General features: G+C 40.8%; 1 protein-coding gene and 1 long non-coding RNA gene across 3 annotated transcripts; one reads left to right on the top strand and one right to left on the bottom strand.

Moving 5' to 3' along the window:
- Positions 1 to 6,929: 6,929 nt before the first annotated feature.
- On the bottom strand, positions 6,930 to 28,326 carry LOC134285356 (uncharacterized). The gene is made up of 2 exons (XR_009996306.1): positions 27,117 to 28,326; positions 6,930 to 17,702 (listed from the first exon to the last, which is right to left on the bottom strand). It is a non-coding gene; the product is annotated as an uncharacterized LOC134285356 (long non-coding RNA).
- Positions 17,696 to 21,811, top strand: LOC109420663 (uncharacterized). 2 transcript variants are annotated; one of them, XM_062845930.1, is made up of 4 exons: positions 17,696 to 18,114; positions 18,184 to 18,250; positions 18,319 to 18,388; positions 18,546 to 21,811. In XM_062845930.1, exon 4 carries the CDS (start codon positions 19,866 to 19,868, stop codon positions 21,675 to 21,677), a length of 1,812 nt encoding a protein of 603 aa, XP_062701914.1. In that variant the 5' UTR covers positions 17,696 to 18,114; positions 18,184 to 18,250; positions 18,319 to 18,388; positions 18,546 to 19,865; the 3' UTR covers positions 21,678 to 21,811. The 2 variants fall into 2 exon arrangements, with proteins under 2 accessions (XP_062701914.1, XP_062701913.1); XM_062845929.1 differs by having other exon boundaries at positions 17,696 to 18,388.
- Positions 28,327 to 58,313: the final 29,987 nt, after the last annotated feature.

The raw sequence follows: 58,313 nt of genomic DNA, 5'->3' as shown, positions 1-58,313 counted from the left end.
GATCGTTCAATTGCCAACTGCACCTGCTCCCGCTGCTGTTGATATTTTTGTTGGATTGGCTGACCCGATTGTGAATTCGATGGTTCTGATGAAGGACGTGATGGCTGCGGACGACGAAGCTGCTCTTTACGATCGAAACGTACTTTTAATGCGTTGACCTGCTGTATTAGGCTCTCCAATTGCTGAATGCAGCTATCTTCCTCCAGTTGTGAGCATCCCGGACGATCTTGACCCACATCTGGTACTAGGCTTTCCTGATAGCTCTCCAACGCATGAACCCGCCCAAATCTCGTGGGCTGTTGTGCCTGTCGCTGGATTGTGCTGGGTGTCGCGTAATTTGGTTCCAGTAGTGCATTTTGTGGCAAGGGTAATCTGCGCTGACGATTCAGCAACATTCTAGTCTCGTCAAACCCGTTACAGACCTCCACCATTTCTTGTAAGGACCTTGGACGGGCGGCTGCCACAATAGAAGCATATTCCGTGTTCATATTCTTCTTTACTATGAAGTATCGTTCCTCCTCGGACATTGGAGGCGTTACAAACCGAAATAGTGCCGATATGTCTCGGTAGAATTTTGCAAAGGACTCAGCAGCACCTTGAAAGCGAAAGCACGCCTCTACTCGTAACATCTGTGCATAGCTGCTGGGTAGGAATTCTTGTCTGATCCGATCTTTGAAGTCATTCCACGTAAGTAAAGCTCCTTCGTTGAAGGCCCGACCGTACCAATCGAGAGCATCGTCTTGTAGCAAATGCTTTATGGATCTCAACAGTACGTCGTCAGATACGCCTTCCGACTGTGCGAAACATTCTACCCGGTCCAAGAACGTGTTAAGCGTAGTCGTGTCCTTTTCGCCTCTGAATCGGAATGGCCAGTTATGTATTGCTTTTGGATTCCTGGCGCCTTCCGTTCGTGTCCGTGTATTCCCTGGATTGTTCAATGTCCTGCAAAGGTTCGGTTGTGTGGTACGATGGAGGCGGTATGTCTTGATTGTTGTGCGTATTTCGTAGATCTTGAGGATCACACCACGTTCTGACATCCCTCCGAGTACCACTTCCGAGGTTAACTGCAGTTCCTCGCCCTCTTCCTCTGGATTTTGATGTTGAAGACGATGCGATAGGTAATCCGACGAGTCCAGGCGGAGTGCCTTGCGATTGACCTCCCTCTCTGTCTTCATTTCGTGTCATTGGTGTCTCAGCCAAATCTGTTTCTCCCAGGAGATCTATCAAACTTCGGCGTACCGAGCTAGCAACAGCTGCTCCACTCTCTACATCGCTTCGCCTTGGAGTTTGTTGTAGTGATGCATCTGCGGTGTTGGATGCTTGCCGGATTGGATGTATTCTGCGCACGGCACCTGTGTTCACTTCCACTGTAGTCACTGTCGTTGGCACTCTGTTGTTATTCACTGCACTCGCGGAGTTGACAGACGTTGGATCTAATGCGTTCAGAACATTTGATAGTGTTGATCCAATTAACACTTTGAGCACCCGATTCGCCTCTTGTAGGTGTTGCGGGGGAGACTCAATTCGCGCTAGTCGGTTCAAATAATGTTGTAATCGTGAGACTGAGTGTTTGAGAAAACCCACGTCTTTCTTTCTCTTTGCAGCTTCCAAGGCTGGGAGAAGAAGTTTGATTCGCGACTGACAAGTTTCAATATTCGTGACATCATCCATCACATGTGTTGAAGCTGGATATGTACGTCCAAAAGTCGTGTCTTCTGCCATAACTTCCCGTAACCGATTACATTTGTTTCGGCGGGTAGTTAGACCTAGCCCAGTAATATGTCTCAATGCCAACTCAAAGTTGAGTTCCTCTTCACTCAAATGCACCGGATCAAAATCCATCATCAAAGTCTTCTAAATGAGCCAAAATACGCAAACAAGAACTAATATAACTTCAGCCACAAACGGTTTACAAATTACTAATGGGTTTTTTTAGTTGGGCGCCAATGTTACTCAAAAATCTCTTTCCCGTCAATTAGGGATGCGAGAATGACGGAAACAACAAACTGCAGCCCGAACTCAATTTGTCATAACAAAGTTGCTTTATTGCTCTGATTTGCAAAGAGCCTACCTGTCCCTACTGTTTCTTAACTCTAGTTCATATAGCTTAACTTAGGGTATTCGTAGCTCACCGAAAATTAGGATTGCACCAGCAACCGTGTATCATCGATCCTCCCTAATGGGGGCCTTGCCGCGACGTGCCGGCCAGCCTGCACTCCGCCATCGTTCTCATCAGGTGGCGGGCCTCTGTCACCTAGAATCACCGAGGCCGTTGACACTCCCAGCTGCCTCTTTCGATGGCCGTCGCGTGACCTCCGTCTGGGGAATTCCAGAAGGCTCGGCGGAGGACGTGATTTGCCGATGCGATCGCGCTTGGTTGTGCCGGATTGCTCGCGCCTTCTTGCTCGTGGTTTCCGTGCGTGGCCGACGATTTGGTGCGGATTGGTTCCAGACGGACGAGGGTAGAGACGGGAACGCCTCTGACGTGCAGAGCTCCCTCCGAGGTTCCCTCTATGTGCGCTGTGAAGATGGTAAACAAAACCCCTGTAGAGGGGCTTGTTTGGTGCGACACACTCTCTCCATTGCCGAGTAGCTCGATCTGGAGCTTATTCGCAGGTGGTTTAGATTCAGTGCCTTTATGTAAGGATGCCCGATCGTGCTCAATCCTCGTGTCAGAGTGCTGCGGTCCGTCTCCTGGGCAGTCTGGTCAATACGCTCCAGAAAAGCGATGTTGGCCGCAAATCGTTACGTTGACAGTCCAGGCTCAGCGGATTGGGTTTTTGCACTGAAGAAACCGGATCTGCGCTAGCGTAATCTCTATGGCCAATCTCGTTCCGGCCCGACTTTGGAGATTCGGTTTCTGCGCACTATCACCCACTATGTCCGCTCGTTGTCGAGGCTTTGCCACTTGTGGTGCTCGTTCGTTTTTGGCGGAAGTCTTTTGCTGGCACGACACGTCACGACGATTTCAAGAAAATTTTTCCTTTGCTTCGCTTTTCAAGCAATTTAGGGATGCCTAGAAATTGTTTTCCTTCGATGTTTGTTTAACACTTGAACAAATTTACGCTTTTCATTACAAATAATTGCTCTATAAAACTAACTGTAACACCATGTTTTTTTTTCGTGCAAATTGCATTTTGTGTAAATTATATTTAGTGTGTTACACTGATCTGGCAGCTCTGACAGTAAGGGACTGAACATAAATTACGTAAGTGGGTACCGAGGATTATTCACAATCTGCGAACTTGACTGCGGAAAAAATTGCGACCATGACAGAGCAGGTAGAAGCTCGACCGCCACCGTGCGACCACCACTGCAGAGCAAGGGCCCCAACGTGCGACCAGCAACAAGTGTCGCGAGGGTTAACGGGCCAAAACAAGTCGGATAGAATAATTAAAAGTTTAATGCGAAATTGATTTTTATTTCATCAATTAAATTCCATCCGAAATTCAAATATTAGTGGAGGTACCCTGCTTTAGGCCGCCCTGCCGGATAACAGCAGGTAAGGGCTGCAAGCTTATTCTTACAAATGAACCAAATCAATTTGTATTTTCACGGTCACTAATATTATAAGTACTAATAATCAAGCCTTTATGCAACACAAATTATTAGCATTTGTAATATTAATACTTGTAACTTGTAGCTTATATTATTTATAGGTCCGATTATGCTACAGGGCCCTGATTGCGGTACATTCCGTCATCCATTGCATTTCTCTAGTTGAAGGATGCCATAAGCTATAAAAATGTACCATAATATCAATTTGAAATAATTGAATTATATATATTTTTTTCAGGATCACTTCGAATCGTTGCGCTTCAGCATTATTTGCCGCAACATGACACAAATGGAGAGTTTCAAATACCTTACACGCCAACAAATGAGATGTATGTTTTCAACCGGTACGGACAGCACGTCGCTACAAAGGATTTATCCTCTGGAAAAACACGATACTCTTTTCTGTACTCCAAAAATACCAGCTTTGGAAAACTATCGACAGTTACTGACAGTTCTGGCAACAAAATACAATTCTTGCGTGATTATAGCAACGTCGTGAGCTCAATTGAGAATTCGCAAGATCATAAGTCGGAGTTAAAAATTTCGTCTAACGGAATGCTAACTAAAATTATTGAGCGAAAAGGAAAATCTGAGCTTCAATTTGATTACGATAGCAATAGCGGTCTACTTCTTAGCCGGACTGGGAATGGAGAAACTTTTATTTATCATTATGACGAATTTGGACGTGTAACTAAAGCCATATTGCCAAGCGGTGAAGCATTTATAATAACAACAGTATTGGGAGAAAAAACCGATGATTTAGGAGTACAAATAAATGAAAGCATTCATTCGCATTTCGCTCAAGAGCCAGCAACGCCTACAGTTTTTTCTTTGACCAGCGGCATCAAGAACGCTTTTATAGTAAAAGATACAGAAGTGACCGATGCCAAAATAAGTCACACGAATAGTACCCTAGCAGTAATACGCAGTGATGGAATCGTTATAGAATCATCTGCCGTAGCGGCCCACCCGTATTTGGAAAAAATAATGCCAATTGAAGCTGACATGCTGCCAATGTGGTCCCACCAAACTGTTAAAATGGGAGACAACCTAATTAATTCGATGTTTTCGAAATATGGATATATTTCCAACGAAAATAATCGTGTACCACGACAAAGACTCAGTCATGAGATTAATGTAAATAACAGCCGAGTAATCCGAATTGATTATGAGCAGCTACAAAATAGAGAAACATTTTTCAACAAATACGACAATACAGTTTTAACAGTATTATATGATCAATCCGGCTTACCCATTTCCTATTACCCTGGTGGAGAGAACAGTAATTTCTATCCACTTAACATAACATATGATCGATTCAATCGTGTCGAAGGATGGCAATGGGGGCCAGCGGAAATGAAATATAACTACGATATAAACGGATTGCTTTCAGAAGTAACAAGCCAGCAAGATGGTATAACACTGTACTCTTACAATGAACTGAATCTGTTGTCGGAAATTTCACTAGGAAGTCAACGAAAATTTAAACTTTCATACGATGGAAACGGTGGTCTACGACACATAACACTCCCGAGTGGTACAAAACATTCGTTCAGTCTTCAACCATCAATTGGATTCATGAGGTTTACTTATACTCCCCCTGGTAATAATAAACCTTACCTTCAACACTATTCCTATACTGGTGCACTGTTGCAAACAATATATCCAGGTGATGGAGCACGCGTAATCTACCGCTACAACGCTGCTAATTTAGTCTCAGAAATCATTCATGGAGACGGTCGCAGCGAGTTCAGTTATGCAGCAAGTTGCAGTATGCCGTCCGCTGTCGTACATACCGAACGTGATTTAGAATACCGTTGGGATTTTGACTACGTAGGAGGCTTACTTATGGAAGAAAGAATTGATTTTTCGGCTAAAACAGGATTATCTAATGCAAAGTTCAGCTACGAATATGATAACAATTTTCGCTTAACATCAATTCAAGGTCGTATTGGAGGACAAAATCTACAAAATCAAGTTTTGGAATACAGCGATAAAACTGGCAGCTTATCCCAGATCGGACAATTCAAAGTATCCCATCCAACTGCCAATCAAACGACTGTCGGAGATGGCACCGCCACGTTTTCCCGTATAATCAATGGTCGATTTTTAGAAGTTCTTATTACGGTAATGATCCACCGAATGGCAGTATTTAGAATGGAATTCACGCACGATATGCATGGACGCATTTCTCAAACACGTACATACACTCGCAATGTGGGAGTCAATACTTACACAAATGTGAAAAACTACACTTGGGACTGCGACGGGCAATTGATTGGTGTGGAAGCACAAGAACCATGGGGATTTCGATATGACGATAATGGAAATATGCTTTCATTGACTTATAGAGGTAACACAATTCCAATGGAGTATAGTATTACAGATCGAATTTTGAAGTTCGGCGAAGGTCCATATAAATACGAAGCACGTGGATTGGTTGCACAAAATGCTCGCGAAGAACGCTTCCATTACAACACGCAAGGACTTCTTATAAGAGCGAGCAAGCGAGGACGCTTTGATGTGCGTTATTACTATGACCATCTTAATCGACTGATCACTAGAAAGGATAATTTTGGAAACGTTACTCAATTTTTCTACAATAACCAAGACCGGTTGAATGAAGTTAGCCAAATTTACTCTCCTCGAGATGGGAAACTGATGTCACTCACCTATGATGATCGCGGCCATTTGATATTCGCTCAGGTTTATCGCCACAAGTACTACATAGCAACGGATCAATGCGGCACGCCTGTCATGATGTTCAATCAATACGGGGAAGGGATTCGAGAGATAATGCGTTCACCTTACGGACATATCGTTTATGATTCAAATCCATATTTGTACATGCCGATTGATTTCTGCGGAGGCGTATTGGACCAGGTAAGCTGAAAGTATCATGAGTTACAAAAATTATGATTTCAACTAAAGACACTACAGTCAGGTCTTTTTTACGCGGTTTTCATTTTCGCAGCCGCGTTTTTTTATTTTGAACTGAGTTTTTTTATGCGGTACGTATCCCTCGCGTAAAAAAAACCTGACTGTATATGCAAAGACACGAATTGTTCCAATGGATCACTGAAATAGCAAAAATGGTCGCTATGAAATGAATAGATAGCGCCACCATAGCCTTGTGTATTTGACATAACTCCACTGCTGTCACAACGTTAATATCACAGCGCAACATATTTTTGTCTCAAGGGCAAACTTACGTGTCTCCGAAGGATTTTGGGCCGCTGAATCCGAATCCGGGGTCAGATTTGCTCCAACACGTCACATTTTTGAGCTATACCTCAATTTATAGGGCAAAATATGCGATTTTGGGCATTTTTTACTGCAAGCCATTAAGCATGGAAATATTTTTTTCAAGCAATCAAAAGGTTAATTGGTCAATTAACATCTAAATTAACGACTCATGCAAAATATTTCGTTTTACCTAATCAAATTTGACAGATTTAAGCATTTTATGTTAGTATGAAAACTTGCATGCAACTTTTGGAGGGTGACTTGTATGGGAAATATCGTACATAACATAAATCGCTTAAGGACAAACGTCTTTAAATCCCGGTTCAACAATGCATCAAAACTTCAGACGCACAAATCTCAAGAAGCAAGCTTCAAACAACAATGCATTTCATTATTCTGTTCTTGCTCACTTGTAATAAGCTTAAAATAAGAAGCTCAGGTGTGCTGGTTTTGTTTACAAAGAGATTTGTGCCCTCAAAATCGTAAGTAGGTGCCTAAGTCGGCCATTGTGGCGGCCATGTTGGGATTCTAACAAGTTTGTCCTTAAAACTATCAAATTCGATTTGGTAAAACGAAATATTTTGCATAAGTCGTTAATTTAGATGTTAATTGACCATTTAACCTTTTGGTTGCTTAAAAAAAAATATTTCCATGCTTAATAACTAAAATTATGCTGTACATATTACTGTGCAAATGCTTTTTCAATTGAAAAAGTAGCCAATGTTCAACTTTTCGTATTGGTATCAATAACGATAATTTAAAACACTTTTCAAGCGTTTAATAAGATTTTTATTCGACTCGCAGTAATTCCTTTACAACACAGTTTAACAAGACTTTTTTCTGCTTTTTGTTAAGTTCATGTAAAAAATAGGACATGTATCTGAATAATGTGTTTTTCACAAGTCAAATAAGCGCTTTCGTTTCATCATACTTCGACTCAGAGTACATGATGAAAAACACGTGTTTTTTACCGAAAAACAGCTGAATTAATCTGTTGTTCAGTCGTTAACCATAATGTTGTGCTAATTCACCACTGCTGTATAGGAGTCAGAGTCTGATCATTATTAAACCACGGGAAGTTTATGTTTTGATTTGAGCGCTGCAATTCATCATCTCTAGGATGGCGCAGATAGGAAGGCATGCGGCTGGCAATCGACGGGTCTCGAGTTCGAATCTGGATTTAGGTAAATTTATGTGTAGTTATTATTTCACAATATTTGTTCACAGCATTAAGTTCCAATCATAAACTCTCGTGGAAATCGAAAAATTTTGCATTTTTTTATTTTTAATCATTTTTGCTACAGCTGAATAACAGTTTTACTATATATTTGTAAAACGATTTAACAACAAACATTTTAGTTGGTACACAACACTATGCTTTACAGTTTCTCCAAATTTGTGTGAACAAAACCCGAACAAAGGTTGTGCCTGAAAATTATCCAAATATTATTCAGCATCATGCTGAATCAATTCGTCGTAAAGGTGCTTGTAAAATGAGTGATTGTTAGTTGGGTTTGCTCTTGAGACAGACCAAAAGCTAATTTTTGTTACGCTGTCACGGTGCCCCCACAGACCGTTATTATAAAATAAAAATGTCCATCAAAACTTAGTTCAGGGATCGAATCCTGGTGCCATTCTGCACCTCTGGGCAAATTTTTAAAATAATCCCTAGGAGGAATCTCGAGAAATCTCGATTTGATGTTTTATACTAAGAAATTTCAAAGAAATCCATGTTCAGATTGGACAATATCGCTTAAATACCTACACAAACTTTCCCTAAAGTTTTCAAAGCTGTTTCAAACCCGTATTTATTTAATAACGTTACTTCAATTATACATATTTACTACTCATCTAAATCAATTAACTGATTAAAGTGACTTACCAAACTTTTGGCAGTGTACAAAAATCAGAAAAAAAATATGCAAAAAAAAGTGCTTGTCACGTGTGCTTTTGATTACCAACGTTAGAGTTAGAAAAACTAGAGTAGGTCTTTGAAGGCAGTTTTCTTAAAATGAATAACGTTTTCAGTCACAATAGTCGAAAACAAATTTATACTTTTTTTCGATATTGCTTAGCATTTTAAACAGGGGCGTTCAGTGTTTAGTAATTGTATTGTTCCTTTCTGTAAATGTATCGCTCCTATATGGGGCGAGTATGACACATAACCGATCCGATGACCGTAAGGACGTGGCCAGCGCCGTTATTGAATTTCAAATGTTGAACTCTCGAATTTTGCACATTGAGAATGGTTAGCTAGTCCCAAGCCTTGCTTTCATTGGTTCTCTGTGCAACTCTAGTCAATCACGGAGTAGCAACTACGGTGTGTACGATTATCTTTGATTTGTTTTGCCTAGAATTTTAAACATTTTTTTTAATGAAAAGTGCTACATATTCTTGCACATGAACACTAGAAAATTACTGAGAAATATGTGTTAAATAAAGATCTAATAGTACACCAATTTTGGAAGAACAGGAAACTACGACGTCTATGTAATAACATGGGACACGGTTTATATTGGAAAAAATAAAAAATGCAAAAACTCTAGTTATTGTTTACTTTTTGAGTTCCATTTTGGTCCCATATCAACTGTTCAAAATATCAGGTCGATTAGGAAAACTATTTTTTTGCGCCCGTTATTCTAATTTTTTCAGACGATTTTATGAGAAAATTTACTTCTTCAATGAAAAATCGCTTGGGGTCACCCCTTGGTCCCTAAAAATAATTCGATGAATGATTTCTGTAGCAAACTTCACGATGAATTAGACCTCCGAAGACCGCAAAAGCTATGAAGCCTTACCCGATCGATAAAATGACGAGATTTGATTATTTATTGTTATTCCTTACATGTCAAACAGCGTTTCCTTGCTATTCGGTTTTCAGTCAATAACTTTTTCCACATATCTTAGATCCCTTTGTGGTCTTCGGAGAGTTGGTTCCTCGTAATATAGTAAACATGTTGTAGAATTGGGGAAAATTTTAATGTATAACACTGGGATGTGTAATATGTTCATAAAACAATAGTGAAAAATCGCGTTTAACGACGCGTAGTGCGTCATCAGCATCATTGAAATCTCGCTCGAAATTTCAAAGTTATAAAACTCAGTTACCAAAGCGCAAATTCGGATGAAAATGTATCATCCCATATGCTCACTCGTGGTGAGTGTGATGATACTTTTTCTACTGCGTGACTGCTAAATTGCCCGTTTTTTATCACTTCAAAAACGCGAGACAAACAATCATTGAAAATTAAAAAGTCAATGATTTCTATGAAAATTCTGTGATGCACCAAGTCACCTTAAATGCTTACGTTAAAACCGATGCATGGCTTGGAAAAACAAACTTCTGTCAGTTTAGTCAGTTAATTGAGTTGGGTGAGTAGTAAATATGTATAATAAAAGTTGTGTTGGTAAATATATACTGGTTTGAAACAACTTTGAATACTTTGGGGACTTTTTTTGTAGGTATTTAAGCGATATTGTTGAATCTGAACATGGATTTCTTTGAAATTTCTTAGTATAAAACATCAAATCGAGATTTCTCGAGATTCCTCCTAGGGATTATTTTAAAAATTTGCCCAGAGGAGCAGAATGGCACCAGGATTCGACCCCTGTACTTAGTTTTGATGGACATTTTTATTTTATAATAACGGTCTGTGGGGGCACCGTGGCTGTGTATCCATACGGTGACGCCTTCGCTTACATGCGGCGAACGAAAGAAAAGTTTGCTTTATAGGATACTACAAGATAGCGTCACGAAGCTGTGAACTGACAATTCTTCGAGCTCTTTCCCTGGACTTAGTCTCTGGCGGAGATCCGGCGAATATGTTTTTCGATAGAATCTCAGTTAAACGGGATTTTGACGATTGATGTTGTACTAGTGAAGTAGAATATAGTCGATATTTACATATCACAATGATTTCGGACAAAAAACGTGATTTTTTTTCATCGCTCACTCAAAATTCTAACCCCTTGTAAACAGCTCCCTGAACTGTCAAACAAAGTGAGGTTAGATCAGGTGCTTGCTGTACCCTAATGGTCCATAGTGGTCCATAGGTATTCTAAATTTACTGTCAATGTCATTCCAAAGGGTTCATTCGCATATTACGTAACGCAAGCCGAGACGCAAACTAACCCATGTTAGACCCCCTCCGTCCACGTAACAACTTTTGTATGGTAAATTTTGAATCTTTAAAAGGATCGTAACACAGCGGTAGACCCCCTCTCCCATATTAGCGTTAGGAAACGCCCATAAATTACGTCACGCAAAAATCGACCATTTCCAGCCCCCCTCCCTCCTATGTCACACTTTTTGTTGATATATACAACGAGCATGCCACGCTACACCTCTTTTTAGGTGGCCTCTTTATGCTGCATCCTCTTTCTCGAGGGTCTTTAGTGACAGCAGCATCATTGCGCAAGGAGCGCCATTTTGTAAGTAGTAAAACTGAATTCGAAGTGTACAGACGTAGTTAAATAAAGTTCCGTTTCTTTCGTTAATTAAACAAACTCAGCATTTCATTATCATTTCAAACCTTAAGCCCAATAAGTTATTGACCCAGTTAGCGCTGGAAGCGCGTGAGTTTTGTGGACATTTGTAGCGTGGAAGCACCGGTGAAATCGTTTTGTTTCGTGTCGAGTGCCGTTGGGAGTGCTTGAGAAAAACAAGATGGCGGACACAAAAGCAACGATCGAAAAGTTAAACGACAGGAATTACGCGGTATGGAAGTTTAAAATGCGTTTGCTCCTGACGAAGGAGAAGCTGCTGAAAGTGGTCACCGATCCGAAACCGACAACCGCGGATGCGACCTGGATCTCGAACGACGAGAAGGCGCAGGCGTTAATTGGTCTGGCATAATGTTGTCGAGTCTGCCGCGGTCGTACGATGGATTAATTGTTGCACTTGAAAGTCGCCCGGATGCAGATCTTACAGTGGACTTTGTTAAAGGTAAGCTGCTTGATGAGGGTCGACGTCGTGTCGAAAGTGTGTGTCGCGGGGACAATAAAGCGTTGGCGAGTTCCACCAAGTGGAAAAGTGCAGACACACCGAAAGTGAAAAGGTAACGTTTGTGCCATTAGACGGGTCATATTCGGCGTGATTGCAAAAAGCTTGCCCAGGACATGCGTGGAAAGGAGAAGTGCGATCGCGCGAAGGCAAACGTGGCCGTTTTTATATCCTTCAAAAGAAGAATATTAGAGATGTTAACAAGTCCATGGCTTGTGCAGTATCTGCTGTGTGGTCCAATGACCACCCGTATTTATACTACCATAGGGGTAGTACGCACCTCATAAGTACTGTGGAAAAAGATAGGCCAAGGAACGGTCAAGAAATGATTTCGCTGTTAAAATTTCTTGAGCGGTCCGCAACTGGAAAGAAATGAAAATTGTGTAACGCTCGTAACGCCTGCCGGGCAAATCGAATGGAGCTGTCACTTTTCCTTGCGGAAAAATATTCCGTTCAATTATTCCTCAAGGAAAAGTGACATTTTTTCCCACACTAATTAGTTGTCAAAATTCCTTTGGTAATTAGAGGGATTTTTTCTGGAGTGCTTTTCTTACCAGACTTAAGGTAGACATAATGAATCATACCTAGATATGTATGTACTGCAATGAATAGTATTTCATGTAGGTAGATAGCCTATGCGCACAACCATTAGGTAGACACTACAGTCCTTTTCCCTTTAGAAAACTTCAAAAAATAACCAAAATATTGCGTTTCCAGTTCAAAACCGAATTAGCGACAATTTTTCTTTTACTTCCGTTGCTTTTGCCTTGCGTTATACACTATGTCGGAAGTGGGTCGCTGTATAGAATACCTGGTGTACAATACAGCGTCCCACTTCCGACATTGTGTTTAACGCAAGGCAAAAGCAGCGCAAGTAAAAGAAAAAATGACGCTAATTCAGTTTTGAACTGGAAACAAAATAATGATGGCACATAAACTGACGAGTCCATTACTTTCAAAGAACATATCTGTTCGTTAACAAAACTACAAAAACAAAAAGACGATTTCGCTATCCCAACATCGGCAACTTTACCAAAAAATTACAAATAACACAAATCCATTCACCAAAACATAACATATGACAATTCCGCCACAAAAGAACAATTTCGTACACCACAAAAAAAATAACATTTCGTTATTACCAAAACAAAAAGACAATTTTGTCAATGCAACATCGGTCAAAAAGAACATTTTGTTCACAACATAATGGCAATTCTACCATAAAAGAACAATTCCGTTCTCCACAAAAATTACAATTTGTTATTACAACAACCTGAAAACCAAAAGGAAATAATTTCGGAATAACTCAAAAGAAATTACACGTTCCTTGATCCTCGCCGCCACTTTTATATCCTTCAAAAGAAGAATATTAAAGATGTTAACACAGACAAACAAATGTATCACTTGGGACAAATTGCGATAAAAATCATCGTCACGAAAACATAATCGCCCAATGCTAATCAGGCTGTGTTACGCAAACCACTCAGTAGGTCGCGGTAGTGGGCAAACGTCAAACAGGAGCAAAACAGATGCAAGCGCCGTGACCGAGCGATTTGCGAACTACAAAATATTTGAACTAACAGTTAAAAAGGGTAACGATGAGAAGTGAGTAGAGTGAGACGTCTGTTTGTCTGTGATGTTAACAAGTCCAAGGCTTGTGCAGTGTCTGCTGTGTGGTCCAATGACCACCCGTATTTATACTACCTTAGGTAGACATAATGAATGCTCACAATCATTAGGTAGACACTACAGCCGTCAAATCGGAATCCAATTTCGAAGTGTGTCTGGCAGCGGGAAGAACCGACGGATCGAGTTTCTGGTACCTGGATTCGGGGGCAGCGGCTCACATGACCAGTGATGTGTCGTTGTTGGAAAGTGTGGATGAATCAAAAGCGACGACGGTTTGTCTGGCGGATGGAAAATCCATCAAATCGTCTGGAAGCGGTACGGGTAAGCTCGTCTCGTTCAACGGGGATGGTGCGAAACTGAAAGTGCGGCTCGACAACGTTTTGCACGCGCCGTCCCTTGCTGGCAACCTGCTGTCGGTGAGTAGATTCATAGATTTTGGATTTCGGGTTCTGTTCGAAGAAAAGGAGTGCTATATCCTGAAAGGAGAAGAATCAGTGCTAGTTGGTCAACGATAAGGAGGGTTGTACCACTTGAAGCAGGCTCCGGAAAAGGCATTTCTTGTGAATCCGAAGTATTCCGCCTTGTGTAAGCATCTGTGGCATCGGCATCTCGGACATCGTGATGTGCAGGCGGACAAAATAGTGCGGGACAATCTTGGACATGGATTGAAAATCGATCCTTGCGAAGTGCAATCGGTGTGCGGTCCGTGTTGTGAGGGGAAAATGGTTCGTGAATCGTTCCCAAAAGTATCGGACAGTAAATCTAGCGCGGTGGGAGATTTGATGTTCGTTGCCTACGCTGACGGTCGGAAGGCGTATCGTTTCTTGAACCCAGGAACGGATATGATTACGATCAGTAGGGACGCCAAATTTCTGGAGCAATGCGTTACGACGGAAGCTGTTCAGCAACAGGAACTGGAAACAGGAGGAGTACTGGAAGTACCGGTGACGTGGCCATCTCAAGATGAGCGGCGGCGCCAGCCGGATACGGCTGAAAAAGACGACGAGCTGTTTGAAGAAGCCAGGGATCACAAAGACTCGTTCGAAAGTGTTTCCGACGGAGACGGATCCTTCCATGGGTTTCCATTGGATGAGATAGCGCGTCGTTCGAGTCGGTCCACGAAGGGAGTTCCACCACGACGATTGATCGAAGAGTTGTTTGCTGCGGGATCGCTGGATCCGGACGAAGTTGAGCCGAAGACTTTGAAGGAAGCGGTAACCTGTGAAAAGCAGGATTTGTGAAAAGCGGCGATGGTGGATGAACTGAAATCTCACCAGCAGAACGGAACGTGGGAGCTCGTCGATCCACCTGAAGGACGAGAGGTAGTTGGTTGTCGCTGGGTCTATAAGCTGAAGCGGAATGCGGCCGGCGGGATCACAAAATACAAGGCACGTCTACTGGCTCAGGGCTATTTACTCTCAGACGTACGGTGTTGATTACGACGAGGTATTCGCACCGGTGACTAGCAACACTACCCTGCGGGTGCTGTTAGCCGCGGCAAGCAAGCGGAAAATGACGTTGAAACACTTCGACGTGAAAACGGCATACTTGTACGGCGATTTGGACGAGGAAATCTTCATGAGGCAGCCGCCTGGATTCGCAGTGAAGGGTAGGGAGGGCATGGCGTGTCGGTTGAAGAAGAGCATTTATGGTTCCAAACAGTCTGCGCGGTGCTGGAATCAACGACTGCATAGTGTGCTTGTTGTAATGGGATTTGAGCAGAGTGCTACCGATCCGTGTCTCCACACCAAAGTGGTTAGTGGGAAGCGTGTGTATCTGTTGGTATATCTGTTGGTCTACGAACGGATTTGTCTTCAACTACGCTGGAGGAGCAGTATCGTGGGTCAGTCGGAGGCAAAGTTGCGTCACATTGTCTTCGATGGAATCGGAGTACGTGGCGTTGAGCGAAGCTAGCCAGGAGCTAATATGGCTGCGGAGCTTGTTGGCTGACATGGGAGAGCAGGTCGAAGGTCCAGCCATGGTGATGGAGGACAATCGGAGCTGCATCCAATTTGTTAAGTCGGATCGGAAGAGCCGTCGCTCCAAGCATATCGAAGTGAAGCAGCATTTTGTGAAGCAATTGTGTGAGGACGAAAGTATGAAGCTGCAGTATTGTCCAGCGGAGGATATGGTGGCTGATGTACTCACTAAACCGGTGGGTTCGACCAAGCTGCAGAAATTAGCACGCATGATGGGAATGTCATCGTAGGCTGGCAATGTTCGTTGAGGAGGAGTGTTGATATATACAACGAGCATGCCACGCTACACCTCTTTTTTGGTGGCCTCTTTATGCTGCATCCTCTTTCTCGAGGGTCTTTAGTGACAGCAGCATCATTGCGCATGGAGCGCCATTTTGTCAGAAGTAAAACTGAATTCGAAGTGTACAGACGTAGTTAAATAAAGTTCCGTTTCTTTCGTTAATTAAACAAACTCAGCATTTCATTCCATTGAAACCTTAAGCCCATTACTTTTTGTATGGGACCTCTGAAATTTTTGTGTGGGTTGTCACATTTTGATGACCCCCCCCCCCTCACCCCTCAAAGCGTGACGTAATTTATGAACGTACCCTTACGTAACATGCGAACGAACCCAAACGAGCAGAAGAGCTGTCAAACGCGCTTTAAAGGCATTGCTCGGCAGCTTATCGTCATAGTGGTTTCTGCTTTTAATGGTGTTGCGTGTACGTACACGTTGCATTACACGAACACTACCTGAGTTACTGGTTGAAAATAGTAAACAAAAATCGGCTTTAGGACATTTGGTCGAATGACATTTGGTCGAATGACGTTTGGTCGAATGACATTTGGTCGAAAGTACGTTTGGTCGAAAGGACATTTGGTCGAATGGACATTTGGTCGAAACCCATATTATGGAGTAGGAAGCATATGACATTTAGTCGAATGGACAATTCGTCGAATGGACATCTGGTCGGAAGGCACTAACCTATGAAAAGAGATTAAAGTAGAAAAAAATATTATAGATTTCGGTATATGAATTCATGCTGCTGAACTTATTTGGTTGAAAGTATGTTTGGTCGAATGGACGTTAAGTCGTATAGCAATTTAATCGTGTTAATAATATCAAACATTAAAAAGCAAATATTTCACTCAAGGGTGTTTTTTATTATGGTAACTCGTTTTGCAATGTAGTTTTCGTTGGCATTGGTGAAGTAGTTGATTTTCCATTGAAGATTTCTCCTTACTTTTAATCTTGGCTCTTCTTTCGAGTTTCGCCATTTCATTGCGTTTTTGTGTAGCACATACTGGTTTTTCCATCAAAGGTTTCACCTTCTTTTCATTATATGCTGTTCTTTCAAGTTTGTTATTTGTGCTGACAGTGCACATTATGGTTGTGATTTTTGTTTTCGATGATTTTTCCTTCTTTTGAACATAGGCTCTTCTTTCAAGTTCCGTATTTGTACTATGTTTGAATGTTATAGCTGGTGTCTTTTTCTCATGTTTTTTTCTTTCTTTAAAACATAGGCTATTCTTTCACGTTTATTAACCCTCCTAGGATGTTACGTTTTTCGCACCACGATGGCGTAATGCACGTTCAGCGTGCCTGTTTGGGTCATATTGACCCCAACATCGTATTCCTGTACCAACTGCTGAATTTTTCAGAAGAAATTTTTCCTTTTGAACACAAGCTGTTCTTCATTTGATGATGCCTTATTTTAGATATTTTTCCTTCTTTTAAACATAGGCTGTTCTTTCATGTAGTGTTGCACTTGAACTGAACACGAGTCGAAAAAGTTTTGATTGAAACGCAGTAGTAATTTAACTTGCGTGTCAGAGCTTACTGCTCAAGAACGCCCGTTCAGATACCGATTCAGCGAATAAACTGGTCCGGTCACCCGGAATTTCAGAAAATTCGTAAATGTAAATAAACCTACATTGTGGGGTTGAGGTGTAAGAAAGTGTTATTGATAGCCATGACATTTTGAGATTTTTTTCTGGAATAGCCAACCAATAGATTGATGACAAGACTAGACTATTGGTTTATGATCTTTGATGATTATTGTAGCTGACATGCCGAACATGTTCCTGGAAATCAGGATTTTCCGAAAACCACGGTAATCAAACCGGTTCACTCGGATATGCTCCCAATAAAAGATAAGTTTCTGAATCGAATCCCAAGATTATTCAAATCTTTGAAAAAATTGCGGATATATGACCATCTCAGTTTTGAGGATACCGGGGTATCATGCAGGCATTTTGCGAATGCCCTAATTATGTATCTGCGTTCAATTTAGACTTCGCTCGCGTACCTGTAACCGATGGTTCCAAAATTGGGACTTGCGACTCCATCACAAGCACTATTTAAATTTACCTGAATGCGACCCTGTAAAGCATGCTCACGGAAAGCAAGGCGATCTCTCCCTCTCCCACTTAAAATAACATTTCGACAGCATCACTCACGCTCACCTCTATGAATTTGTTGACAGCGGTTTGAACACGGCAAAACATATTGAGCCGAGATCCGTAGCAGCATCCAAAGGCAGGGCAAGGAGCGGCGTAACTCATAAAGCACGATAGAAAAATCCGAACAACTCGGGTTAGTTCGGATGATTATGAGATCTTTGGGTCGGTCCGTGCTCGGCATGTTAACGCTGCCAAAACTAATACCGTTCCGAACGCGCTAGAGAGCAGCCAGTGCGCGACGTGGTTAATTTGCTCAAGGTTTGCAAAAAGTGCAACAGTGAACATATAGTGATTTTTTTTAACATTTTTGTTCTGTACTTTTCATAGGTCTAGTGTCAAAAAGCTAAAATAAAAGTTAGTAAGATTAGTGGTGGTTAGAACTTTTACACAAGTGGTTAGTAATGTTAATATGTGAAGCCATACATGCAAATTTCCTAAAATTCATTGTCTACTTAAAACTAGGGTAGTGTCACCGATAATAGTCTACACCACAAAAGTGAACATTAAGTCTGTGTAAACTAGAAAGAAAAAGGTAATTAGTTATGCACAATCGTTAGAAAAATGTACATGCTAGTTTTCTACTCGCTAAATGGTGGTTTTAAAACGGCAAACAATAGCAAAAAGTGGCATTATTTTAATAAGAAGGGCAGGTCCATACCAGGGCCTTTTTCTTTTGTTTCTTGGTCCAGCTTTTGTCCAAGTCACCATTGTACCCCGGATAACAATGGAACCGAGGAGAGTCCCCAAGCAGGACTGAACAGGCCAGCCATAGCCGCACTCGAAGGACGCCATTTTGGACTTCGGAACAGTCTCAATGCGTTCAGGTTCCTATGGTGTCTCGCCAGACCAGCTACAAGACGGACAGTAAGCAGATATCAACTACGTCGGGTTCCAAAACGTGTCGACCAATCTCGGGTGACAATTGGTGAAGTTACCCTACCAGATCAGAGTTGCCCTTCAGGTCAGGTAGCGTCCCGCCGTCAAGGGAATGTGTCCAGAATCGCCCAGTCCAGCTAGCCCGTGCCATCAAAACTAGACCGTAACCGCAAGTAGCAATTGTGACGTCACAAAAATTAGAATTAAGCCAAAATCCAAAGTTTATGTATGTAACAGTATTCAATATAATTGTGCATGTGAATTCCATGGTTTAAAAGTCATTTCAGGATGTTAAAAGTGTCACTATAGTTCCTTTTTGTTCGTTTTTCTCCGGACCCACAAAGGGGTCTTCATGCCTCACTCTCTTCGTGGTCTAAACGGAATTGTTTTCGCAGTTTGGCCTTTGAGCTTTCTCTTCTCATAAGACGTGGCTAGTGAGTTTAACCAAACTAAGTTATGCTGGTGGATATGCTCTTAGTTTGAGTTCCTGCTGGAAATTGAAACATTGAGTGACGTGTGTTGAGCTGTATCGATTCCCCTCCTTCCGACCCTGTAGATCACCCTTTCCATTGAGCATAGCCGAGGGGGTTATAAATTGGCGCCCAACATAAAAACATAGAATAATAAATTGAGTGAATCGGTTACAGCATCTTTTCGGATCCGGGAGAGAGAGGAAGAAAACAGCCTCGACTGTTTTCAAAGTGTTGCGTTCTCTAAACAGCAATCAGTTAGGTTTTATTTTAATTATTTGCATGTTCTTAGTTTGTTGAAATTCCATCGAGGAACCCCTCGGTGTGATCTTAATTCGGGTTTTTCGATTGAGTTCATTTTGGTTGTTTTGTTGCATGTTTACTGTTGATGTTGGAATAGTTTTATCAATTTTTTTATATTTTTAGGCATTTTTCCGGAATTTTCGTGGATGAAGATGTGTTCAAGAGGTAAAGAGTGAGCCCGAGAATCACAGTGGCTAATTTTAAACCGTCCTGGAGTCTGATTCTTAGGAATCTTGACAGAGAAGGGTGAGTACAGTTGGAGATAAGCGTGAGTCTGATAAGGGCACAGACGTTGATCGGGCCGTGATTCGTGCACCCTCTACATCTTGAACACGTCTACAAAACGAAATATTCTTGGCCATGGATTCAGAGATGCAAGTCAAGTACAAGACCTTGCTTGTCCATCATTTGGATAAGCAAGAAGTTGAATTTGAACTGGATGTGCGTGCCGTGCCGTTCGAAAAGACCGAATCGGTAGGAGTTTTGAGAAGGCGTTTGAGAGAAGCTTTGAAGGATAAGGGGGAGCAGGTTGAAGTGGACTTTTCCAAGTGCGCAAATCGCACGGTAGATGAAGAGATCAAGGTGATCGATCATAATGTCGAGGAAATTAGGGACTTCTTGGAGAAGAAGAAAAACTTTGAAGGGATTAAGGACTCCTTGAGGACTCGTTTAGTCCATTACTTTGCCCGGTGTTCGGCCATTCAAGGGGCAGCAGAAGAAGATGTCGATTTAGAAGACTTGGACAAACTTTTGAGTACAGTCCGGCAGTTGTACAATACGTACTTCTCGTTATTCACGCCTGTTGAATCTATTCGCAAAGAAGTGATGCTTCAAATTTCGAATTCCTTAACCCAACTGCAGTTGGCTCAGCCAGGCACGTCTGGTGTTATAAGACAGGTCCAGAGTAGGTCACAGGAAACCCAAACGGAGGATGATTTAGGGTCTCAGGAAGAGGTAAGGTCAAAGCAGTCGATCAGCAGAGGTTCTCTGCCGCGGCGACAGCTAAGGTCCTCTTTGGAACCTGCTAGGGAATTGTCACCAATGATGAGTTTTCCATCAGTGGTGCAACAGCCATCGGTATCAGGGCTGAATTCCCGCCGATCGCTGGAGGAAAGAGTATTAAACCGTATCGATTTGTCGGGAAGAAACCGAAATCTGATAGGCAAAGGTAACACTTCCGAGAAAGAATCGGATTCTTCCTCGTCACAGTCTCCGCCAAGTAGACGAAGGTCCAGACATCGAAGGTCCAATGTGAAGCGTAGTAGACCGGTATCGGACTGGAATTTACGGTACGACGGTAGGGATGGAGGACAAGGATTGATGCGCTTTATCAAGGAGGTGGATTTTTATGCCAAATCTGAGAACATTTCCGAGAAGGAGCTGTTCCGTTCCGCAATTCACTTGTTTGCGGGGGCAGCCAAAATTTGGTTTATGGCGGGAGTCGAAAATGGCGACTTTTCTACCTGGAAAGACTTAGTCTCGGAAATGAAAAGAGAATTCCTGAGCCCAGATCATGACCATGTCAGTGAGTTCAGGGCGATAGAAAGAAAGCAACGACCCAAAGAAAAATTTCAGGATTTTTTCTTTGATCTGCAAAAACTTTTCAATTCACTAACCAAGCCGATATCCGAAAGGAAGAAGTTCGAGATAGTCTTCCGTAATCTCAGAGCGGACTACAAAGGCTATGTAGTTGCAGCTAATATTGATAATTTGGCTGATTTAAAACCTTTCGGTCGAAAACTTGACGCCACGTTTTGGTACAAGTATGAGAACCGTAACACGGAAGAGAACGCTTCCAAGAACCGGAATCAGGTTGGTGAAATGAAGGTAAACGCCAAACCAAAGTCAGCAGGGTCAGTCAGTAGGCCAGATAAACCTCGATCAGATCAAAAACCTCCCAGTAAAGTCGAGGAGGAGAAAGTTGCAAAGCAACCTTCAAGCGCGAATCAACAGGGTGATGAAAGTCAGGGACAGAGTAGTAGCGGAGTAGATAAAGGATTGCAGGCGATTCTGGAGAAATACACTCCACCCAAACCTGGTGTTTGTTACAACTGCCGACTTTCTGGGCATCACCAAGCGGATTGTGACCGCCCTAAACATAAATTCTGTTTTAGGTGTGGGTTCTTCAATTTTGACACGAAAAACTGTCCATTTTGCGCAAAAAACGCGTAAATACCCGTCTGAAGGGGCAGACGGAAGGACAGAGCGTTACTAAATCCCCTATCAAACCCGATTGTACCGTTTGCTCACTCGGTCAAAGACCGGTGGAAGACGACGAATACATGTTTTGTTCCAGTGTAGAAATTAGCGAGCATTTTTTGCAAATTGCGAATGACGACAGACCTTTCGTGAGAGTAAGCGTGTTGAATGTACCCTTGATCGGCTTGCTCGACAGCGGAGCGAACCGGAGTATTCTTGGTTCAGGTAGTAGATCTCTCCTTAAATCTTGTAGGTTACGCTTACAGCCGGTGAACATAGATGTTAGCACCGCAAGTGGTCAGAAACTAGACGTTTCGGGATATGTTGAACTGCCGGTTACGTTTAGAGGGGTGACGAAAATTTTATCGGCTTTGGTAATCCCATCCGTCAAACGAAAACTGATTCTCGGATCAGACTTTTGGCAATCATTCGGAATAGTGCCGACTGTGGCGACCGAGGATGCCGCGATATCCGTTGACGAACTACAAAATTATGAGGAAGAGATGTTACTATCAGATGAACAGAGAGTGAAATTAGAGGAGGTCAAATCGTTGTTTAAACCAGCGGTGGACGGCCAACTCGATACGACGTCGATGATCAGTCATCGCATAGAACTAGCGGAAGAAGCAAAAAAGCTCCCTCCGGTGCGAATAAACCCGTTTCCTACCTCCCCTAGTCGGCAAGAGAAGATAAACAAAGAGCTCGATACGATGTTACAGTGTGGTATTATTGAAAAGTCATACAGTGATTGGGCACTCCGCCTTGTACCAGTCGACAAGACGGATGGTTCTGTCCGGTTGTGTCTAGATGCCAGAAAGCTTAATGAGCGAACGGTCCGGGACTCTTACCCTCTCCCACACGCCGACAGAATCCTGAGTCGCCTGGGACCTAGTCGCTACATTTCGACAATAGATTTGTCGAAAGCTTTTTTACAGGTTCCGTTACATCCACGGTCCCGAAAATTAACTGCGTTCTCTGTGTTGGGTAGAGGGTTGTTCCAGTTCACTCGGATGCCTTTTGGGTTAGCCAACAGTCCGGCAACCCTGTCGAGACTGATGGACCGAGTGTTAGGAGGGAGTGAACTGGAACCAAACGTATTTGTTTACCTCGATGACATCATCGTGGTAAGCAATACGTTTGAAGAGCACCTGGATAGACTCAAGGAACTGGCACGTAGACTCAAAGCCGCGAACTTGTCCATAAATCTAGACAAATCAAAATTTTGCGTGCCCGAGGTTCCCTATCTAGGGTACATTCTGAGCCGAAATGGACTTCGTCCCAATCCAGATAGGGTCGAAGCCATTATTAATTTTGAAAGACATAAGTCTCTCCGCGCACTGAGAAGATTTTTGGGTATGTGCAATTATTACCGGCGTTTTATCGCCACGTTTAGCGATATTGTACGCCCACTGACCGATCTGCTGAAGAACCAGCCTAAAACGATTAAATGGAATGACGAAGCGGAGGCAGCGTTCGTCAAAATTAAAGAACTCCTCATTAGCGCACCCATACTGTCAAACCCGGATTTTTCTAAGCCCTTCAGCATCCACTGTGATGCGAGCGATTCGGCCATCGCCGGTGTGTTGACGCAATTGCACGACGATATAGACAAACCAGTAGCCTACTTCTCGCAGAAGCTAGGTGGAACCCAGCAACGATATGCAGCAACTGAAAAGGAAGCATTGGCTGTCCTGAAGTCGCTGGAAAAATTTCGAGGGTACATAGAAGGTTCGAAGTTTACGGTGGTAACCGACGCTTCGGCCCTGACGTACATTCTGCGAAGTAGCTGGAAGACTTCATCTAGGCTGAGTAGATGGAGCCTCGAACTGCAAAAACATGACATGGAGGTCAAACACCGTAAAGGGGTGGACAATATTGTGCCTGACGCTCTGTCCAGGGCTGTGGAAGAGGTCAGTGCCTCGACCAACGACTCCGACTGGTATAATTACATGATGCTGAAAGTTCAATCTGAACCAGAAAATTTCAAGGATTTCCGTGTAGAAAACGGCCTACTCAAAAAGTTTGTCTCTTGTCCTGATAATACGGACTATCGATTTGAGTGGAAGGTCTGCGTACCTTCGACGTTAAGAGAGAGGGTGTTGTTTGAGGAGCATGATGAGGCATTACACATGGGATACGAGAAAACTTTGGCCAAAGTTCGTAAGAAGTTTTATTGGCCCCATATGGCCAAAGAAACCAGAGCCTATGTGCAGAAGTGTCGAATCTGCCAGGAGAGTAAACCGAGCAATAGGTCCCAACATCCAATAATGGGCCAACAGAGGATTACGACTAAGCCTTTTCAAATAATCGCACTTGATTTTATTCAATCGTTGCCGAGAAGCAAATCCGGGAATTGCCATCTACTAGTAGTGATGGATTTATTCTCAAAATATTGCTTATTGTTCCCATTACGAAAAATTTCCACGCCCCAAGTGGTCAAAATCTTAGAAGATAGCTGGTTCCGCCGATATGCTGTACCAGAATGCTTAATATCAGACAATGCCTCGACCTTCTTATCGAAGGAATTCAAAGCCCTGCTTGAAAAGTTCAGAATTCAGCACTGGACCAACTCCAGGCACCATTGTCAAGCCAATCCGGTAGAAAGACTGAACAGGACCATTAATGCGTGCATTCGCACCTACGTCCGTACAGATCAGACCCTTTGGGATTCCAAAATTTCGGAGGTAGAACATGTCTTAAATACGACCCCACACAGTTCGACCGGTTTTTCCCCTCATAAAATCATTTTTGGTCACGAAGCTGTAGCAAGAGGTGACGAACATCGGATAGACCGAGATGATAAAGAAGTTTCGGATAAGGAAAGACTAGAAAATAAATTGAAAATTGATCAATCTATTCGCGATCTAGTGATCACAAATTTACAGAAAAGTTACAATAAAAATTCACATTACTACAATCTACGTCGAAAACAACCAGCACCGGTGTACAAAGTGGGTCAAAAAGTCCTCAAGAGGAACTTCAAACAGTCCTCCGCCGTTGATAAGTTCAACGCGAAACTGGCTCCGTGTTACAGCCCGTGTGTAATCCAAGCCCGGGTGGGCACAAGCTCCTATGACCTCGCGGATGAGGCAGGAAAATCACTGGGCATCTTCTCCTCGGCTGATTTGAAACCGTTCTCCTAGAAAAAGAAATTAGAAACAAAGTGAAACTCTCTCAAACGTAGTTCATTTAATTTTGTCAACAATCAGTTGACGTGAAATCTGAAAAGATACTTAGCCTGATAGGTGGATTGATGTTTCCCTCGGGACTGCAGACCGGGTGGAAGCCGAAAAATTGAGTTTTTGTTGAATGAATGTGTGCGCAGGTGTTTCTGATTCACTAGCAGTCATTAATGGCAGGATAGAAGTACTTACCGATGGTCCAAAACTACTTGATCCTCTGAATTTTGATCCATGATGGTCTCCAACACAACAGCAGAATGGCAACAAAACCGGAAAATGAATTTAAATTAGGGATTCGTCGTTTCAGAGCTCGAGCTGATTAAATTTCCGCGGATCGATTTGTTTTGATACGAAAGATGTTAAGAAAAAAGATTAGGAAAGCGACTGACAACTGGAAAAGAACTCAACTATGCTGGGTTCGCTCACGAAAACTCGAATAGGGTGAACGTACACGTTTCGTTCATTCTCACCTACCGATGGTAACAGAAAGCAAAGAATACAAATTGAGCATGCAATCATTTTTATGCCGTTTGAGAAATATAGTTTGAGATAGAATTTGCAAAATAATTTCAAAAAGGGAAATTCGACAATTTCACAGCCGGTCGGAGGGATATTGTAACCGATGGTTCCAAAATTAGGACTTGCGACTCCATCACAAGCACTATTTAAATTTACCTGAATGCGACCCTGTAAAGCATGCTCACGGAAAGCAAGGCGATCTCTCCCTCTCCCACTTCCAATAACATTTCGACAGCATCACTCACGCTCACCTCTATGAATTTGTTGACAGCGGTTTGAACACGGCAAAACATATTGAGCCGAGATCCGTAGCAGCATCCAAAGGCAGGGCAAGGAGCGGCGTAACTCATAAAGCACGATAGAAAAATCCGAACAACTCGGGTTAGTTCGGATGATTATGAGATCTTTGGGTCGGTCCGTGCTCGGCATGTTAACGCTGCCAAAACTAATACCGTTCCGAACGCGCTAGAGAGCAGCCAGTGCGCGACGTGGTTAATTTGCTCAAGGTTTGCAAAAAGTGCAACAGTGAACATATAGTGATTTTTTTTAACATTTTTGTTCTGTACTTTTCATAGGTCTAGTGTCAAAAAGCTAAAATAAAAGTTAGTAAGATTAGTGGTGGTTAGAACTTTTACACAAGTGGTTAGTAATGTTAATATGTGAAGCCATACATGCAAATTTCCTAAAATTCATTGTCTACTTAAAACTAGGGTAGTGTCACCGATAATAGTCTACACCACAAAAGTGAACATTAAGTCTGTGTAAACTAGAAAGAAAAAGGTAATTAGTTATGCACAATCGTTAGAAAAATGTACATGCTAGTTTTCTACTCGCTAAATGGTGGTTTTAAAACGGCAAACAATAGCAAAAAGTGGCATTATTTTAATAAGAAGGGCAGGTCCATACCAGGGCCTTTTTCTTTTGTTTCTTGGTCCAGCTTTTGTCCAAGTCACCATTGTACCCCGGATAACAATGGAACCGAGGAGAGTCCCCAAGCAGGACTGAACAGGCCAGCCATAGCCGCACTCGAAGGACGCCATTTTGGACTTCGGAACAGTCTCAATGCGTTCAGGTTCCTATGGTGTCTCGCCAGACCAGCTACAAGACGGACAGTAAGCAGATATCAACTACGTCGGGTTCCAAAACGTGTCGACCAATCTCGGGTGACAATTGGTGAAGTTACCCTACCAGATCAGAGTTGCCCTTCAGGTCAGGTAGCGTCCCGCCGTCAAGGGAATGCGTCCAGAATCGCCCAGTCCAGCTAGCCCGTGCCATCAAAACTAGACCGTAACCGCAAGTAGCAATTGTGACGTCACAAAAATTAGAATTAAGCCAAAATCCAAAGTTTATGTATGTAACAGTATTCAATATAATTGTGCATGTGAATTCCATGGTTTAAAAGTCATTTCAGGATGTTAAAAGTGTCACTATAGTTCCTTTTTGTTCGTTTTTCTCCGGACCCACAAAGGGGTCTTCATGCCTCACTCTCTTCGTGGTCTAAACGGAATTGTTTTCGCAGTTTGGCCTTTGAGCTTTCTCTTCTCATAAGACGTGGCTAGTGAGTTTAACCAAACTAAGTTATGCTGGTGGATATGCTCTTAGTTTGAGTTCCTGCTGGAAATTGAAACATTGAGTTGAGCTGTATCGATTCCCCTCCTTCCGACCCTGTAGATCACCCTTTCCATTGGGCATAGCCGAGGGGGTTATATACCAACTTCCAACTGAAGAATTTTTAAATATTTCTGATCGCAGCGTGCCGAGTTTAAACTTGAACGCGTTTAAATGCGTCCCTATTTTCATGTTATGCTCGTATGGTAGTATCAATCTGCAAGCAAGTATCATCACTCGGGTATCGCTAGGTGTGTTTTCGGAAATTCTAACCTACGATGTAAATAGGTACTGCTGATTTACATTGCTCTAGCAGCCAAAGCTACAAGCCGCAAAACAATATTGTTGGCAACGAAATAAAAGTTTTCCAATGACAGCTTCAACGAAAGTTTTTTCCGGTGATCTGCGGATAGTAGCCTCATTAACGTCGGCATTCTGCAGTTCACGAGCCAGGTGCGCAAAACGTGTGGATTGAATTAAAGTTCTCATGTTCCAAGATTTGATTTTAGAATCGTTATCCTTAAATCGTTGCCTGGTCTGTTGCTGTTAAATCAATCCGTTTTCTCTAGTTTTGCTTTTTCAGGTAGTTGAAGGTTCTAAGCAGGCTTCCTTACCGGGCTGCTCTGCCTACATGGCGCTCAAGGGGCTACCATCTTGAGTACGCATCTTCCTATTGAGTATTCGGAACGTACCTCCTCAAGCTGGCTGAGGTCGGAGAGACAACAGTCCGCGGACTGCACTACCTGCTAAGTACATACCTCTTATCTAGCGGTTTTTGTCATCGACTGGTCCAGTGTCTTTTCATCAGTTAGTGCCTTTCGCCAGATGTCCATTCGACGAATTGTCCGTTCGACTAAATGTCATATGTTTCCTACTCCATAATATGGGTTTCGACCAAATGTCCATTCGACCAAACGTTCGTTCGACCAAATGTACTTTCGACCAAATGTCATTCGACCAAACGTCATTCGACCAAACGTCATTCGACCAAATGCCTTTCGACGAAATGTCATAGATCCACAAAAATCAGCTGTTCCCGGCAAAATCAAATGGGCATATTTTCAACCAGTAGATTCGCTTATGCTTATGCTTATATTCACCTAAAAAATTACTGACACTGGCGACAGTTGCGTCGGTTTAGGAGATCCTTGAAGCAGAAATTTCAAAATTTGCTCTGAAGATGTCAGTGTTTATGTAAGCCCAAGATGACTGCATGCCAAACAGGGTATCTCCAGAGGCTACTCGCCTGTATTCTGCTTTGCTCTGTTTTGTACCTGATTATTCTAGCTAAAATTTATGTTAAAATTTGGATTTTTTTTTAGGTCACGTCTCTTGTACACATGCCCGACGGAAAAGTGTACGATCCTTTAATTGGACAATGGATGACTCCCAATTGGGAAAATGTTGACAGGCGTATCGATAACCCTACCCGTTTGCATCTATATCGCTACAACGGTAATGATCCTATCAACCGATATCACACACGAGATCACCCCAAAAATCGCTTAGAGTGGCTTAAGCTATTGGGTTATAATATACAGAGTCTCATCCCGCAAAGTAATGATCGACTTTACTTACAAAATAACCCATGGAGAAAAACGCATACATCACTTGTTACACCACAAATTATGCAACGTGAGCGCTATCCAGACCCACTACAAATAGAATCTGGTTTTTTGTCATATCTTGCAATGCGAAAAATAAAAACAGCTCAAGATCTAATTAATTCTCCTATATCTGCACTTAAATCGGATGCAATGAATATAAGACCACACAGAATCGGAGCAGCCTCAGATCCTCCATTTGGAAATGGGATTATTGTGTCACGTTCGCTTGAAGGACAGGCAATTGTTTCCAGTGTTCCTGCTGCCAATCCAATCTATCGTGACGTCTATACATCTGTTTTCAATCGGACACGATTACTGCCTTTTACATTTGTTGTACATAATTCTCTTCAAGATGCTTTCTTTTTCGTGAAAGAAGATTCATGGAGAGCAGCGGAGGATCGTCAACAGCTGAAACGATTGCAGGGACAAGTCAATACCACATTCCATGAAGGATCACGTGAAAATGGTAGCGGTAACAACCAACTAGATGTTAAGCTGCATATTCAAAATGCCATAATAAATGTAAAATATGGTACTACTGCTGAAAAGGAACATCAAAGACTTATGCACCACGCAAAACTGCAAGCAGTTAGGAAAGCATGGCATCGCGAAAAAGAGCTTCTACGAATTGGGCTGATAAGCAGCTACGATTGGACACAACAAGAAACAGATGATATTATTAAGAATGGTTACGCTAACTTGTACGAAGGTGAATATATTCATGACATTATTCAATATCCAGAAATGCTCGAGGATCCCTTCAATATAAGATTTGTAAAAAAGAAAACTAATCAATCGCGAAAAAGAAAAAGAAGAGAAACTTCACCTAACAGCAGGATAACTACTATTCTGTGCATTGATGGAAAGTGTTAGCAAGAGTTGCACCCTGGAACGTAAACCTCGTTAAACATTCTATTATTTAAATTCAAATTATTTAAATAGGACTGAATAATAAATAAGCTATGCAGCGAATAAGGGCGTAATTTAAGTTGAGTACAGCCTAAATAAACATGTTTTCATATTCATGCGCTTGTTGAAGCAGGTAGGCTGGGTTTGTTTGAAACTTAACCCTCTACTTCCCATAGTTGCTCTAAAGCACCATCGATTTTCGGCGAACTCGGGACACATGGAATTAGATAAATATGATGCAATGATTTTAAAAATATGGTTGTAACATCATAAGGTTGATCCATCTACTAACTACTTTTTTTCAATAGTGGAACTATTAATTAACAATCAAAAACCAATCAATAACAACCTTTTTTTTTCATTGATTTCGAAAAAAATAGCCAATTTATAATAACATTTGTTTAAGCACTTTTTTTTCGGAAACGCTTTTTAGCATAGATATAGTCGTTCAAAGTCGTGGGAAGGAAAGGGTTAAAATGTAGTATTCATTATCCGAGCGAAAGCTTCAACTTTTAAAACTTCGGTGTAGTATTGTCGTCGCAGTTGAAACCTGAAGTTTCCCCACACGAAACAATCGATTTCACTCCAACTCCATATACGAGAAACCTAACTTCGGGCATACTGCGCTGGACAGCGGATCTGGTCCTCTATCCAGCGCACGATGCCCACTATACGTCCGGCGCATGGTTTAGGAGAAAAATTGATTTTTGAGTGACAAAAATTCAGAAGTTGAAGTACTTAATTACGAGCTGAATTATGGATCTCAAGTTAGCCCAGTGGTTAAAGCTGTGGATCGCCGATCCCGGAGAAGGCGGGTTCTATTCCCGTTCCGGTCGAGCAAAATTTTCTCTGCTTCCTTGGGCATAATGTATCATTGTACTTGCCACACTATGTACAAATCCATGCAATGGCAGGCAAAGAAATCCCTTCAATTAATAACTGTGGAAGTGCTCTAAAGAACACTGAGTTGAAGAGAGGCAGGCCAAGCTCCATTGCGAACGTCGAAGCCATTATGGAGGGGATGCTGTATAAGAGCAATATCAATATTGCGCATTTCCCACCCTACCACTTTCGCAGTTAGTATAAGAGCGGGATCGTGAATAAAACTGCGATTTTGCATCGAATCGTGTCGGTGTCTTCTGCGCACTTATGCATTGAATGCGCAGAAGACACCGACATACAAGGTGCTGAATAAGTGCGCAGTAGACACCGAAATGAATCGATGCAAAATCGCAGTTTTATTCACGATCCCGCACTTAAACTAACTGCGAAAGAGGTCCAGTGAGGTGGGAAATGCGCAATAACTGGACTAAGCTATCATCTTGTTATAAAGCAATCCAGTTAAGATCCCAGTACACAGGGTCATTTTTTTTAAATCAATGCTCACACATCTTGTTTGACTCGACCGAATTTTCATTAGTGTCAAACTGATGTTCTTTCTTGAGTTCTTTCCTTGTAACATATTTGACCCTGTGTACTTCAGGCCTTTGACACTAATGAAAATTCGATCGAGTCAAACAAGATGTTTAAGCATTGGTATCTTTTTGGACAAACATTTATTTGACCCTGTGTCCTAACAGCTAAATAGATGTTTGATCTTAAGTTCATTCCTTATCAAATACATATTTGACCCTGTGTACTTAAGGCCTTAAAGAGCACGTAGGGTCAAATATGTATTTGATAAGAAAAGAACTCAATAAACAACATCTATTTGACACCTTTTTTTTCACTATGCAGTTTGACAGCCGGTTGCGATGCGGTCACGCATGTGGCAACCCTACCCCCACATAATGCATCTGACAGAAGCCAACATATATCGTGCATCCACAATGAAATGCTTTGTGGATACATAAATGTTTACATACAAGATGTTACATTCATAAAAATGGCGGCCTTGCACCCTGGTGGATGCGGTAGCGTTGCATTCTCGAGTGCATCCTCCCATTTGATTGTGTGTAACTCAGAACGCACTTGCGTGCACGCTTCGTAAACTCGTCGCCCTTGTGCATCGGCTCTATTGAGTTGTCCAAAAAATGTCTCACGAAACCTAATGCAAGCCTATCCATATACGGGAGAACAAAAGATGTTTACAAAGTTCTTACAGATAGATTAACACGGGAAATCTGAACACAAACCACTACCACACAGGAATTTGGATTGGTCAATAAGGATAAGTGACATTTCAACACACGAACACTACCCAAGTAACCACGAAGCCGTATATAAGTGCATCAATATTGCCCTATAGTGTTATTTAAAATTGTGAATACAATGCTGCATTACTTTAAACACCTCATTGAAGCAATATTAAAGTCGAAAAGGGCCCCACTAAAATCAAATTAGTGCCACATATTGCAGCACGTTGACAGCCATTGCTAAAGTAACATAAATGCATGTGCTGTACATTTGCAGTTGCACATGCTTAATACGTGCAACACAAAAAAAACAAAACATGCTATTTTTAGCACCGTTTCGTTATCGACGGTACTAATGCCCTCACACACGAATGTTGTAATCATTTTTTTTTTTTTGTTGCCGAGTCGGGAGTCGAACCAGAAGTGCTGAAGACCGCTAGATGAGTTTCATACGCGCTGGCGCCTTGAACCGTTTCTGCTGCAGTGATAACAACAGATATTTCACTAACTAAAAGGAAACTGTTCTTCTGTCTCAAACATTGCAGTAGAAGGCAAAACGACTACGTCATGTGTAATAGAATCCCTGTAATCATATTCTGATATATTATGTTTCCAGTTCAAAACCGAATTAGCGACATTTTTTCTTTTACTTGCGCTGCTTTTGCCTTGCGTCGGAAGTGGGGCGCTGTATTGTACACCTGGTATTCTATACAGCGCCCCACTTCCGACATAGTATATAACGCAAGGCAAAAGCAGCGGAAGTAAAAGAAAAATTGTCGCTAATTCGGTTTTGAACTGGAAACACAATATCACTGATAAATACATAATGCATTTTAGAAGATATTTAATCAATACCTATAAGAAAATTAAAACACCCTTCGCACACTGCTTATTATGCAAATTGTGGTTTCCATCATTATTGGCATGTGATAGCAGTCAAGGGAAGATTCAAATATTACGTCCATCGTTTTTCGGGATTTCTAGACCCTCCCTCCCCCCTCTGTCACGCAATTTTCCTATACTCAATACACGTGCTGTCACACTTTTCTGGACCCCCCCCCCCTCCCCCAAATGTTGGACGTAATTTTTGAACGTTCCCCAACAGAAAAGAGAAAAGATCATCTCTAAAACGGTTTTGCTGAAGAAAATCATCGATCGGTGGTTCAAACGGGGAAAGTTGGTCGGGAGTCGAACCAGAAGTGTTAAAAACCGCTAGAGTTGACCGTAAAATGGTTCACTCTTCTTGATTTCGCTTGTTTACCATTATAGTCAAGCTTTTATAATTGTATAGTTAGAGCAACATTTTCTAGTTTGTACATTGCATTTATTCAGTTTTTGCAGTGTTGTATTATTGATTTATCGTATATCACCCTTTAATGCACTCTAATGTAAAGAAAAAATGTAATGCATCCTTACATTGATAATGCCAATCTAAAGGATTATTGCATGACAAGTGTGGAATTACTGCATTTCGCATTGAAAAGGTTGATATTCAGTCTATTTCGTGCAATGATATAATGCTTGTGGTTACTTGGGTAGCGTCAATTTTTACATACACAAAAATGTACGCTAATTCAAAGGCTATTCAGATTGCATATGAAAATATTACCCAATTGATTTGGGTAAAACGGCTAAATAATGATAAAACTAACAACCGGGGTACACATAATTTCTCCCAAGTTTCACAACCACATCTACAAAATATACACGCGCACATTTGAACGTGATTACCACTATTAGCCTCGACATGCTGTAAGATTTTGACATTGACTGCGAGCACTGTGTTCAATGTTTCTGTGAGAGTGTGCAGGACAGCACCAAAATAGGACTCGCAGTGAAAGTCAAAGAACAAAAGAATGGTTCCAGCATACACAGGCTAATAAAGTCCACAGTCACTATATGTATAACAGTCTGATGAATAGAAAATCCTAAGTACTGGCAACTGGAGTATATTGATTGATGCACCAAGCGAAAAGAAAAAGAAGTTTTGACATCCAAGCGGTGTGCCGTCGATTAGATCCTCGTCGCTGATTGGTCGATGGATGTAAACGGCACACCGCTTGGATGTCAAAACTCTTTTCTTACCGCTTGGTGCATCAATCAATACTGCCAACACTAGAAAAAGATCAGGCTTTCGACAGACTTTGTGTATTCATTATCATTACGGATACAATACGTAAGAATACATTTTCTTGCCCTTACCTGCACTTGCCCAGCAGGGCGGCTCGGATCAGGGTACTTACACTAAACCTTGGATTTCGGATGGGGAAAATGTGAAAAGGAAGAAACATGATTCAATTTACAACTTTTATTCCAATTTAACCTCAATCTCCTCCCTTTCCTCCTTACTACGCGGCTTGTCGGTGTCTCGTTGGGGCTTTCAGTACGGTGGTGGCGTTCTACTAGACGGCTTGCCTGTTTTCACATGGAATATGCGGCTCTTCCTTTTTCTTCTACTTCGCTTCCTGTTCTTCTTCTGTGCTTCTCTACTGTCGGTCTAATTCGTCGCAGAAGCGACGGTCCTCTGCTTTTGTTAGGGGAGGGGGGATAACCTGCTTTGTCGGACAACCCCCCCCCCCCCTCTCCTAGCGACGCTGGTGTAAATCACCGAACCGATTACTCGTAGTCGTAGTCGATCCCAGTTCAGGGTGTAAAAAGTTCATACACTGAAATAAATTTTGTTGTCGTTTCCACCGAATTAAGAAGAAGAATTAAGAACTGTACCAACAATTTTCAACCGAATGCAAAATACTGTTAATTGTACTGAAACATTGTCAATATTACCATGCGTGTATTACTGTTGACTAAAAACATTCTTGGTTCTACTATTTGGGCATTGTAATTTCGACCATGTAGACTTGAATGTTGCGCGTCTTAGATAAACATGGTCAAAAATACAATGTCAAAATAGTAACATCAAGAATGTTTTTAGTCAATGGTACTACAATGGTAATATTGACAATGTTTCAGTACAATTAACAGAATTTTGCATTCGGTTGAAAATTGTTGGTACAGTTCTTAATTTTACCATGGATTCGGTGGAAACAACAACAAAATTTATTTCAGTGTAGTCATTGACTGAAAACAGCACGAATTTGAATGATTCTGCACTGAATATTCAAAACAAAAAAATCATTTTCGCTCTCTCTCTTCACACAGTCAGTCAATTCGTAGTCATTGAATATGAAGTCGATCGAGAAACATCTTCATAATTACCTACGTTTATGGCTACGATTTCTTCCAAAAACAAAATGCATATAGGACCTATTGAAATGTTTGACCTGAAATACTCCCCTTGTATGGACCTATCCACGGTCTGCTATTCCCTCAGGATTGCTTCTTCTTTTCTTCTGTAACTGCGGGCACTGTTTACAAAAATTGACATATTCATGAACATCCAGCGACCGAAAGTTCACTATTATGTTTCCAGTTCAAAACCGAATTAGCGACATTTTTTCTTTGACTTCCGCTGCCTTTGCCCTGCGTTAAACATAATGTCGGAAGTGGGGCGCTGTATTGTACACCTGGTGCACTATACAGCGCCCCACTTCCGACATTGTGTCCAACGCAAGGCAAAAGCAGCGGAAGTCAAAGAAAAAATGTCGCTAATTCGGTTTTGAACTGGAAACATAATAAATGTTCACCGGATCTCGCCGGATGCAAGATGTGAAGATGTGAGCAGTGATATTAGTAAACACGGCCCGCAGTTACCGTTTCACAGCATGCTGTCAGTTGGCATGTGACGTCATCGTGGATAAGTTCATTGGCTCTAATGGAGTTATCCACGGTCTTCTTTTTCCTCAGGATTGCTTTTTCTTTTCTTCTGTAACTGCGGGCACTGTTTACAAAAAATGACATATTCATGAACATCCAGCGACCGAAAGTTCACTGAATGTTCACCGGATCTCGCCGGATGCAAGATGTGAGCAGTGATTTTAGTAAACACGGCCCGCAGTTACCGTTTCACAGCATGCTGTCAGTTGGCATGTGACGTCATCGTGGATAAGTTCATGGCGGATAACTATCGGAGCCAATGGACTTATCCACCGATGAACCAAATTCATCGCGGTCCGAGAATTTTGACACTAGAGCGGGGTCTGTTCCAATCAGAATCGTCCAATTCTGATTGGAACGGCCCCGCTCTAGTGTCAAAATTCTCGGACCGCGATGAATTCGGTTCATCGGTGGATAAGTCCATGAGTCATTTTACGAGACGTTTCAAATCAACTGATCGCTCATTTGATGAGTGATAATTTGACAGGAGGTCGTGTCCTCAGTCGTGTCGTACCCCGTGAGTGTTAATATCATTATCAACACTGTTGTCGTTTCGTAAAATAGACTATAAAGGTAAGTGTCATTTAAACACACGCACATTAGTGTGAATTTTTCCATACACAAAAATGTACGCCAATTAAAAGACTATATTCAGATTGCATCTCGGATTGCATATGCAAATATTATTTACTCAATTGATTTGGGTTCTTCTTCTTCTTTTTCCGGGCCAACTAGCACCGTTTGGCGCCAGTTGTGTTTTACGTCGGCGGATCTAGAAGCTGCGCCTTAAATTCCGACGCCCAGGAAGACAGCCACTAGACTTGAGACCCAACATATCGAACCCATCAACACAAGGGCCGGGACCTACGGCTTAACTTCCTATCCGAGGGAAGACGTGATTACGGATTTTATGTCTCAGAAAATCCCATCGGCGTCGGCGGGAATTGTGTTGGACGCTAGTCCACCATGGCCATTCAGGCCATAGCGAGGCTAGCTCCATCGATGCCTGTTTCTAAATTACAATGAAAATAAAACGCTAGACATCTTCCATCAAACTAGACGGCTGCCGACTGATACCTCAATCAGCAACCGCTACACTCTTTATTCATTCCAGGTATATACAATTCTTCAATCTTCTTCAATAACAACATACCTACGCCAACAAATCTACCTCGCTCCAACACTCCAAACTCGTACCTGAAGGTTCGACGCTATCCGAGCGCTCAACGCTACCTAACTTCCAACACTCCTCCTTAGCGTCGCAACCTTCGAAACACGATCACCTCCTCCTGGATCGAAGCTCCTCCTCACTCCAACGCTTGACAAGTGGCCCAACTCCGACGCTTGCACCAGCCTTACACCATTTCCGAGCTCCGACCAGGTCCATCTCCGAGCTTCACCTTCATGTTGTCTTCTGGATCACTTCTCCTGTCGCCAACCTCTTCGTCCAGGTGCGACCACCGAGCTGCATCCGATGACCAGCCAGCAGTCATCCAGTTGACCCGTATCGCCAACATTCCCATGGATCCTGTCCTCCGTTGCAGCCAATCCATCCGCCCAAGCATCCCGTGCTGCGACTCCGCGACTTATGCGGCCGATCCTTCTCCCGGTCGATACGTGCTGTGGAACACGCTCCTGGGCCCATAATCTGTTGGTTGTACCACGCAGGCCATAGCGAGGCTAGCTCCGTCGATGCCTGTTTCTAAATTACAATGAAAATAAAACGCTAGACACCTTCCATCAAACTAGACGGCTGCCGACTGATGTTGGCAATTAAGGGTGTGCGACTTACCTTCCGCTTTCTTCGACGACTCCGCTAGCTTCAGCCGGTACAGGCAGCCAGATCGCTCTCCAACTACCGCCAATGAGCCGGTAGCGTCACGAATCTCACATCCGTCCTCCTTGAAAACGGCCGTGAAACCGTTCGCAGTCAGCTTGTCCACCGAGATTAGCCCGCTTGTCAACGATGGAACGTACAAGACGTCAACAAGCTTCACGTTGACTGCACCACCGTCGCCGTTCACACCGAGCACTGTGCCTTCTCCACATCCGGCTGTCTTCGCTACTTTTCCGTCGGTCAGGAAAACACTCGGGCCTGCTTTCTTCTCTAGCGTCGTGAAAAAACTTTCGTCACACGTCATGTGACAACTGGCCCCACTGTCTATATACCATGACCCGCGTGGAGCACTTCCGGCCATAAAACACACACCACTACTGTTTTTCTTCGCTTGTTTGGCACTTTGCTTCTCTTCAGGCCTCTTCCGCTCTTCGTCACTTTTCTTCTGCCGCATACGGCAATCTCGCTGAAAGTGACCCGGCTTTCCACAATGGAAACACTTCCGGTTCTGCGCCGAACCACTTTGCTTCCCATTCTTCGTCGAACTCTTCATTGCGTTTGCATCACTTCGCGAACCACCATTCTTCTCCCTTCTTCGCTCGAATTCGTCGAGCAGCTTCGATTTAACCAATTCTATGGTCAAATCGGCGTCCGGCCGACCCTCCAGGGCAGTCACTAACCCACCGTAGGAGTCCGGCAAGCTCCGGAGAATCATGGCAATTCGGAGTGGTTCTTCGAGATCTATGCCGGTCGTCGTCAACCGGCCATACAAATCTTCTTCAATAACAACATACCTACGCCAACAAATCTACCTCGCTCCAACACTCCAAACTCGTACCTGAAGGTTCGACGCTATCCGAGCGCTCAACGCTACCTAACTTCCAACAAATTGAACCCAGACCGACCGGGGTGAAAGGCACGCTTACCACTACACCAACGACGCTGACATTGATTTGGGTTAAACGGCTAAATAATGATAAAACTAACAACCGCGGTGAGAGTGCACATATTTTCTCCCAAGTTTCACAACTACCTACATCTACAAAAGGGACAGGCACACATTTGAACGTGATTACCACTAATAGTGGTAATTATAGATAGTAGAGTAAACATAGATCCGCGGACACCGCTGACTAAAATGTTTCAAGCGTGTAAGTAGTAATTTTCAAAAGTGCGACGGTTGAATATGACATCATGCGCTCCATTGATGTTGTCCAAATCGTGACGTCATGCTCGTTTGGATACAGATTTTGACAGTTCGTTTGGATACAACGGATTCATCTTAGCTGATCTATGTTTACTCTACTATCTATAGTGGTAATAATTGAGCTTGACATTCGAGAGAGCTCGAACACGAGGGGAGTATTGTATCCGTGAATATAAATTTATGTCTGTCGAAAGCTTGATTTTTTTTCTAGTGTTGCCAGTTGTAAAAATTATGTATATATAGTGACTGTACAGTCAGGTTTTTACGCGGCTTCTATTAACGCGACAACGTAAATGGAAACGCAATACATTTTTATTTTTGCATGATTCGTCGAGAAATGGTGAGACTTTTCCAACGCGTTTTTTTTTTAAATTTTGAATTAAGTTTTTTGAGCGCAGTACGTATCCCCCGCATAAAAAAAAACCTGCCTGTAGTTAACTCTTGCAGTTGAACAGCTGCCATATGGTGAAATAAAAAAACTCTTGAATATTGAGTTTAGGTGATAATGAAAAACTGAATATGTATGTGCATTTTCTCCTCAATGTATACCGCATTTAGTTCACCACTGGACTGCGCACTAAGTCTTCATAAGTGCGAAAACGTGAATGAAACTGCGCGATTGCCTCAAATCAAATTGATAGCTTCGGCGCACTATTTCATCGATGTATGCTGAATAAGTGCTCTGAAAACATCAAGTTGATTGGATGCAATCGCGCACTTTTATTTGCGTTTTCGCACTCGTGAAAACTAGTGCGATAGTCCAGTGGTGAATTAAATGCGCTATACATAGCAAGGAAAATCACGACCTTGTCAGGTTTTTCATTCTCGTTTCGATCATGGATGAGTTAATCGTAGAGGTTAATTCTTCAAAAGGTGCACTGGTATACAGTCCGGATTCGCTGGTTAGGTCACGACTGCGCCCCGATTAGCGAATCATGTTCGTTCGTTGGGGCAACTGACAACTGATCAAAATGCTCTAGACACACGCAAGTGACGAGAAATACGTCACGAAACACTCACATACTTGCACAAAGGTTCTGTATATAGCTGCGATGCGACGGCGGTCAGACGTCAAACTCGTTTTGACATTGATTTTGACATTGACAGTGCTTTTTAGTTGGGGTTTGCCCCAACCAGCGAACATTCAACCATCGAGACAGCCCATCTAACGAGCCACCAACGAACGAATCGGGACTATAGACACTATAGATTCCATAGACTCGCGGAGGCGAAGACAACTGTAGCCAAACGAACTGTCAGTTCGTGTAGCCAAACGAGCATGACGTCACGATTTCAATAACGACAGTGGATTGCGTGACGTCATATTCGCTCGATACACTCTAAATTCACGGCAAAACACACTAAAATCGTATTGCTTAATCATGTCTCCGCGAGTCTATGGAATCTATAGTGTCTATAATCGGGACTGTATAATGAATCTCCATACAAAAAAATGAATCCAACGATTTAATCGTTTATTGAAATCTTTGACCGAATAGAGAATGCAGGGATGCAGTCAACTTTCTACGAATTGTGTATAATTGTTTAAAAGCTTAATTGTTCAATATTTACATTGTTGGCCCAGTCTAACATACACATACACACAAAATGGTGATTCGAGCTTTTGAGACTGTCGTCATGAGATATAGACAAAACACTAGAAATTAAGAATTATAAAAACAATAAATAAGAAATCTCGAATGTATGAAAAGAAACAGATATTTACCGAGAAGCTAGTAATCAGAAAGTGGAAGTTTAACAACATAGAGGAAATATTTAGTAAAAATGTGAATCATTCATATACCAAACAAGCAAAAACCCACTCAAACAAAAGAATAGCTTGAGCGTTCGATTTGAATTGGTCGAATCTGCATTGGAATCACAACAAACCTACGGCCTATTTAAATCGAGCGCCAGAACTAATGATACAATTAAAAATATAAATGGAAGTGTAATGCACTACTGGCACAGAACCAAAAAAAGAGAAATAATTACTTGTTTTTTATGTACTCACAATAGTAGGTGCAATATCGTTTATTTGTGTTACCTACGAAAGGCGGAAAAAAGGCTTACATTACAGAAACTCATTTAATAGCTAAGCTGAGTTTTGAAAGGTTGAAATAGTGATTCGAATAAATTTTGAACGGCGTTTACCAACACTACAAAGCCCATGCCTAGGCCCATTCTCCATTTTATTGATATAAGGTACCCCGGGGCAAGTAAGACAGACCTACAGCCATAATTTTTATTATTTAAAATTCTTCATGGAAAACATAGGAATTGTGGATTTACTGGCTACTTGTATTCCACCAGTCACTTAAGTAGCCGTTCCAAAGTAGCCGTTTTCATATTAAATGCAATTTAATTATAAAAACATGAATGTCATTGGGTAGCTAGTGGCAACGACACGGAGACAAATTTCGTTCATTTGAAACAAAAATATTCATGTTTATTCGGTAAGCTGATAAAATACTTGAAACTAAAATATTAATTTTTAAAACTAACTCAATTACCTATTGATTTCTGAAATACTCATTGAAGGCTCCCCTCGTTCCGCCGTCGAGAACATAAACAAAACTCTCAAGTTCTAGCTGCAGCACCAAACAAGATTTCCTCCTGCAAAAAAGTCAAGTTTCACCAAAAGTCTCCACGAAATCCCATTGATTTCGGGAGCGTATGTTATCTACATGATGTTGGCATTGAAAGTGCCAAGCGGCTGGTGGGTTTTCCTAGAGAAGGAAATGACTTTGTAAATTCAATTGGAAAACAAATATTTCCGTAGGGCCGACCTGCCACAAAAAACAAATAATTTTAATTTGTTTCTAACATAACCTGTCAGAAGATGCACTTTTGTTTAAAAAATGGATTGAATTTGCTTCAAATGTGACGTTCGATTTGCTTCAAACAGTTTTATTTTGGTTGTCAGAACAAATTGACAATTTATTTGAGTTTACCTGAAATATTTTTGATTTCATCATGCTTTTTTCTGCGTGGAGGACTCGCGCATTTAATAAAAACGGTTAAGCACAGACAAACAGACGTCTCACTCTACTCACTTCCCATCGTTTCACTTTTTAACGGATTATTCAAATATTCCGTAGTTCGCAAATCGCTCGCTCATGGCGCTCGCATCGTTTTTGCTCCTGTTTGACGTTTGCTCACTACCGCCATCTACTCAGTAGGTTTGCGTACCACAGCATAATTAGCATTGGGCGATTATGTTTGCGTGACGATGATTTTTATCGTATTTTCTTCCAAGTGACACGTCTGTTTGTCTGTGGGTTAAGCTTATTTTTGAGTCCCTCTTTTTATAAAACGGCTACATAAGTAACCGGTAGAATACAAGTAGCCTGTAAATCCACAATGTCATACTAACGCCAACGGCTACTTTGAATTGAAAAGTAGTTGTTAATTTTATTTTATTTTTTATAAATATTTTGGTGTCTCAATCAATTTTACATTCATCTATTTACTGTACGTGGATGTGCTAACTGAACACGACGAATCAGAACCGTCGTTTTTGGAATCGCCGTTCGAAACGCCGTTGGAATCGTCGTTCGAATGTAGAGCGAGACAACAACCAAACTGATACATCGCTTTGACATATTTAACGTAGGAGCAACACGTGCGTGAGATTTTCTCTCTCGGTTGGTGTGGTTTGTTTTGATTCAATCTGACATTTCTTTTTTGCTACTCATGCTGACGATGCTGCCAGCTGATGATGGTAAGGATGGAGGAGCATAGTCGGAGGGGTGCTTCAATGTGTTTTCAGAAGAATTCGTAGAGATAAAAAGTTTTCGTTATAAAATATATGGAAAATTCTATTTCAAAAGTTCAGCATTAAACATTTTCAATGCGTGTTACGTATATTATTTTACAGAGAATCAGTCTAGAGGTCGTTTAACGTAATAAGAGCATTAACATAAAAGTCTATAGTTTTACAAGAACGCATTGAAACGCCCCTTGAAATTTAACGGCGATTCCCAACCAGCTCAAGCAAATTCCCTTGGAATTCATCTTCGAAGAAAAATCACAATAAATTTATAAAATGAGAATATGTGAATTACTTAAAAGGTGACCCATCTTGCCCCGCACTTTTTCCACGGCGCAAAATCGATCACTTTTTATTGCGAATCTTTTCTGAAATCCGCATACCGGCCAACAACTCGTGCGCCGACTGCCCATGCGCCGGGTTGTGCGCCATACAAAATGTAAATAAACAAGTGTCAAAATGGTTCGTGCCAAGAGCTCTATCTCTCTTAGGGTTCGGTTCCATTTTTTGTCTAAAACATTGAACTTCCTTATGTTTGGAAATAATGTACAACAGGGATATTATTGACGGTAACAACGCTTGTACTTCATTAAACCACTGATTAACAGTGATTTGGCTAGTGAAAAACTTGGCGCATAGGCAATCGGCGCGCAAATTGTGCACTGGTGTGCGGATTCGAGTTAATCGTCGCAAAGTGCCCAACACACATTATACCCTGGCGCGCAACCTAGAGGTGGAAGAGAAACTTGTCGAAATGCTAAAAATTCTCGAGAAACTCAATAAAACTGCTTGTTTAACATCGTATTTTGTATTTAATGAACTTTTTATCGACTTTTAGCATAGCTAACTAGTGTATTAAAGAGTAGCGGACGAATACAAACCAATACGATTTGTATTTACAAAGTTATGGTGATCCATCCTTAGGTGACCCATCTTGCCCCGCCCTACCCTAAGTCATTACCAATGGAAAATAGCAACGTCTAGACAAACGATTTTGTCCTTATCTCACCAAGCGCCTCCACAATTGGGGGTTCTCATTCTCATTGGGCCGAATTTCGTAGGGTTCTCATTCCTGCCACCAGATGCGGAGGGATCGTTAGCTTCCGTCAGATTTGCCTATTGATCTCTCATGTTTCATTTGACCTGCATTTATTTAAAAAAAAAAACACGGACACCGTCTTCAGCCAGAGGCTGTACAGACTGAACGAAACTTAACACTAGACAACGGACACGATACACATTACGAGCACCAGTGGATACGAGGAAGAGACATTTCTTGCACTCGGAATCTTATTTTAATTGGTGTGAAAATTGATTGCTGCACTAAGCGAAAAGAAGAAGCAGTTTTGACATCCAAGCGGTATGCCGTCGATGAGATCCTCGTCGCTGATTGGTCGTTGGATGTAAACGGCACACCGCTTGGATGTCTAAACTGCTTCTTCTTATCGCTTGGTGCATCAATCAATTATAATTTTCTTGATAAAAAAAACAAATAATAATTGTCATATCAACTGGACTCTTGTAAGCTTATTGGACGCAGTGGCTTAATTTCCCCAATAGCGGGGAGGAAAAAAAATGTAATATTGAAACGAACGCCTTTATACATATTTTCTTTGCCCCGAGTGTCCATACTGCCAATTTTAATCGCCAATTATCAAAATAATGTTTAGGCATCCTTCATAAACACTGTAGGCTCTAGGGTAGATCAAACTTTGGTCATCTCAGATCCCCCCCATTTGGCATGTTCTTTAAATTGTTGATTGAAAATTGAAAGTTTAATCATTATCATTCGTCAAGTTCATTTAAACTTTGCATCCGAGCATTATTGGATTTGAAAGTTTGATGTAGCCTTAACTTCGTCAGTGCTAGAAATATGGTGCTAGAATTCCTACTTCCTTAACAGAGGCACAGACTGGCACAGAGCCTGCCATGTTGTATCAACACAAATTTGGAAAAGCATGATGAAATCAAAAATATTTCAGGTAAACTCAAATAAATTGTCAATTTGTTCTGGCAACAAAAATAAAACTGTTTGAAGCAAATCGAACGTCACATTTGAAGCAAATTCAATCTATTTTTGAAACAAAAATGCATCTTCTGACAGGTTATGTTAGAAACAAATGTAAAATTATTTGTTTTTTTTTTTTGGCCCTACGGAAATATTTATTTTCCAATTAAATTTACAAAGTCATTTCCTTCTCTAGGGAAACCCACCAGCCGCTTGGCACTTTCAATGCCAACATCATGTAGATAACATACGCTCCCGAAATCAATGGGATTTCGTGGAGACTTTTGGTGAAACTTGACTTTTTTGCAGGAGGAAATCTTGTTTGGTGCTGCAGCTAGAACTTGAGAGTTTTGTTTATGTTCTCGACGGCGGAACGAGGGGGCTCTTCAATGGGTATTTCAGAAATCAATAGGTTATTGAGTTAGTTTTAAAAATTAATATTTTAGTTTTAAATATTTTATCAGCTTACCGAATAAACATGAATATTTTTGTTTCAAACGAACGAAATTTGTCTCCGTGAACCTGCTGATTTGAAATGTCTCGCGAAAATACTCAACCTTCATTGGTTTTAAATTTGTCTGCTCCACTATCCAAGCCCCTTAAAAAAACTAAAACGGCACTTCACTGCAACTTGGACGGCAAATCAATTTAGGGGGATTAGGGGCATAATGGACACCCTAAGCAAATGAGTGTGTTAGGCCTGTATAACAGACAAAAACTTAATATATTATCAGTTGGCTTACAAATTTAACTTGTTTCCTACATATTTCAATCATTGACAACAGGTGAAGGTTGTCAACAGGTGTATTGTGAAGAAATAATAAATTGTAAACCGTGTGTTTTTTGGGGCTGGCAGGAAAGGTACGAGGCGAAACGGACACCCATCGGTGCATAATGGACACCCCTGCATATTTTATGTTGTATCTTTGACGGAGATCAATACCACATATATAATACTCCATCTTAGACGAGTTTACATTACATCAAAGTAAATTAAATAAATTTAGGCTAAAATATTCGGATTGATTTTTCCAAACTCTCTAAAACGCCCAACAGTATGCAAAGCCCGTACATCCATTCATAATTGCCAGTGTTCATTTCGCCCCGAATCGACTACAACATTGAAATTGCTATTTTGAGTAAGTCCTGATCAAATATATAATATTATGTTTTCAGTTCAAAACCGAGTTAGCGACATTTTTTCTTTTACTTGCGCTGCTTTTGCCTTGCGTTAAACACAATGTCGGAAGCGGGGCGCTGTACTGTACACCTGGTATTATGTTTCCAGTTCAAAACCGAATTAGCGACATTTTTTCTTTGACTTCCGCTGCTTTTGCCTTGCGTTAAACACAATGTCGGAAGTGGGGCGCTGTATTGTACACCTGGTGCTCTATACAGCGCCCCACTTCCGACATTGTGTTTAACGCAAGGCAAAAGCAGCGCAAGTCAAAGAAAAAATGTCGCTCATTCGTTTTTGAACTGGAAACATAATACTCTATATAGCGCCCACTTCCGACATTGTGTTTGACGCAAGGAAAAAGCAGCGGAAGTAAAAAAAAATGTCGCTTATTCGGTTTTGAACTAGAAACATCATACTTCATCCATTGCTAAATCTGCGTATACATGTAGATAAGTTCACAATTCACTTGTTTTTATGGTGGACCCACTCAAACACTCGTAATACCTTATTTGCTACTGCTTCGAAATTATAAGAAATCTACCATATGAAAAACATACTTCAATTTCAATGATATTTTAGTTATTTTGAAGGAATATAAATGGTACTTTTGAAAAATAGAACAATGGCTTGTTTCTTCATACTTATGCATTAAAAGTTTTAAATAAAAGTCAACGGTTTCGGCAAAAACAGGGGTGTCCATTTCGCCCCGGGTGTCCATTATGCCCCTAATCCCCCTACACAATAATGCAAAATGTGATGGCTACACGGAAAAATATTATAACCCAAAGAATAAGTTTTAAAAACTCAAATTTGGGTAAACTGCATAAAGTTTTAACTCAAAGTTGGGTTGTTTTCTCCCTCGCCCCACCGCAATGTTGTCGAAAACAAAGAGAGAAGCACCGACGCATCCGCTGCTCTTCCGTGGAAGAAGCCAAATTTGGGTTTTCTTGAGTTAACCCAAATTTGCGTCATTTGAGGCCTCCGTTGGGTGAAAATAACTTACCACTGGGTTAATTTTTTTGCCGCTCTCAAACGAGAACTACTCACTCACCACTTTCGCTGTTTAACGCAAATTTGAGTAATTCCACGGAAGACCGGGATTGCGTCAAAACAACTTAAATTTGGGTTGATTTGTAGTTCCGTGTAAGCAGTTGAAATAATTCGTGGTCTTCGTTGCACTTATTCCATGTGAATAAAGGAACAAGCGCACTGCAGACGTCGAGACCATCTGTGGCAAACGAGCATGTTTTTCAAATCTTTTAAGCATAATTAATAGTGTGATAGTTCCATTCGGATGAAATGTGTGACTAATTCCAGAAATAGATTTTGCCAAAAACCACAGTACATGTATATGAATGATTAGAATCAACAAAAAAAAAAAAACAGTGTGACCAAAATTTGAGGAATGACAAAAAAATTAAACATTGTACAATAGTCTCACCAAGTATGATAAGAGTAAACATAAGCGCAAAATGTAAATTATAAATAAAATACATCAATAATATGTATAATTGGAAATAGTGATACCCACATTGTATGTAAATATTTTACTTACAAGTAAAATAATTTAATGTACCTATACATAATAAAAAATGTTTAGACTGGTAAGAATATGTCAAATAAGATAAACCGAAAATCGAAAAGTTCTGTAAAATATTGTAAAAATATAGATTTTTATATAAAAAGTACGCTGAATTTTACAAAGCGTTGTCATGGAACAAAAATATGCCGGGAGACTCGGCCATCCAAAAGTCCTTAAGCTTTATAGGTGCTCTAAACACTTTTTAACAATATCTTGTCTATTTTTTATCTAGGCAGATACAATGAAGGGCCTGTTTTCCTACTCACCATGTTGAACAACGCGGCGTTTTCTTCTATACATGAAAAATTGCTATTATCCGTGCAGTTGAGAATCGGAATTTTTGACAAGCGAAAATTATCTAAAAAAACTAATTACTAATTAGTGATTGATGATCTATGAAGCAATTCCATTGTCGCTGGTTATCAGCATTCTGTTTGTCAAAACCTATAAAACCAGCCTTCATTTTGAACAGCTGCCGAAACCAGCAAATGCGATTCCTGAATGCTCGGCTGAATGCGTATCAACAAAATAACAAAAAACTGAAAAGCTGCAAATTGCATGGCAGAAAGGCAGAAACTTTTTGCCGTGTGCAGCATAGATGTCCCATGTTAATAGGGATTTCCCATAGAACATGAGACAACTAAAGCCTGTGCACTTTAGAATCGGTACACTATCAACCGGCTGCAGATCAAAAACAGTTTGACCTAGAAAAAAATGTTGTAAGAAGCAAATGAAGCTTATTTATTGTATTTTGTAGGAAAAATATAATAAATGGAGTTTTTTTTTCTTAAAAATGAAATTTTTATGTGATTGTGAAATTCATGCCATTTTGTTCTGCACAAACCAATGATTGTCAACACTTGCAAATTTCACAGCTTTCGGGCTTATTTTCATCAAAGATATGCGCAAAACAAGTTACGACATTTAACTCTTGACTTAAGGGCAAAGTCTTCGGTATACCAATCTGACCACACGCCACCACCAAAATGCCGTGTCATTAATTGGCTCGGTAGCTTAGTTGGAAAAGCACTTGTCTAGCGTATAAGGGTCGTGAGTTCAAATCTCACCTGAGCTGTGGATTTTTTTCGCAATTTTACTAATAATATTTCCATCTGTACATATGTACGTTGAGTTTCATTAAAAATCATTAATTGACCACACGGATTGGTATACCGAAGACTTTGCCCTTAAGTCATATTCGAGCTTCTACCTCTTCTGTAGTAATCTGTCGTATATGAAAGAGTGCGAACGACACGTTGGCCGCCTACCAGGTTTCAATTGTTCTTCCTCACCACAGTCGGTGATGAAGAGACGCCTGAAAGTTAGGCAAACAGTTTCAACAGTAAATAAATCGCATCGCTCTTCATGCATGTGTACATAAGAGATGGATATATTTGCGGTGAAATTTAAGGGAAAGATGAAGCATGATCGATGAGATTGGAATTACCTTGTACCAACCAAAATGCCGTGTCATTAACCCGTAAACACCCGGGACGATCTACTTTTGGTAGAAATGCAATATCTTCTTTGTTTTAAAACATTTTACCCCGGATTTTTTTTTTATAGTCAAGGGGAATAGTTGTGCTAAGAAATGCATGGTACCTCCCCCCTTTGCACCCTCCCCCCTTTTGCGGGGAGCCGAAAATACGTGGCTTTTTTTTGTATTTTTTATAAATTATGCATGTTTTTGCTCAAATTTCATCGTTTTGCCAATCATCAATAGTTTTCACTGATCCTAGACATGCAATGTATTACTACCCATCATAGTCTGTTGAAGTTTTGATCCCAGAGCTATTCTAAGGCCTCCAAAATACTCCGAAGTTTGTGACACAAATGTAACATTCTCAGCCAAATTTTATGCACGATGAATGATCACAGAACATAGTCTACGGTACTCAAAAAGCCTCAAAGCACCCCTAGAAAATTCACGGTACATGACTTGGGTGATCTAGGTCATCCAAACTACTCTCGAATTCATTTTCTTAAGATCTGAAATATCTACCATCGTTTGTGTTCACTCTGTTCAAGAAATTTAGTCACGTTGATGTCCATTAGACCTCACTATGCTATAAGCAACTTGATATTGTGGTAGTTGGACATTCCGTGAAATACAAATGGCCTCCAATACACTTTGAAGTTTAGGTTACGATATCTACACACTGTATCATGCTTTAGTTGTGAAAAATATTCGTGGAATGTAGTCTATACTGATGATGGAACCTCAGTGCACATCTATAATGCTTTTGGTACACTCATGGGATATTCCAGGCTTTCCAAACTATTCTGGAGTTAGGAACATCAAGGCCTACAGGCTCTACTCTTGTTTTTCTTCACTCTAACGGCATAGTTCTTTCACGATTGTGTCTGTTGCACCTTATTATATTACGAGTATCTCTAATTGTTGTTATTAGGGTGTCTGCTGGCATACAAATGGACCCAATGTATTTTGATGTATGGGTCGCAAACTTATAATATTTTTATTGTAGCGAATGCTCGCTGAATATAATCTACGCTACTCTTAGAACCAAAGAGTACAATTCTGATAACTTAGCAACATTCACTTGGTGATCTAGGTCATCCAAACTGTTCTGGAGTTAAGACCTTCATGCTCTACAAGCTCTACTCTTGTATCTCCTTACTTTATCCATGTAATTCTTCCACGATTACCTCTGTTGTATCTCATAATATGTTGAGTATTGCTTTGTGTTTCTTGTGCATCCACTGACATACAAATGATCTTTATGGTATTTGGAAGTGTCGGAAATTACCCAAGAACTCCTCTAGGCGTTCCTCGGAAATTCCTCAGAAGTTCATCGTGATGTTCTCCAAGAATACTTCTACGAGTTTTTAGGGAAGGTCTCAGAACTCCCCGTGAATTTCTTCAGGAGATTCCCAGCAGTTTCTCGAAAATTTCATCAGGAGATATTCTGGAATTCCTCCGAAAGTTCCTCAGGAATTCCTCCGAAAATTTCCCGAGGATTCCACGGAAGTCCCCTAGAATTCTTCCAAGAATCCCTCCAAGAATTTCAAAATCTCCTACTGGACCTTCCCTAAGAATTTCACCAGAAAACCCTCTAAGATTTCTGCCAATAATCCCTTCAGGAATTTCGCCAGAAATTCCTCCAGGGATTTTTCAAGAAATTTCTTCAAAAATTCAATTATAAAATCTTCCAGAAATTTCTTTATGAATACCTCCTAGATTCTTCAGGAAACCTCCAGAAATTCCTCAAGAAAATACTCTCGGGGCAACTCCAGGGATTCCACCGAGAATAACTGCAAGGATTTCTCCAAGAACTTCTCCGAGACTTCTTCCAAGAATTCCTCCAATATTTCTCAAGGAAATACTTCAAGAATTCCTCCAAAACATTCTCCAAAAATTCCTCCAGGAATTTCTCCAGATATTCCTTCAAGAATCCGTCCAGGAATTTTTCCAGGAATTCTTTTAAGAAGTTCAACAGGAACTCTAATAAAAATTTCTCCGAGACCTTTCTCCAATATTTATGTCAAAATTCCTCCAAGAATCTGTCCCAAAATTTTGCCAGTGATTCCTTTACAAATATCTCTGGAAATTCCTCCAGGGATTTTCAATAAATACCTTCAGAAATTCCTCCTGAAATGCCTGCAGGAATACCTCCAGGAATTCCTCCAAGAAATCCTACAAAAATTCGTCCAGGAATTTCTCCAAGACATCCACCAAGAATTCCTCCAACAATCCCTTCTAGAATTCCTTTCCATGAATTCCTTCAGCAATATCTCTAAGAAATCTTTCAAGAATTCCTCCAAGAATCTCTCTGGGAATTTCTCCAGGAATTCCTTGAAGATTTTTTTCAGGAATTCCTCCAAGAATTCCTACAAGAATACTTCCAGGAATTTCTTCAAGAATTTATTGAAGAAATGTCTGGAGAATACCCTGAAGGAATTTTTGGAGTACTTTCTGCAAGTATTCATGCAGTAATTTGTGAAGGATTCTTTGAAGAATTTCTAATGGAAATTCGTAGAGGAATTCCTAACAATTTCCTTGAACTGCGAGAAAATTTTGAAGTTACGTTTTTCAATTTTTATTTTCTGGAGTATTTCCTGTAAGAATTCATGGAGTAATTCCGAATTCACGTTAGGTTTTTCCCGCAAGAACTGGAATTGAAGGAATTTCTGGAGAAATTCCTGTAGTAATTCCTACAGCAATTCCTGTAGGAATTCCTGCAGTTATTCCTGGAGGAATTCGTAGAATATTTTTTGAACCAATTCCTGAAGTGTTTCCCGGAACAATTCCTAGATGATTTCCTGTAGTAATTCTTGAAGGAGCTCCTGGAGTATTTGCTGGAGGAATTTCGGAAATATATCCTGGAGTATATCCAGGAAGAATTCCTGGAGGAATCCCTGGAGGAATGACTGATAGAATTCTTGAAAGACTTTGAGGATGAATCCCTGTGAGGAATTCCGGGAAGAACCCCAGTTGTAATTGCTGGAGGTATACTGGGATAATTTTGTGGAGGAATTCCTGGAGGTATTCCTGGAGGAACTCCTGGAAATATTTCTGGAGGACACCGTGGAGGAATTTCTGAAGGAATCCCTTGATGAATTCATAAATAAATCAGCAGTTATTCCAAAAGAAATTCTTGGAGGTATTCCTGGAGGAATTTCTGGAGAAATTAGCCGGGAAACCCGGAAAAATTCCCTGGAGAAATTCCTGAAGTATTCCCTGGAAAAGTTTCTGGGGGAAACTCTGGAGGAATCCCTGGAAGAATTTCTGGAAGAATCCCTTGAATACTGAAGAAATCCCTGGATTAGTTGTTGGTGGAAAACTTGGATGAATTACTGAAGAAGCGGATAGTAATTCCTGGAGGAATACCTGAATGAATTCCTTGATGAGTCCATGGAGGAATTCACGAAGGAATCTCTGGAGGTATTCCTGATGGAATCCTTTAAGAAATCCCTAGAAGAATTTCTAGAGAAATCACTGGAGCAATCCCTGGAGAAATTCCTAGGGAAATTCCTGGAGGAATCCCTGGAAAACTTCCTGGAGGAATCCCAGGAGAAATTTCTGGAGGAACTCTTGAGAAAATTTCCTTGAGAAGTTTTAAAGGAATGCCTGGCGACATCTTTGGGAGATTCCCGTGGATTCTTCGGGGAATTTCTGGAGGAATCCCCGAGGAACTCCTGCAGGATTTTTCGAAAAGTTCTTGAAGTAATTCCTGAGGAACTCCTGAAGGAATTCCAGCATAGCTCCTGATGAAATTTTCGAGAAACTGCTGGGAAACTCCTGAAGAATTTCACAGGAAGTCCTGAGGCATTCCCTAGGAACTCGTAGATGTTCTCGGAGAACATCACGATGAACTTCTGAGGGACTTCTGGAGGAATTTCAGAGGAACGCCTAGAGGAATTCTTGGATAATTTCCGACTCTTCCAAATACCATAAAGATCATTGGTATGTCAATGGATGCACAAGGAACACAAAAAAAATACTCAACATATTATGAGATACAACAGAGGTAATCGTGGAAGAATTATATCGATAAAGTAAAGATATACAAGAGTAGAGCTTGTAGAGCTTGAAAGTCTCAACTTAGGAACAGTTTGGATGACCTAGATCACCAAGTGACTGTTGCTAAGTTATCAGAATTGTACTCTGTGGTTCTAAGAGTAGCGTAGAATATATTCAGCGAGCATTCGCTACAATAAAAATATTCTAAGTTTGCGACCCATACATCAAAATACATTGGGTCCATTTGTATGCCAGCAGACACCCAAATAACAACAAATAGAGATACTCGTAATACAATAAGGTGCAACAGACACAATCGTGAAAGAATTATGCCGTTAGAGTGAAGAAAAACAAGAGTAGAGCCTGTAGGCCTTGATGTTCCTAACTCCAGAATAGTTTGGAAAGCCTGGAATATCCCATGAGTGTACCAAAAGCATTATAGATGTGCACTGAGGTTCCATCATCAGTATAGACTACATTCCACGAATATTTTTCACAACTAAAGCATGATACAGTGTGTAGATATCGTAACCTAAACTTCAAAGTGTATTGGAGGCCATTTGTATTTCACGGAATGTCCAACTACCACAATATCAAGTTGCTTATAGCATAGTGAGGTCTAATGGACATCAACGTGACTAAATTTCTTGAACAGAGTGAACACAAACGATGGTAGATATTTCAGATCTTAAGAAAATGAATTCCAGAGTAGTTTGGATGACCTAGATCACCCAAGTCATGTACCGTGAATTTTCTAGGGGTGCTTTGAGGCTTTTTGAGTACCGTAGACTATGTTCTGTGATCATTCATCGTGCATAAAATTTGGCTGAGAATGTTACATTTGTGTCACAAACTTCGGAGTATTTTGGAGGCCTTAGAATAGCTCTGGGATCAAAACTTCAACAGACTATGATGGGTAGTAATACATTGCATGTCTAGGATCAGTGAAAACTATTAATGATTAGCAAAACGATGAAATTTGAGCAAAAACATGCATAATTTATAAAAAATACAAAAAAAGCCACGTATTTTCGGCTCCCCGCAAAAGGGGGGAGGGTGCAAAGGGGGGAGGTACCATGCATTTCTTAGCACAATTATTCCCCTTGACTATAAAAAAAATTCCGGGGTAAAATGTTTTAAAACAAAGAAGATATTGCATTTCTACCAAAAGTAGATCGTCCCGGGTGTTTACGGGTTAATTGGCTCGGTAGCTTAGTTGGAAAAGCACTTGTCTAGCGTATAAGGGTCGTGAGTTCAAATCTCACCTGAGCTGTGGATTTTTTCGCAATTTTACTAATAATATTTCCATCTGTACATATGTACGTTGAGTTTCATTAAAAATCATTAATTGACCACACGGATTGGTATACCGAAGACTTTGCCCTTAAGTCATATTCGAGCTTCTACCTCTTCTGTAGTAATCTGTCGTATATGAAAGAGTGCGAACGACACGTTGGCCGCCTACCAGGTTTCAATTGTTCTTCCTCACCACAATCGGTGATGAAGAGACGCCTGAAAGTTAGGCAAACAGTTTCAACAGTAAATAAATCGCATCGCTCTTCATGCATGTGTACATAAGAGATGGATATATTTGCGGTGAAATTTAAGGGAAAGATGAAGCATGATCGATGAGATTGGAATTACCTTGTACCAACCAAAATGCCGTGTCATTAATTGGCTCGGTAGCTTAGTTGGAAAAGCACTTGTCTAGCGTATAAGGGTCGTGAGTTCAAATCTCACCTGAGCTGTGGATTTTTTCGCAATTTTACTAATAATATTTCCATCTGTACATATGTACGTTGAGTTTCATTAAAAATCATTAATTGACCACACGGATTGGTATACCGAAGACTTTGCCCTTAAGTCATATTCGAGCTTCTACCTCTTCTGTAGTAATCTGTCGTATATGAAAGAGTGCGAACGACACGTTGGCCGCCTACCAGGTTTCAATTGTTCTTCCTCGCCACAGTCGGTGATGAAGAGACGCCTGAAAGTTAGGCAAACAGTTTCAACAGTAAATAAATCGCATCGCTCTTCATGCATGTGTACATAAGAGATGGATATATTTGCGGTGAAATTTAAGGGAAAGATGAAGCATGATCGATGAGATTGGAATTACCTTGTACCAACCAAAATGCCGTGTCATTAATTGGCTCGGTAGCTTAGTTGGAAAAGCACTTGTCTAGCGTATAAGGGTCGTGAGTTCAAATCTCACCTGAGCTGTGGATTTTTTCGCAATTTTACTAATAATATTTCCATCTGTACATATGTACGTTGAGTTTCATTAAAAATCATTAATTGACCACACGGATTGGTATACCGAAGACTTTGCCCTTAAGTCATATTCGAGCTTCTACCTCTTCTGTAGTAATCTGTCGTATATGAAAGAGTGCGAACGACACGTTGGCCGCCTACCAGGTTTCAATTGTTCTTCCTCACCACAGTCGGTGATGAAGAGACGCCTGAAAGTTAGGCAAACAGTTTCAACAGTAAATAAATCGCATCGCTCTTCATGCATGTGTACATAAGAGAGGATAAATTTGCGGTGAAATTTAAGGGAAAGATGAAGCATGATCGATGAGATTGGAATTACCTTGTACCAACCAAAATGCCGTGTCATTAATTGGCTCGGTAGCTTAGTTGGAAAAGCACTTGTCTAGCGTATAAGGGTCGTGAGTTCAAATCTCACCTGAGCTGTGGATTTTTTCGCAATTTTACTAATAATATTTCCATCTGTACATATGTACGTTGAGTTTCATTTAACTCTTGACAAATATGGTTCACAAGATCATAATAAACTTATAGCCGTTTTGTCCATTTACGCTATATTCAAAATATAATTTTATTCGAAGCATTTTTTTTCATGAAAAAATATTTCCTGGGATCGTTTTTTGGATCTACAATTCCCTAATTCAAGTGGCCCAACATAATTCATACCGAAGCCTGGACTATTTTTGGAATTATGAGCAGTTTTCCCGCACATCAGTCTGAAATTTAAAATCATAAGGCAAACTCCTCCTTATAATCTTAAAATTAGATATTTTTCATGGATGAAATACTGAAAACCTTATACATTATGAAACTATAGATGTAATTCTATGATCACAAATAAAAAACTTCTGAGTAGATTCAGTTTTATTAAAAAATTTCGTTAAATATTACACATCCAACGAATTTCGACAGCAATCGTCCTTACAGCTTTCGAGCCACGAATATTCATATTGTTTTAGTCAAAACATTGGTTTCTTGAATACCAATACTATTCGTATAGTATCCTTCCCGTATGCGTATTTGTCGAACTAAAGTTTATGCGAAAACGTTTTTTTTTTTATTTTAAATATCTATGAAAGCCTTTGATTTTCCTTAAAACCCTTCAAAGGCTTACCATAGCTATATTGGCAATTTTAAAACACTCATGGAATATTTTACTTCCCTTAATCAACAATCATAATACCTATAACGATTCTATACTGCGTAATTTGTGGGTTTGGCAGTTTTATGTTCCTACACAAATCTTGAATCTGAAGATGATTGGTTTTTGCTCAAATTGTGCAGAAAAAACTGGCACTAATTTTGAATTAGGTTCGACTGTAGAATGAACTGTTTTCGGGTGGCTTTTCAGTCTAGCGTAAAATCAAGACAAGTGCTACTTGTTTAATTCCGACAATTCGGCCATTGGACTCGGCCATCCTCAGGGGATATAAACTTGCATACGAGGGACGGTGCAAGTTTATATCCCCTGAGGAAGGCCGACCCTGATAAAAAAGATCATAGATATACAACAGAATGGATTGTTACAACACGCTGAATTGAATGGTACTTACCATTAATTCAATTGTTTAAAACGATAGAATAACAACAGATCTTATGGTTTTCCACCATAGCATGTATTGTAAATGTCACTTTTACAATAGAAAATGGGGGTTGTTATGTATCTTTACTATAAAAAAATCCAAATTTTCTGGAAAAAAAACAAGTCAACTACCATTCAACTTATGGTGTTTTTATTATTGAAATCTCTAGTGCCATTGATTTTATTGTACACGTATTGTAGTTCCAATACACCATTTTCAGCAGGAAAATACGTACACAACATATTATGCGTTGCGCGAAAATTTGTACGCGCAAGCGCCCATACACCTCCGCCTGTAATAAAAATCATTTCGGTGTTTTCGGCGCAGTATTCCTTGGCCAAATCGCGCACTTATTGTAGAAGACACCATAACGATTAAACATACCAGCGGAGGTCTATTAGCGATTTTGCACCTTTTTCGCTCTCTATTTTCTTGCAACGGGTAATAATTTGTTGTTGAATAGTCAAATTTATCATTATTCAATGGTAGTTTATGGTGATTTTATTGGAAATTTTTATCAGGGGAGTCCAATGGCCGAAATGTCGGAATTAAACAAGTAGCACTTGTCTTGATTTTACGCTAGACTGAAAAGCCACCCGAAAACACTGGCACTATTTACGAATTCAGATCAAGATTTCATCTAAGTGCTGTATTGCTGTAACAGCAAATTTTATATTTTTCCTTCAAACTACAATAGATAAGCTTCAACTGCTTCTAACAACATTTTTTTTCCAAGTGAAATCGTTTTTGAACTGCAACCGATTGAAAGTGTACCGATTCTAAAGTGCGCAGGCTTTATGCCGCACACGGCAGATTTGATCTGTCACCCAGGTTGACGTACAATAATACAAGAATCTTCAGTACAATTTATACTTTGTGAGGAAATAATATGAGTTACTGAATAATCTAATAATTTGGTAAGAGTGAACCTCGAGGTGAACCAAGCCATGTTCAATAATGTCCCTTGTGTTGGAGATATCACTCACAGTGGAACACACAACAGCGGGACGAGAAAACAACTTTTCGGACCTGAGTAAAAGCAAACTATTTGTGCAACACGAACGAATGATTTATAGTCTATTTTACGAAACGACAACAGTGTTGATATTGATATTAACACTCACGGGCTTGGGCGCAACCTCCTGTCAAATTTTCATTCATGAAATGAGCGATCAGCTGATCCGAAACGTCTCGTAAAATGGTTCATTGACTATTTATCTACATTCACAAATATAAACAATAACACTATCTGACAACATTACCACGGTGTATCCATTAACATAAAAGTTGTATCGATTACGAGGGGTGCTCGAATGCACGCATTACTAATTCCCATAACCCCCTCTCAGGTCGACAACCCGAATAATTATTCAAAAAAATATCACAGATTCTATCTCATCATTCGTCGATAGTCCACATCACACAATATGTACACAGAATTGACACAGAATCAAACTTCAGCAATGTTCAGTATTCACTAATTCTATATATTCAGATCACCAAATTTAGGCTCTATCTAGGAGAGAAAATCTGTGTTCGAAGTGTTATTCAGGATTCCTCACAGTTCCTCAGATTTTCTCCCATTTAGGGGAGACTGAGGAGACTTGATCCCTGGGGAGACTTGTTCCCCCCATATTTTCTCGGAATCAAAAACAGTTTTCTTCTAGCATTTTTTTTCCAAAGCAACATCTTGACAGACGACAATGTTTTGGTTACAATTGATTTTGATTGTACATTTCATTATTTTTTAATGGCTGATGGTTTGTTTTCAGTCCTTCAGAAATCTTTTAGGCAATTCCGAAAATCTCAATAACTTTGTAAAAAGTGAACCAAATCGTGTCAAAATTTAACAGCACATAGTGTAAATAAAACACTATCAAACGTATTTATTCAAATAAGGCTGTTTTATAAATATTTTAATTAATGCAGCTTGGTATATACAACAGTGGTATA

Source organism: Aedes albopictus, chromosome 1, assembly GCF_035046485.1.
Source record: "Aedes albopictus strain Foshan chromosome 1, AalbF5, whole genome shotgun sequence".
In the NCBI taxonomy this organism is placed as follows: Eukaryota; Metazoa; Arthropoda; class Insecta; order Diptera; family Culicidae; genus Aedes; species Aedes albopictus.
The sequence above is the reverse complement of the archived record's forward strand: the minus strand, read 5'-3'. Positions and strand labels throughout refer to the sequence as shown.

What these genes read in the sequence shown, in the direction of transcription:
- LOC109420663 (XM_062845930.1), top strand. Translation starts at nt 19,866, where the DNA reads ATGGATTCAGAGATGCAAGTCAAGTACAAGACCTTGCTTGTCCATCAT.